Source organism: Zea mays, chromosome 1 (assembly GCF_902167145.1).
Source record: "Zea mays cultivar B73 chromosome 1, Zm-B73-REFERENCE-NAM-5.0, whole genome shotgun sequence".
Lineage (NCBI taxonomy): Eukaryota > Viridiplantae > Streptophyta > Magnoliopsida > Poales > Poaceae > Zea > Zea mays.
In genome coordinates this window covers 166,270,822-166,342,397 of record NC_050096.1, presented here as the reverse complement: position 1 = coordinate 166,342,397, position 71,576 = coordinate 166,270,822, and the positions used below count along the sequence as shown (strand labels likewise).

The following is a 71,576-nucleotide window of genomic DNA, read 5'->3' as shown; positions in this document are numbered from 1 at the left end:
CGCATGGCTCTGTTGCATGGGGGCTTCAGCGCGGGAAAGTCGGGTCTCTGTTGCGATTTACTCGTTCGACGATGTGGGCCGTCCGGGTTTGCTCCAATCCAGTCTTACGTCTTCTCCGCTTCGTTGATTGTCTTTCCCCAGGCCCACGAAAGAACGACCTTACGATTTATTGGGCCTTTGGGCCTTTCGTGAGGTCTTTTATCTCTTTAGTGGACCCAGGGGATATCTATCCCCCACAGCCTCGGACTCCTAGCCCTGGCTACTGTTCGACTTTGAGGAAGAGCTATACCAAAATCCTGTTTGAATTCATGGACATTGGTTTTTTTAAGACATCAACTCTTGGCCACAAGATTGTCAAAACCAAAGAATTCCTTAACACGAGCATGAGAAGTCTGGATGAACACAGTGGGTTTCACCGCAAGCTGAAGCATTTTGCAGAGCAGTGCCAAATTGATGTTTCTTTGTTGCAAGAGGAAGAAAAGAAAATTCGGTCCTTGGTCAGGGGCACTGTTGATTATTTCCATGGGAGTACAGGGAAGGAGGAGGGCCTGCCGTTAGGATTAGTTAAAGTTCCAGTTTGATCATGGGCACCTAGGTCGATGCCTTTAGTAAGATGTAAGCAATCTGTCTTCTGGCCAGGTTGAGCAAGGCTTAGCTGCAGTGTATCAGTGTGGTACAGCTGATGTATTTATACTGTACAATCTAATGAGACTGTACGGATTAGAGCTATCAGAACCTGCACAGATATTTCACAATAAACTCTTAGGTTATATATTGCTCGAGACTTGTGAATATTTTGTTATTGCTTCCTGGTTCAAAGCCATGATGCATGGTACACGCGCGTAATTATGACTTCTCATGCAAGACGGGACGTCAAGACTCCGGTCTTTTTGGAGACATCATAACCTATTTGTTTAGCTTTAATCCATTCTGATTTATACTAATTATACAGTGCTTTATCCTAATCGTATCCGTGAACCGTGACAATTTATTTTGTTCAGAAAACCGTAGCGAAGCACGGGCATTTGACTAGTACAAATACAAGACCACAGCTACCTCACTCCCTCTCTATAGACAGTAGACCGGACATAGGGTGGGGGAGCCCGTGGAGTGGCCTTCAGGTCAGCAACGGACGCGCCAAACCAAACTGGCCTGACCTTGATGGCCGGCCGATCCCGACCGCTTTATCACCGAACTGTTCCCCCCATCCCGCCGATTATTGGTGGCGGCCGGCGGCCCGGCTCCTCCTAGTCCTAACTCTCCGCTGTCGCGAGAGATCGCGAACATGCCCGACACCAAGTTCGCGCTCACCGGCCCGTCGCGGCATGGGCGTTGTCGCTCCTGGACGGCTGGACTGGACACCCCGGGCTGCCCTGCCTCTCCAGTCTCTACTTGTATACATACATGTCCCTATCTTTGTTCAGAGAATGCAGCCCCCGAAGAGAACGTTGGAAGCTGTATTTTTCGAGTCTATCATTTTAGACTGATCCTATGGAAAGTGCAAAAAGTTCAGGGAAATGCAGGTGTGAGAGAGAGAGAGGGAGGGGGGCAGAAAAGTCAATTGGTTGCCCGAGCCCAGCAGCTTTTAAGCTAAAAATAAACAGGCTCCATCCACCACTCTCACTCCTTTGCATTGGAGTAGCAGCAAAGCAGCTCGGCCAGCCAGCCAGTGGGTCTGTTCCGGAGGCACACACGCACAGTTGCTGCTGAAGCACACGGCAGTTGCCTTGCCTGTTCGATTGCTGCTTCCTTCCTCCTCCCTCGAGTCTTCTTCTCAGCCCAGAGAGACAGACGCCAAGGAAGAGCTGGTAGGTAAGCTCCACTACTGCCTTCGATCGTCCCTCCGCCCCCATGCATGAAGCTTGTGCGCCTTTGACTGAAGCCATCAACCCTAGTAACGCCATGTAGCCGCTCATCTTCTCCTGTTCAATCACATTGCCGTAGCCTTTCTCCTACCCTGGCTGGCTTGTCTGGACTTTGGAGTAGTAGCTAGCTTGTGAGGCTGTCCTCTCACCGCCCGCCCTTGCTCTGCAGGTGCCGCTTGCTCTGCCTCCGATCCAACCCAACCCAAGGCAGCAGCAGCAGCGGGTACGTTCTTCTCGGCCATGCATGGAATGGAACGAAGACCGCCCACCGCCGGCGCCGCCTAGATCTCTGCATCCGGTGGCCGCCATTGGCGGTTCTTGGCTCCGATTCGGTGCTGCCTGGTGACGAGTAAAAGCGAAGGAAAAAAAAAGAAGGAAGGGACGGCGATTCAGGCCTCACTCTTGGCCTGTGAGCCTGTCGTCGACATGAAGTACATGAAGCTTGGATCCAAGCCGGACGCCTTTCAGACGGAGGGGAACAGTATCAGGTGAAGCTGTCCTTTGCCTTTCCCACTACTCTTTCGTTCACAGTTTTCAGACTGTACTGTAGAGATGCACACCGCCTTTTTTTAAAAAAAAAATCTGAATTTCCAAATCCTCCAGCCGTTAGTTTGATTCTTGTTTTGGGTGGTAGAAATTGATAACTTGGAAGTTCCTTTTTCTTTTTTTCTTTTTTGGTACTACAAATATGGCCAAGAGTAAAGCAGATTACAAGTATTTATTATATCTGTGGTTTTAATCCACCTGTTTCTGCTTTTTCTATAGTACCGTGGTTTTAATTCACCGTTTTCTGTTTTTTCTACAGTATTTTGTCTTTATGGATTACCGTTGCAGCGGTTCCGAACGGTTTTAATTCAACCATAAGCTAACAATTAGATGTATAGTGTCCACAAGCAGCTGAGCTGTGAGTTGGCTCTAAACACATTTACACATTGAACATTCTGCATTGTTTTTCCATGGCTATCTATGATTAGCGCTGGAAAAGGGTGTCTTTCTGAACGTGAGTAGTACTCGTACTGTGAAGCTGTGTGGGTCTCATGATGGCACTTGAAAAGGCTCCATCTTGTACAGAGAGAGAAACGAGGCATCGTCTCTGATTCTTTGCAGATGGCATCTGTTCTTCAGCTTTCAAGTATACTACACCACCACCACTACTCGCGGGGGCATGTGCCAAGCAAATCTCATCTTGGTGTCATGGTGTGGTGTGGTGTGCCTTAGCTTTTCTCGTAGTCATGGGCTGTCTAGCGTTACATCTACCAGATTTTACAGGCCGTGTGGTCCATTTGGAAAACCAGGCCCTGTCACTTCCCTAGCCTTTTGCGTTATCAGTTTGTTGTCAAATCATTTTCCATGGTCCACTTAGGGCTTGTTCGGTTATTTTCAATCCATACGGATTGGAGGGGATTGATATGGATTGGAGGGGATTTTGACTTATTAGGGATTGAATCCCTCTCAATCCCCCTCAATCCATATGGATTGAGGTAGAACCGAACATAGCCTTAACGGTCTCATTAGGTACGTACATTACACCTCATGTGATGCATGCATGTCATGAATCGCTTTCCTCGCCCTTTTTTTGCTGGTACTTTATGCAGGCTAAACCAAATGACCGCTTCTTTTCTTACATGCTAGTTTGAAACTCAAATCATGAGTTTTCAAACTAGGTCTAAGCTAGTTTATTAGACTGTTTCTAGTAAAGTGTGAAAAATAGAGAACACGAAACTGTAGATAACACTGTTTGTTTGCAGAGAGAAGCTTCAAATAGAAGATAAGATAGGAGATCTGATGGAGATAGATAGCTTTAGCGGCTAAAATTTTGTGCCATTTTTCATCTCACCCTTCCCTTGTTTTTTTCGTTTCCTGGGTACTAGTTCAGGGGTGATGCTAATGCTAATGTTTGGATTCATCCTTTCTTCACTGTTTTCCAGGTCTGTTGCAACTGAGCTGGCAGTGGATATTGTCGTCACTGTAGGGGATGTCAAGTTCTACCTTCACAAGGTACCACCAGCCCAATCTTCCACTTCAACATTCTTAGACCGTGCTCAGAAAATCATGTATATGGATGAGCAAAACATCATTTTATATTGTAGACCGCACTGTTTACTGAAGGATGTTTGAAATAGAAATTGGGATAGAAAGTGGATAAGGATTCTGCTGGAGATGGCCTTGGTCTCTGTCTTGGCACACAGCAAAACTTAGATCTGAACCTTCAGACTGTAATTTCTTTCCTTACAATCCATTGAAAGAAATAACTTGCACACAAAGTGTTCTTGACACATGCTTCATTACATTTATTACGTGTTTTTTCTGTGATTGAAACTGAACTTGTGACTGATCAGAGATGTTCTGTTTCAAAATTCAACACACACACACACACAGTTCCCTCTTCTGTCCAAGAGCTCCCGCCTACAAACGCTGGTGGCCTCGACAAGCGAGGAGGGCAGCGACGAGGTGGACATCTCCGACATCCCGGGCGGCCCGGCGGCGTTCGAGGTCTGTGCCAAGTTCTGCTACGGCATGGTGGTGACGCTCAACGCCTACAACGTGCTGGCCGCCCGGTGCGCGGCGGAGTACCTGGAGATGTCGGAGACGGTGGAGAAGGGGAACCTGGTGTACAAGATCGACGTGTTCCTGTCGGCCAGCATCTTCCGGGCCTGGAAGGACTCCATCATCGTGCTGCAGTCGACGAGGCCGCTGCAGCGGTGGACGGACAGCCTCAAGGTGGTCAACCACTGCGTCGACGCCATCGCCTCCCGGGCGTCCACGGACCCGTCGGAGGTCGACTGGTCGTACACGTACAGCCGGAGGAAGCTCCCGTCGGAGACCGACGGCGACGCGCGCGGCTGGAACGGCGTCAGGAAGCGGCAGGCGGTGCCGAGGGACTGGTGGGTGGAGGATCTCTGCGACCTCGAGGTGTGCCTGTACAGGAAGGTGATCCTGGCGATCAAGGCCAAGGGGAGGACGGGCGGCGCCGTCGTCGGCGAGGCGCTGCGGGCCTACGCGTGCCGCCGGCTGTTCGGGTCCCTGGACCACGCCGTCAGCGACGGGCTCGATTGCACCAAGCACCGCGCGGCTCTTGAAGCCGTCGCCGACCTGCTGCCGGCCGAGAAGGGGTCGGTCTCCTGTGGCCTCCTTCTCAAGCTGCTCAGGGCCTCGTGCCTACTGGAGTCCGGTCAGGCCTACCGCGGCGAGCTGATCAGGAGGATCGGCGCGCAGCTGGAACGGGCTTCGGTCCCGGACCTTCTGATACCTGCGGACTCCGGCGACGGCGACGGCGACGCGACGTACAATGTTGGCATGGTGGCTGCGATGCTGGAGGAGTTCTTGCTGCATCACAAGGTAAATGGGGCCGAGGCGGAGAAGCGGGAAGATGGCGAGGACGACGTGGATGTTGCCGCTGACGACCCGGTCACTTCTTCGAAGCTGGCCGCTGTCGCAAAGCTGGTCGATGGATACCTCTCCGAGATCGCCAAGGACCCGTGCCTTCCTCTGGAGACGTTCGTCGCCCTCGCCGAATCGATGCCGCCCCTGTCTCGCCCGGTGCACGACGCGCTCTACCGCGCCATCGACGTTTACCTCAAGGTATGCACGCGCAAGATTATGCTCTGAAAGCAATTCTGCATCATATCTGTCTGCAATTTCAGTTTCAGAAATGCGCAAAAATCTGCGATTTCAGTAGCTAAAAAGAATGCGCAAAAATCTTTGTACGATTGTGCGCTGTCGAATCTCTCTCTGCTGTGCACACGCGCGCAGGAGCATCCGGGCTTGTCGAAGGGCGAGAAGAAGCGGCTGTGCGCGCTGATGGACTGCAGGAAGCTGACGGCGGACGCGAGCGAGCACGCCGTGCAGAACGAGCGGCTGCCCCTGCGCGTGGTGGTACAGGTCCTCTTCTTCGAGCAGGTCCGGCAGTCGGCGGCGGCGGCGGCAGCCTCCGCCGCCCCCGCGCGCTCGCTCATCCTGCCCAGGGACGACGGCGCGTCGTACGGCAGCTCGAGGTCGGCGACCACGACGGCGACGGAGGACGAGCAGTGGGGCAGCGGCGCCGTGGTGGGCGCGCCTGTGACGACGTCGACGTCGGGCGGCGCCGGCGACGCCGGCTCGCTCCGGTCCATGAGCCAGCTGTCGGCCAACGAGAACGGGAGAAGCGGCGGCGGCGGCGACAGGAAGAAGGCCAAGGGCGGTGCGGTGGCGCCGGCGCCGGTGAAGAGAGTGCTGGGGAAGCTGTGGTCCGGCAAGGCGAGCAGCGGCGGGTCCGACGACACGTCGGCCAGCCCCGTTGGGTCCCTCAACCTGGAGGAGACCAAGTCAATGTCGTCACAGATCACGAGGCATTCTGTGTCATAGTTACTATATTACTGTATATGTTCTCTTTTTTTTTGGGTGATGGTTTTGTTGGATTGGATTTGACTTACATAATTATGGAGGGTGTTTGGTAATTGGTACATGTGGTAATGGAGAATTTCTCGTCACGAAATAGCTTCTCATCTCCATCCAAGCATCTCCATCCAAGCGACAAAAAAATATCCTCGTCGTTAGACATTTCTTCCCCATCTCTGTTAAACCCTAAACCCTTAAATCCCCGACGGAGATCCTCGTCTCTGCTTAAATTATAACTAGAATTTATTAATTTAAAATATTGTCACTTATACATATTGTCAGACGTAAAAAATCATTATGTGTATATCAAAATGAATATATTTGTACAATGAGTGATCTCATAACAAAGTAATTATTTATTTTTATCATTAACTAGTATACAAAAATATCGTCACATGCAAGCTTAACGCCTCCTCGTAGAAAACGGTGATAAGGTTTGATTCCCCATCCTCGTCTCCATTTCCTCGTCGGGGAAAGAATTTCTCTGAGGGTTTGAGCACTCATTTCTATCGTCGCTCATCTTGTGTAGTTTGCCCCTACGTAGTTTCACATTTCTCCTCTCCTCCGCGCTCTCCCTCTTTTTCCAAGGCGTGAGAAATCCCTATGCTCGTGTGGCGTGCAACTTCGAGATAAGCTTGTTCTCGTCCTTCCTCTTTCTCCGTCTTCGGTGCTATAGTTTTTTCTTCATTCCTCTAATATGTCCTCAGTTTTATTGTTTTTGCTCAATACTTGTACATTTCTGTTTATGCAAAGTTGATTTTGTATTTGTCGGAGAGAAAACTCCAGACTTGTACATTCCTGTTTATGCAAAGTTGATTTTGTATTTGTCGGAGAGAAAACTCCAGACGGATGGCAGAATACACCCGTCTAATCCTATGAACTAGGGGGAGCCTAGGAATTTGTCTGATTAGTTGGATGAACACGAGAACACAAAGGTTAGAGTGGTTCGGGCCGCCGAAGTGTAATACCCTACATCCAATGTGTGTTGTATTGCATGAGGAACGAGAGTTTCTATGTGTTTGAGGGTCTCCGAAGGAGTTCGTCCCTTAACGTTACATGCCCTCCCTTTTATAGCCTAAGGAAGCTGAGCCCCGATAGACGAGCCTAGGAATATAGTAATAATAACATTCTATATGGAACAAGTAATGTTGTCAGCGAACATAGATCATCTCTTGGTCGTCGTGCAGATTTCCTGAACAGCTTCTCCTACGTAGATCTTCTCTTGGTTACTGTGCAGATTTCTTGACCAGCCTCTCCTTCGCCCTGCCTTGATAGCGTGTGAGTGAAGGCTCTAGTATGGGTTATAGCGTAGACTAGCACGCTCACGTGCGTAGGTGTGTGCACAGTCGTCTGTGTTGTCATGTCCGGCCGATCGCTATAACAGACTCAATATCTGATCGAACGACGCTTCATGATGGTGTCTTCCACGCGCGTGTGGCACAACGACCTCGATAACGTGCGGAGCTCTGAGCGGGCATTTAATGCATGCAACAACGCCATGCTACATGCGCCTCGGTAACGCGTGGGGCGGTTACAGAGACCTATCACAAGCCGACCAATGCCATGCTCTTGGACGCTTGGCTGCCTTGTGTTTAATGTGGGTTGAGGTTTTGCTTCTATACAAAGGTTTGCACCATGCGCCCATCGGCCACGTGGCATCACCGGACCCCTGCCTGGGTCTAAAGTAGGGCCTGGGGGCATGTTCTGTCCTAGAGCACCGTGAGCCCTTGTTGGTGACCTAGACCCCATACGAGGGGGAGGGATCCCTACTCAGGGGGGCAATTTGTATACGTGGAGGTCCTGTACCTTCCATGGGATCCGGATTGGGTACATGGGGGTCCGAGACCCACCCATGGGGGGTCTAGATCCATTGGTGAAGTCTTTGAGCATATCGCCTCCCTGAACACGTGGCAGCACGAGACCTAACCATAAGACGGGGACATGCACCATAGTTGGCCAAGGCGGTCAGCTCTCGGAGTGTCGCTTGAGACACCTCAGGCGAATCAGAAATGTGCTTCTTGCCCGAAGCTGGCCTCGGGTGAGTCGCGACTATGTCTCCTGACCGAGGTCGGCCTTGGGCGAGTCGTGACTGCGTCTCTCGTTCGAGGTTGGCCTCGGGCGAGTCACTACTGCTTCTCCTGCCTAGGGTCGGCCTCGGGCGAGTGGTTACTACGTCTTTCGCCCGAGGTTGGCCTCGGGCGAGTCATGACTAGGGTCGAGCTGCTCAGTTCCTTAGCACACGATTAGTGATAACTGCGTGGATACTGCGTTTTGATACAGTAGTAAGGGGTACCCTAGTTCTGTGGTACCGATAGTATTGTAGAACCTTGATATCTAACTGTTATATGTAATGCACTCTAGTTCTTGGTGATGCTTTTAATCTCTCCATCATTTCTAGGGTTTCACTTGTTTATCTGAGCCGATAGGCATCTATTCTTGGTAGATATAGATGTTGCGTACTCAGGCTATGGAGGTTGGGGACAATGTATCTATTACGAATGGTGAGGTTGCCTTCTTCTACCAAAGGTCCTCAAAATACTAACTTAATAGATTTTTTCTTGCGTGTTCAAGTGTTGCAGGCAGAATATTGAAGGTCACCTTCGGCTGTAACTGCTATGGACGCAAGTACAAAGGCACTAGCTTCAGATTAACGATGTGTATGCATAATTAACGAAGCAATATGAAGCTACGATAAGTCCTCAAGGCTTGCTCAACAAGACAACATGAGGAAAAGACATGACTACCCTTAGTTTGTTCACTAGTTCAAATGTATAGGCTTAAGGGCACAATCAATTTTACCGAAGTTGTGCCCTGTGCCTATAAATAGAGGAACAATGTCATGCATTAGACACACCTTTTAGCCACAGAGGAGAAAATCCGTCTGCCTACGAAGCTATATTTTCTTTACCATCATCTTGTAATATTACAAAGTTGAAAGTATATATGTAATCTTTTTGAAAGTCGCCTAGAGGGGGGTGAATAGGTGAAACCTAAAATTTATAAACTTAAGCAAGCACTAAGGTCGGGGGTTAGTGATAGAATTAAATTCAAGTCCGAAAGAGAGTGGAAAACAAATCAAACAAGAATCAAGGCGAGTCACACGATGATTTGTTTTACCGAGGTTCGGTTCCTAAGAACCTAGTCCCCGTTGAGGAGGTCACAAAGACCGGGTCTATTTGTAGCCATTGGGGAGGCTGCTGGCGATGATTTGTAGCCGTTGGGGAGGCTGCTGGCGATGATTTGTAGCCGTTGGGGAGGCTGCTACCGATGGGCGCACCGGACAGTCCGGTGCGCCACCAGACATGCACTGTTCCTTGTCCGGTGCGCCGCCACGTCACCCAACCGTTAGGGTTCGGAGCTGAGTCGATCGTTGGAGCTTTGTCCTCTTGTGGCACCGGACAGTCTGGTGCCACACCGGACAGTCTTGTGCCACACCGGACAGTCTGGTGCCCCTCTGACTTCGTGCTCTGACTTCTGTCGTGACAATGTTCATCTGTCAGAGTCGACCGTTGGTCCCAGAGACCCGTTGATCCGCTGGCTCACCGGACAGTCCGGTGGCACACCGGACAGTCCGGTGAATTATAGCGGAGCGCGCCCTGGAATTTCCGAGAGTGGCTGGTTGACATCTGTACGGTCCTGGTGCACCGGACACTGTCTGGTGGCACACCATACAGTCCGGTGCGCCAATTCTCAGCACACTCAAGTCCTTTTGCTCCTTTAAAATTGTGTCCCTAACTTGATTCTTTTATTGATTTGTGTTGAACCTTATGCACCTGTAATACATGAATTCTAGACAAACTAGTTAGTCCAAGTGTTTGTGCTCACGATCAACCACCAAAATTAATTATAGGAAACGGTTAACCCAATTTCCCTTTTAATCTCCCCTTTTTGGTGATTGATGCCAACACAAACCAAAGCAAATATGAAGTGCAGAAATGTAACTAGTTTGCATTTGGAATGTGCATAGGTTACTTGGAGTTAAACCAATAGAAAATCTCACTGAGTATGAATGGATTGCGTTTTCTTTTATTTAACATTTTGGACCACTTTTGCACCACTTGTTTTGTTTTTGCAAATATTTTTGGAAAACCTTTTCAAAATCTTTTTGCAAATAGTCAAAGGTATATGAATAAGATTGCAAGAAGCATTCTCAAGATTTGAAATTTCTCTCCTTGTTTTAAATGTGTTTTCCTTTGACTAAATAAAACTCCCCCTGAATGAAATTCTCCCATTAGCTTTCAAGAGGGTTTTGAGATAGATATCAATTTGAAATTTTACTTTCACAAATCAAGTGAAACATAGATACCAATTGATATCAAAAACTAATTTGAGAATACATCAATTGAAAAAATACCAATTGAAGAATACCAATTAAAAATTTCATTTCGATTTTTTTTGAAATGGTGGTGCGGTCCTTTTGCTTTGGGCTTAATACTTTTTCCCCATTTGGCATTAATCGCCAAAAACGGAGACTTTGAGAGCCCTTTTTCATCTTTCTCCCCCATTGGGGCCTAATACTTTCTCCCAAATGGTAATTTAAATATGAGTGAAAGGTCATACCATGGAGAGTTTGTGGGAGTTACGACAAAGGATAAATGATACCGTTTATGTTGAGTGGAAGCTTTGTCTTTGCCGAATACTCTATTTCCCTTTCAATCTAAGACTAAGTATGGAAATATACTTGAAAACACATTAGTCTTAGTCTTGGCATAGAAGAATAAGAAATATGCATTTGTACCAAATGAAAGAGACATGATCAAAGGATATAAATGAGCTATGTGTGTAATGTTTCAATCAAAATTCTGAGAATCAAGTATATTTAGCTCATTCCTAAGTTTCCTAAAAGTTTTCTCATCTAGTGGCTTGGTAAAGATATCGGCTAATTGGTTTTGGGTGTTAACATAAGCAATTTCGATATCCCCCTTTTGTTGGTGATCTCTCAGAAAGTGATACCGAATATCTGTGTTTAGTGCGGCTGTGTTCAACGGGATTATCCGCCATACGGATTACACTCTCATTATCACATAGGAGAGGGACTTTGCTCAATTTGTAGCCATAGTCTCTAAGGGTTTGCCTCATCCAAAGCAATTGCACGCAACAATGACCTGTGGCAATGTACTTGGCTTTGGCGGTGGAAAGAGCTACGAAGTTTTGTTTCTTTAAAGCCCATGACACCACCAGGGATCTCCCCAAAAACTGACAAGTCTCTGATGTGCTCTTCCTATCAATTTTACACCCTACCCAATCGACATCGAAATAACCTATTAAATCAAAAGTGGATCCCTTGGGGTACCAAAGCCCAAACTTAGGAGTGTAAACTAAATACCTCATGATTCTCTTTATGACCCTAAGGTGAACTTCCTTAGGATTTTCCTGAAATCTTGCACACATGCATACTAAAAGCATAATATCTGGTCGAGATGCACATAAATAGAGTAAAAATCCTATCATCGACCGGTATACCTTTTGATCTACGGATTTACCTCCCGTGTCGAGGTCGAGTCGCTTATTGGTTCCCATTGGTGTCTTGATGGGTTTGCCATCCTTTGACCTTCGTTTTCTCGAGAGTGGCTGGTTGACTCTTGTATGGCCCTGGTGCACCGGACACTGTACGGTGGCACACCGGACAGTCCGGTGCGCCATTCTTCAGCACACTTAAGTCCTTTTGCTCCGTTTTAATTGAGTCCCTAACTTGATTCTTTTATTGGTTTGTGTTGAACCTTATGCACCTATAAACATGTATTCTAGACAAACTAGTTAGTCCATGTGTTTGTGTTGACGATCAACCACCAAAATTAATTATAGGAAAAGGGTAACCCTATTTCCATTTCAATCTCCCCCTTTTTGGTGATTGATACCAACATAAACCAAAGCAAATAATAAGTGCAGAAATGTAACTAGTTTGCATTTAGAATGTGCATAGGTTAATTGGAGTTAAACCAATTGAAAATCTCACTAGATATGAATGGATTGCTTTTTCTTTTATTTAACATTTTGGACCACATTTGCACCACTTGTTTTGTTTTTGCAAATCCTTTTGGAAAAAAATTTCAAAGTCTTTTTGCAAATAGTCAAAGGTATATGAATAAGATTGCAAGAAGCATTTTCAAGATTTGAAACTTCTCCCCTATTTCAAATGCTTTTCCTTTTGACTAAATAAAACTCCCCCTGAATGAAATTCTCCTCTTAGCTTTCAAGAGGGTTTTGAAGTAGATACCAATTTAAAGATTGACTTTTAAAGATACAAATTGAAGGATTCATTATAAATTAGATACCAATTTGAAACATACCAATTTAAAACTTCATTTTGAAAATTTTGAAATTGGTGGTGGTGCAGTCCTTTTGCTTTGGGCTTAATATTTTCTCCCCTTTGGCATAAATCGCCAAAAACGGAGACTTGAGAGCCCTTTAGAATTTTCTCCCCATTGGTACAAGTAAATAAGAGTGAAGGATTATACCAATTTGAGAGATTTGCGGAGTGACGACGAAGGGTAGATCATACCGTTAGAGTTGAGTGAAAGCCTTGTCTTCGCCGAATACTCCATTTTCCTTTCAATCTACGACTTAGTATAGAAATATACTTGAAAACACATTAGTCGTAGCCTTGGCACAAGAATAATAAGAAATATGCATTTGCACCAAATGAAAGAGACATAATCAAAGGTATGTAAATGAGCTATGTGTGCAACGTTTCAATCAAAATTCCGAGAATCAAGTATATTTAGCTCATTCCTAAGTTTGCTAAAGGTTTTCTCATCTAGTGGCTTGGTAAAGATATCGACTAATTGATTCTTGGTGTTTATATAAGCTATTTCGATATCCCCTTTTGTTGGTGATCCCTCAGAAAGTGATACCGAATATCTATGTGCTTTGTGCGGCTGTGTTCAACGGAATTATCCGCCATGCGGATTGCACTCTCATTATCACATAGGAGAGGGACTTTGCTCAATTTGTAGCCATAGTCCCTGAGGGTTTGCCTCATCCAAAGTAATTACGCACAACAATGACCTGTGGCAATGTACTCGGCTTCGGCGGTGGAAAGAGCTATTGAGTTTTGTTTCTTTCAAGCCCATGACACCAGGGATCTCCCTAGAAACTGACAAGTCCCTGATGTGCTCTTCCTATCAATTTTACACCCTGCCCAATCGGCATCGGAATATCCTATTAAATCAAAAGTGGATCCCTTGGGGTACCAAAGCCCAAACTTAGGAGTGTAAACTAAATACCTCATGATTCTCTTCATGGCCCTAATGTGAACTTACTTAGGATTAGCCTGAAATCTTGCTCACATGCATACGGAAAGCATAATATCCGGTCGAGATGCACATAAGTACAGTAATGATCCTATCATCGACCGGTATACCTTTTGATCTACGAATTTACCTCTCGTGTCGAGGTCGAGATGCCCATTAGTTCCCATGGGTGTCTTGATGGGTTTGCCATCCTTCATCCCAAACTTCTTAAGAATGTCTTGAATGTACTTTGTTTGGCTAATGAAGGTGCCCTCTTGGAGTTGCTTGATTTGAAATCCAAGGAAATACTTCAACTCCCCCATCATAGACATCTTGAATTTCTATATCATGATCCTACTAAACTCTTCACAAGTTGATTTGTTAGTAGACCCAAATATAATATCATCAACATAAATTTGGCATACAAACAATTCTTTTGCAACAGTTTTATTTAAGTGAGTAGGATCGGCTTTGCCGACTTTGAAGCCATTAGTGATAAGAAAATCTCGCAGGCATTCATACCATGCTCTTGGGGCTTGCTTGAGCCCATAAAGTGCCTTTGAGAGTTTATACACATGGTTAGGGTACTCACTATCTTCAAAGCCGGGAGGTTGCTCAACATAGACCTCTTCCTTGATAGGTCCATTGAGGAAGGCACTTTTCACGTCCATTTGATAAAGCTTAAAGCCATGGTAAGTAGCATAGACAAGTAATATACGAATTGACTCGAGCCTAGCTACGGGTGCATAAGTTTCATCAAAGTCCAAACCTTTGACTTGTGAATAACCTTTGGCCACAAGTCGGGCTTTGTTCATTGTTACCACACCATGCTCATCTTGCTTGTTGCGGAATACCCACTTGGTACCTACAACATTTTGATTAGGATGTGAAACTAAGTGTCATACCTCATTCCTTGTGAAGTTGTTGAGCTCCTCTTGCATAGCCAGCACCCAATCCGGATCTCTTAGTGCATCCTCTACCCTATATGGCTCAATAGAGGAAACAAAAGAGTAATGTTCACAAAAATGAGCAACTCGAGATCTAGTGGTTACCCCCTTATGAATGTCTACAAGGATGGAGTTGATAGGGTGATCTTTTTGAATTGCTTGGTGGACTCTTGGGTTTGGTGGTCTTTGACCCTGTATTTCTTGATCATCTTCCTTGCACTACAGGAAACGACTAAATTTTCGTGGGCCGTGCTATTTTCGTCGGCCGACCCACGAAAATAACATTGTATTTTTGTGGGCCAGCGTGACCGACGAATATGTTGTCTATTTTCGTGGGCCAGTGAATATTTTCGTCGGTAGGCCCACGGGAATACGAAAGATATTTTCGTCGGCCTCAAGACCGACGAAAATGTGAGATATGTTCGTCGGCCTTAGCCAGACCGACGAAAATACGTGGATTATTTTCGTCGGCCTCAGCCAGGCCGACGAAAATATGTCAGTAACCGACCTCTATTTTCGTCGGCCTTACTGAGGCCGACGAAAATAGAGGACGTTAATCGTCCATCCGGCCTCCGCGCGCATCTTCTCGCTCTCTCTCGCTCGTCCATCTCTAGCAGCGCCGCCGCCCGCCCGCCGTCGCCGAGCTCGCCGCGCCGCGCCCGCCCACCCGCCCGCTCGAGCTCGCCGCGCCGCGCCCGCCCGCCCGCCCGCCCGAGCTCGCCGCGCCCGCCTGCCCGCCCGACCGAGCTCGCCGCGCCGCGCCGCGCCTGCCCGCCCTCGCCCCGCGCTCGCCGCGCGCTCGCCTCGCGCCGCGCCCGCCCGAGCTCGCCGCGCTAGCCGCGCCGCCTGTGGCCCTCACGCCCTTGACGCGCTCCGCCCGCCGGCGAAGAAGTTAGCGCTCCGCCGCACGCAGCCCACGCGCCTTCGCCGCGCCGCCAGCAACACGCCCGCCCGCGAAGAAGGGAGACTGTGGCCGTCGTCGCGAAGAAGGGAGCCTGCCGTCCATCCACGCCGCGCCCGACATCCGTCGACGCCGCCCTCGTTCCCCGCGGTGAGCCTCCACGTCTCCCTTCTTCATTTGATGCACATGGCGGCCATGGCGTGCCGTGCGCGCGGCCATGGCGGCCGTGGCGTGCCGTGCGCGTGCCGTGGCGGCCGTTAACCGTTATACAGATTGTTAAGGCGGTGGTGAACTGGTGATTTACAGCTAGCTTTTCTTATCCAATGTATCGCTTGATTTACAGCTAGCTAACAATTATTATATTTTTCTTGGTTTTGTTTTTCTGATTGCAGTGTGCATCATTCTTCATTAGTAATCTCATTGTGATACAGTTGCTTAATTGGTTTTGTATAGTGAAGAGTGCATGCTAGATCAGTGGTGATCAATGATCATCAGTGATCAGTGCCTCATTATCCTCAATGTCTCATTCTATTATCTTAATTTTAGAGTTTAGTTTAATGTTTAGAGTTTAGTTTTAATCGTTAACCGTAGCGAACCGTATGCGTCACCCGTTCGAGAACGGCGAACGTCACATTGGATTGTGAGGTTCGTCGTTCCGGAATTGTCCACGTATTTTGGACAGCCTGAGAGTGTAGGTTGATGCTTGTGATTTATGACATGTGCCTTACGATTGACGCGGAATTTCGGTTGTGTAACCCAGTTGTTCTCCAACACACCATGTTCGGGCGTGTGCTTGGAGAGCAGCGGGGTTATGCTGCCGAAATTTCGTGGCAAACGTAGGCTACACGTCATAAATCACAAGCATCGGTCTACACTCTTGGGTGGGTTTAGGGCCTTTACCTAATAGGGAGTTCACCTAAGCCACGGACGATCGTTGATGTTCTTTGTCTTTTGTTTAGCCTTTGAAATGGACGGTGATCGGATGGTGATGTATGACGGGTGGAGAAAAGATGGGGCACATTCGAATGAATGGATGGTTGTAACAAAGGCTTTTCTTGAGCACGCTTTCAAAGATGCAACTGGTCGTCTAGTGAAGTGTCCTTGCAATCGCTGCGAGAACAAGTGGCCTCAGAAGAAGGAAGAAATGGAGAAACACCTTTGTAAAAGTGGGTTTATGCCGAACTACCTTGTATGGTACCGGCATGGAGAGTCTATTAGACACGTTGACGTGGAGGTGGAGCTTGATGACGATCATGATAGGATGGACGACATGTTGCATGATCTTGGTAGGGAGGTTGAAATGAACGCTGAGGAGCCGGGGCAGCTTCCACGCGATGCTCAGGAATTCTTTCGGCTACTCGCCGCGGGAGAAGAGAGATTGCACGAGCACACTCAGATGTCAGTTCTTGGGACTCTCACAAGACTAATGGCGATAAAGTCGAAGCACAACATTTCAAACAGTGCTTACAACGACATCGTCCAACTGATGGGCGAGGTTCTCCCGGAGAATCATAAGTTGCCAAAGAATATGTACTTCGCAAAGAAGATGTTGGCTGGTCTTGGGATGACATATGAGAAGATCGACGTGTGTCCCAACAGTTGCATGCTATTCTTTGAGGAGGATGACAAGCTGGACCGTTGTAAGCATTGCGAAGCTTCTAGATATGTCGAGGTGACAAATGATGAGGGTGAATTGGTAGTTACGAAGGTCGCAGCTAAGCAACTTCGTCGGTTGCCCATCATTCCTCGGCTTTCAAGGTTGTTCCTCAACAAGGAAATAGCTCTGCATATGACGTGGCCAAAGAATGGTGTACGTCTCGTCACTGATCCAGACATAATGGTCCATCCGTCGGACGGTGATGCGTGGAAGGCATTTGACGAGTTTGATCCCGAATTTGCAAACGACCCTAGGAGTGTACGGCTTGGTCTATCGACGGACGGATTCACACCTTTCAATAGCAGTGCAAGCCCTTACTCGTGTTGGCCTGTCTTCATTGTGCCATATAATCTTCCTCCTAAGTTGGTCAATAAAGAAGAGTTCATGTTCCTTGCACTAGTCATCCCAGGCCCCGAGCATCCAGGGCCAAAGCTGAATATGTTTGTTCGTCCTTTAATTGAAGAGCTGAAACAATTGTGGAGAGGTGTGAAGGCTTATGACAGCCATACTGAAAAGGAGTTTACCATGCGCGTTGCTTATTTGTGGTCAGTGCATGATCTGCTGGCGTATGGAGATTGGTCTGGATGGTGTGTTCATGGTCGGTTGTGCTGTCCCATATGTATGAATGATACAGATGCATTCAGATTGAAGCATGGTGGGAAAGTGTCATTCTTTGATGCTCATCGACGTTGGACTCCATTCAAGCATGATTTCAGGAGTTCGCTTACTGCATTCAGAAGTGGAGCCAAAATCAGAAATGGGCCACCAAAGAGGCAAACTGCACCGCAGATAATGGCATGGCATGCTTGTCTGAAGCAAGGAGAAAATGATAGGTTCCAAGGCTACGGGGAGGACCACAACTGGACCCATATTTCATCAATATGGGAGCTTCCGTATGCAAAAGCCTTGATCATGCCGCACAACATAGATTTGATGCACCAAGAGCGTAACGTTGCTGAAAGCATCATAAGCACATGTTTCGATGTGACTGATAAAACGAAAGATAATATGAAGGCAAGAAAAGACATGGCTGAAATTTGTAAGAGGCCGATGCTCGAGTTGAAAGTAAGCGATAAAGGGCATGAGAGTAGGCCGCGAGCTGATTACTGCCTCAAGCCGGATGAAAGGAAAGAAATATTTAAGTGGTTGAAGAATCTGAAATTTCCAGATCGGTATGCGGCAAATCTGAAACAGGCAGTCAATCTGAAGACCAGTAATTTCATATTATTTGTTTCATATACTGTGGTTTGACATTAATTTATCTACAGTTGAACATGTTCAAGCATAGGAGATCGAGGAGGAGTGGGGGCAGCGCGGCCAGCGAGGACAGCTCGGGCAGTGGGCTTTTTCAGGGCACCTCACAGAGCCGACAGAGGCAGCAGCAACTTCTCGACTGTCTAGACGAAGTGCAGGGTAAGGAGGGTGAGCAGGAGGCTCCTTAGCAGGATGCTCATGTGCAGGGTGACGAGGGTGAGCAGGATGAGGAGGGTGAGCAGGATGAGGAGGTTGACCCTATGGGGGCAGGCAGCGCGGGCGACGCGTCAGATGGTTCTATGTCCTTCAGGTATTATTATGCATATTAGTTTAATTGATATTAGTTTTTAATCATTTCATCATATTGAATTTACTTGTATACTTAGGTATAAGAAGAGCAATGCGCTTGGTCCGAGACCTGCCGAGAGGAGGCTCATCCGGCCGCATGGAGAATGGTGGGGCTTATTTCTGTTGTGTTAATTTTTTAATGTGAACGTGATTGCACTGGTTTACTTGTTTTATTAATGTTTGTAGGTCATGGGAAGACTTGACTTGGGACGGTACATGCAGACGTCCCAAGGTGAACGCGGTGTTGGGTAGCCTCTGTCGCTTCTACTACCCTGGCATGGTGGAGCTCAATGGCGAGAGGTTCGCGGCTATGCAGTGGGCTGACTGGGGTCTAAAGGACTATGTCCAGCCAGGGGAGTCAGGGGAAAGCAGTAGCGGAGGGGGAAGTTCGGAAAAAAAACGAAGAACTTGTCAGGTGGCTGTGTGGGACGAGTTCTGGGTGAGTTTACTTTCGTATATAAGCAATTCACTGAATTATTGCTTCTCCTAATCTTACTTTAACTTAACTTCTCCATTGATATGTAGGGGAGGTTCCAATTGCTGGATGACATCGAGCAGGATCATGCTCAGTGGACACGTGTGAAGAGGCACTTTCAGGTCTGCTCGAGAGGCTCAGCTGGAGGAGGAGACTCGGGCAGCACAGGAGCAGGCTCGAGCAGCACAGGAGCAGGCTCGAGCAGCGCAGGAGCAGGTTGGACAGCTGACGCAATATATGGCTTCTTATTTTCAGGTAATCCGTCTATCTCATCACGTGTCGTGATTGAATTCAAAGTATAATGTTGTGATTCTAACATTGCATCCATTTGCAGGAAATGACTACTCGACTCGGCCCTGATATGAACTTGCCCGCTTTTCGCCCTCCCCAGGTAACACTATCTGAACACTTCAATTCCATAGCAACTCTTTTTTTATTATAAAAAATGGCTCACAGGCACAAGGATGGGGACAGTGGCCAGGACAAGCTCCAGCGTCGCAGCCACAGTGGACTGGTGTTGGGTGGACGCAGGCACCTCCAGGCACTTGGACGCCTCCACCACCCCAAGGATCGCAGCAAGTCCCGGGATGGGTGCCACCGGTCTCCCAGCCACCGGCGGGCTCTCAGCCATTTCAAGCGTGGATGGCACCGCCACCGACGGGGTGGGTGCCACCACCTCTGGGGTGGCCAGCACAACAGTACCCGTGGATGCATGCACAGCCTCCTCCTCACCATGGATCACAGGTGACGTTCCATGTTTAGTTTTATGCAAATATTGACCAAACACAGCAATGTATAGGTATAGGGATAGCAAAATATAGCCTTATTTGAATGATTGATGAATTGCAGGGTTCAGCGTCACATGCTCATGGATCGGAGGGTGGTGTCAACGTCCAAGACTTCCTCATCCATGGTGCTGGAGGGAGTGGCCACCTTCCTGGTGGCGGAGGAGGGAGTGGCCAAAACTCCCACAGCCCGCCGGAGTGAGGAGTGAGTAGTGAGTGTGTACTATGGACTGTTTATGGACTTATGGACTATTTATGGACTCTGGACTGGACTTATTTGAATGGACTATGGAATGTGTTTTGTGAATTATGTGAATGTGTTTTGTGAATTATGTATTTTGCTTGTGAATGTGTATATGTTAATTGTGATAATGTTTATTTTGCTGTGAATTATTAATAGGTGCAGAAAAATCTGTTTTGGGGGGGAAACATCAATTTTCGTCGGCCTCGGTGGTGGCCGACGAAAATAGTGAGTCGACAAACTATTTTCGTCGGCCACCATCGGGCCCACGAAAATAGTTGGTCCACTCACTATTTTCGTCGGCCTTGGGAAAGCCGACGAAAATAGATATTTTTCGTCGGGACCGACGAAAATAGTTGCCTAATTTCGTCGAATTTATTTTCGGCGGCTATTTTCGTCGGTTTAGGCTTATTTTCGTGGGTTTTTGGCCCACGAAAATTTAGGCATTTCCTGTAGTGTTGTCTTCATTTTCTTCATCTCTCCCTTGATTATTGTCCTCCTCTTGAGGTGGCTCATCCTATTGATCTTCATTTTCATCAACTTGAGCCTGATCATCATCTTGAGTTAGTGGAGATGCTTGGTTTGATGATGACGATTGATCTTGTGATTGTGTGGACTCTTCGGATTCCTTAGGACACAAAAATTCAATGGACATGTTCCTTAGTGCAACGCATGGAGCCTCTTCATCATCTAGCTCATCAAGATCAACTTGCTCCACTTGGGAGCCATTAGTCTCATCAAACACAATGTCACAAGAAATCTCAGCTAATCCAGTGGATTTATTGAAGACTCTATATGCCCTTGTGTTTGAGTCATAACCAAGTAAAAAGCCTTCTACAGTCTTAGGAGCAAATTTAGATTTTCTACCTCTTTTAATTAGAATAAAGCATTTACTCCCAAAGACTCTAAAATATGAAACATTGGGATTTTTACCAGTGAGGAGTTCATATGATGTCTTCTTGAGGATTCGATGAAGATATAACCGGTTGATGGAGTAGGACGCGGTGTTAATCGCCTCGGCCCAAAAATGGTCTGGTGTCTTGTACTTATCAAGCATGGTTCTTGCCATGTCCAATAGAGTTCTATTCTTACTCTCCACTACACCATTTTGTTGTGGTGTGTAGGGAGAAGAGAACTCTTGCTTGATTCCCTCTTCCTCAAGAAAACCTTCAATTTGTGAATTCTTGAACTCTGTCCCTTTATCGCTTCTTATCTTTTTGATCCTCAATCCGAACTCATTTTGAGCCCGTCTCAAGAATCCTTTTAACGAATCTTGGGTTTGTGATTTTTCCTGCAAAAAGAATACCCAAGTGAAGCGAGAATAATCATCCACAATAACTAGATAGTACATACTCCCACCGATGCTTATGTAAGCTATCGAGCCGAATAAATCCATGTGGAGTAGCTCGAGCAGCCTGTCAGTCGTCATTATGTTCTTGTGTGGATGATGAGCGCCAACTTGCTTTCCTGCTTGGCATGCACTACAAACCTTGTCTTTCTCAAAATGAATATTTGTTAGTCCTAAAATGTGCTCTCCCTTTAGAAGCTTATGAAGATTCTTCATTCCAACATGGGTTAGTCGGCGATGCCAGAGCCAACCCATATTAGTCTTAGCAATTAAGAAAGTGTTAAGTTCAGCTTTGTTCTCATTAAAATTAACTAAATATAGTTGACCCTCTAACACTCCCTTAAATGCTATTGAATCATCACTTCTTCTAAAGACAGTAACACCTACACTTGTAAATAGACAGTTGTAGCCCATTTTGCATAATTGAGAAATAGAAAGCAACTTGTAATCTAAGGAATCTACAAGAAAAAACATTGTAAATAGAATGGTCCGTGGATATAGCAATTTTACCCAAACCTTTGACCAATCCTTGATTTCCATCCCCGAATGTGATAGCTCGTTGGGGATGTTCATTTTTCTCGTAGGAGGATAACATCCTTTTCTCCCCTGTCATGTGGTTTGTGCACCCGCTATCGATTATCCAACTTGAACCACCAGATGCATAAACCTACAAAACAATTTTAGGCCTTGTTCTTATGTACCCAAACGGTCCTGGGTCCTTTCACATTAGAAACAAGCACCTTGGGTACCCAAACACAAGTTTTGGAGCTCTTGTGTTTGCCCCCAACATATTTGACAACTACTTTGCCTGATTTGTTAGTTAAAACATAAGATGCATCAAAAGTCTTCAAAGAAACATTATGTTCATTTGATGCAACATGAATTTTCTTTCTAGGCATTTTAACATGTGTGGTATGCCTAGAGCTAGAAGCCTCATTTTTGTACATAAATGCATGGTGAGAAATGTTATGAGGTTTCCTAGCATGAATCTTCCTAATCTTATGTTCGGGATAGTTTGTAGGATATAAAATGTAACCCTCACTATCCTGAACCATGGGAGCTTTGCCCTTCACAAAGTTAGACAATCTCTTAGGGGCATTAAGCTTGACATTGCTCCCCTGTTGGAAACCAATGCCATCCTTAATGACATGGCGTCTCCCATTATAAAGCATACTATGAGCAAATTTAAAATTTTCATTTTCGAGCTCATGCTCGACAATTTTAGCAGTTAATTTAGCTATGTGATTATTTTGTTTCTTAATCATGGCAAGGTGATCATCTATAGCTTCAACATTAATATCTCTACATCTTGTGCAAATAGAAACATACTCAATAGTAGATATAGATGGTTTGCAAACATTTAATTCCTCTATCTTAGCACTTAATTTAACATTCTCATCTCTAAGACAGGAAATGGAATCATTGCAAACATTCAATTTTTCAATCTTAGAAAATAAACTAGCATTTTCATTTCTAAGACTAGAAATTGAATCATGACAAATGCTAAGCTCCTTAGATAAATTTTCGCATTTCTCTACTTCCTGAGCATAAGCATTTTTCAATTTAACAAATTTTTTTGTTCTCTTTAATTAGGAAGTCCTCTTGGCTATCCAAGAGTTCATCCTTCTCATTAATTGCTTCTATTAATTCATTTAATTTTTTCTTTTGGTCCATGCTAAGGTTGGCAAAAAGAGACATTAAATTATCTTCACTATCACTAGAGCTACCCTCATCACTAGATGCTGTATATTTGGGGGTGGCTCTAAATTGTACCTTCTTCTTTTTGCCGTCCTTAGCCATGAGACACTTGTGACCGATGTTGGGGAAGAGGATGCCTTTGTTGATGGCGATGTTGGCGGCGTCCTTGTCGGTGGAGGAGTCGGTGGAGCTCTCATCGGAGTCCCATTCTCAACATATGTGGGCATCGCTGCTCTTCTTCTTGTAGTACCTCTTCTTCTCCTTCTTCTTCCCCTTCTTGTCTTTGTCCCTGTCACTTTCACTAGAGATTGGACATTTAGCAATAAATGACCGGACTTACCACACCAGTAGCACACCTTCTTGGAGTGGGACTTGTAGTTCTTCCCTCTCCTTTGCTTGAGGATTTGGCGGAAGCACTTGATGATGAGCGCCATTTCCTCGTTGTTGAGCTTAGAGGTGTCGATTGGAAGCCTACTTGATGTATACTCCTTCTCGTCTTCCGTCACTTTGAAAGCGACGGGTTGCACCTCGGGTGTAGAGGTGGCGCATTGCTCCAAGTTGACAATTTTTTTGGAGTCTTTGATCATAAGTTCAAAGCTCACAAACTTGCCAATGACCTCCTCGAGAGACATTAGTTTATATCTAGGATCCCCACGTATTAATTGAACTTGAGTAGGATTACAAAATACGAGGGATCTAAGAATAACCTTGACCATCTCATGGTCATCCCATTTGGTGCTCCCGAGGTTGCGCACTTGGTTCACCATGGTTTTGAGCCGGTTGTACTTGGCTTGCGGCTCTTCTCCTTTGTTGAGGACGAATCGACCGAGCTCCCCCTCGATCGTCTCCTGCTTGGTGATCTTGGTCACCTCGTCCCCTTTGTGCGCGGTTTTGAGGACGTCCCAAATTTCTTTGGTGCTTTTTAACCCTTGCACCTTGTTATACTCCTCTCTACACAAAGAGGCGAGGAGTATAGACGTGGCTTGGGAGTTAAAGTGCCTAATTTGGGTGGCCTCATCCGAGTCATAGTCTTTGTCCCCGACTTGAGGTACCTGCGCTCTATACTCCACAATATCCCAAATACTTTCGTGGAGTGAGGTTAGATGATGTCTCATTTTATCACTCCACATACAATTATCCTCACCATCAAAATATGGAGGTTTGCCTAGGGGTATGGAAAGTAATGGAGCAGCTTTGAAATACGAGGATAGCTAAGAGGCATCTTACTACACTTCTTGCGCTCATGGCGCTTAGAAGCGACAGATGACTCAGAGCTTGACGTGGAGGGTGACGAAGAGTCGGTCTCATAGTAGACCACCTTTTTCATCTTCTTCTTCTTATCACCTTTCTGATGCGACTTGATGGAGGAAGAGGATTCCTCCTTGTGTTTGTTGTCGGACTCCCTTGAGAGAGTCCTCCCCGAGCTTGCGGACTTGTCGCCGGTCATAATCTCCCTCATGGCGTGATCTCCCGACATCACTTCGAGTTGTTAGACTCTAATGAAGCACCGGGCTCTGATACCAATTGAAAGTCGCCTAGAGGGGGGTGAATAGGCGAAACCTGAAATTTGTAACTTTAAACACGCACTAGAGTCGGGGGTTAGCGTTAGAATTACATTCAAGTCGGAAAGAGAGGGAAAACAAATCAACCAAGAAATAAGGCGAGTGAACACGGTGATTTGTTTTACCGAGGTTCAGTTCCAAAGAACCTAGTCCCCATTGAGGAGGTCACAAAGACCGAGTTTATTTCAACCCTTTCCCTCTCTCAAACAGTCACTTAAACCGAGTGAGTCTTCTTCCTTAATCTCACGGGTCACTAAGACCACGCAAGGACCACCACACACTTGGTGTTTCTTGCCTCGTTTACAAAGCACTTGAGAATAAGAATGGGAAAAAAGAAAGGCAATCCAAGTGACAAGAACTCAAATGAACACAAAAATCTCTCTCTCACAAGCCACTAAGTGTTTGGAATGAATTTGGAACTTGGAGGGGATTTGATCTTTTGTATTGTGTCTTGGAGTGAATGCTAGAGCTCTTGTATTGAATGTGATCTTCAGAAAACTTGGATGCTTAAAGTTGTGGTGGTTGGGGGGTATTTATAGCCCCAACCAATTTGGTAGCCGTTGGGGAGGCTGCTGGCGATGGGCGCACCGGATAATCCGATGTGCCACCGGATAGGTACTGTGCGCTGTTCAGTGCCCCGCCACATCACCCAACCGTTAGGGTTCAGAGCGAAGTCGACCGTTAGAGCTTTGTCTTCTTCCGGCACCGGACAGTCCGGTGCCACACCGGACAGTCCGGTGCCCTCTGACTTAGCGGCTCTGACTTCTGCCGCGCATTGTAGCTCACTGTTCCTGCTATCAGAGTCAACCGTTGCACGCTCGATAGTCGTTGCCCGCTGGCTCACCGGACAGTCCGGTGGCACACCGGACAGTCCGGTGAATTATAGCGGAGCGCGCCTTCGTTTTCCCGAAAGTGGCTGGTTGACTCCTGTACGACCCTGGTGCGCCATTCTTCAGCACACTTAAGTCCTTTTGCTCCATTTAATTGAGTCCCTAACTTGATTCTTTTATTGGTTTGTGTTGAACCTTATGCACATGTAAAACATGTATTATAGACAAACTAGTTAGTCCATGTGTTTGTGTTGATGATCAACCACCAAAATTAATTATAGGAAAAGGTTAACCCTATTTCCCTTTCACTTAGCCATGAGACACTTGTGGCTAACGTTGGGGAAGAGGATGCCCTTGTTGACGGTGATGTTGGCGGGGTCCTCGTCAGAGGAGTCGGTGGAGCTCTCATCGAAGTCCCATTCCCGGCATATATGGGCATCGCCGCCCTTCTTCTTGTAGTATCTCTTCTTCTCCTTTTTCTTTCCTTTCTTGTCATCGTCCCTGTAACTTTCACTAGAGATTGGACATTTATCGATAAAGTGACCAGACTTACCACACCGGTAGCACACCTTCTTAGAGCGGGACTTGTAGTCCTTCCCCCTCTTTTGCTTGAGAATTTGGCGGAAGCTCGTGATGATGAGCGCCATTTCCTCGTTGTCAAGCTTGGAGGCGTCTATTGGAAGCCTACTTGATGTAGACTCCTTCTCTTCTTCCATCGCTTTGAATGCGACGGGTTGCACCTCGGGTGTGGAGGTGGTGCCTTGCTCCAAGTTGACGATGTGTTTGGAGTCTTTGATCATAAGCTCAAAGCTCACAAACTTGCCAATAACCTCCAAGGGAGACATTAGTTTATATCTAGGATCCCCACGTATTAATTGAACTTGAGTAGGATTACGAAATACGAGGGATCTAAGAATAACCTTGACCATCTCATGGTTATCCCATTTGGTGCTCCCGAGGTTGCGCACTTGGTTCACCATTGTCTTAAGCCGGTTGTACATTGCTTGCGGCTCTTCTCCTTTGTTGAGGACGAATCGACCGAGCTCGCCCTCGATCGTTTCCCGCTTGGTGATCTTGGTCACCTCGTCCCCTTCGTGCGCGGTTTTGAGGACGTCCCAAATTTCTTTGGCGCTCTTTAATCTTTGCACCTTGTTATACTCCTCTCGACACAAGGAGGCAAGGAGTATAGACGTGGCTTGGGAGTTAAAGTGCCTAATTTGGGCGGCCTCGTCCGAGTCATAGTCTTTGTCCCCCACCTTAGGTACCTGCGCTCCATACTCAACAATGTCCCAAATGCTTTTGTGGAGTGAGGTTAGATGGTGCCTCATTTTATCACTCCACATACAATAATCTTCACCATACAAATATGGTGGCTTGCCTAGGGGTATAGAAAGTAATGGAGCGCGCTTTGAAATACGAGGATAACGTAGGGGCATCTTACTACACTTATTGCGCTCATGGCGCTTAGAAGCGGTGGATGACTCGGAGCTCGATGTGGAGGGTGACAAAGAGTCGGTCTCGCAGTAGACCACTTTCTTCATGTTCTTCTTCTTGTCATCCGATGCGACTTGATGGAGGAAGAGGATTCCTCCTTGTGTTTGTTGTTGGACTCCCTTGAGAGAGTCCTCCCCGAGCTTGCGGACTTGTCGCCGGTCATGATCTCCCTCTTGGCGTGATCTCCAGACATCACTTCGAGTTGGTTAGACTCTTAATGAAGCACTGGCTTTGATACCAATTGAAAGTCACCTAGAGGGGGGGTGAATAGGTGAAACCTAAAATTTATAAACTTAAGCAAGCACTAAGGTCAGGGGTTAGCGTTAGAATTAAATTCAAGTCTGAAAGAGAGTGGAAAACAAATCAAACAAGAATCAAGGCGAGTGACACGATGATTTGTTTTGCCGAGGTTTGGTTCCTAAAAACCTAGTCCCCGTTGAGGAGGTCACAAAGACCGGGTCTATTTCAACCCTTTCCCTCTCTCAAACGGTCACTTAGACCGAGTGAGCCTTCTCCTTAATCAATCGGGCAACTAAGACCCCGCAAGGACCACCACACACTTAGGTGTCTCTTGCTTTGTTTACATGTCACTTGAGAATAAGAATGAGAAAGAAGAAAGGCAATCTAAGAAACAAGAGCGCAAAAGAACACGAAAACACTCTCTCACAAGTCAATGTTTGAGTTGAATTCTAGGCTTGGAGAGGGTTTGATCTTTGGAAATGTGTCTTCGAGTGAATGCACTAGCTCTTGTATTGAATGTGATCTTAGAAAAACTTGGATGCCAAAGGTTGTGGTGGTTGGGGGTATTTATAGCCCCCAACCACTTTGTAGCCGTTAGGGAGGCTGCTGGCGATGGGCGCACCGGGCAGTCCGGTGCGCCACCGAACATGCACTGTTCCTTGTCCGGTGCGCCGCCACGTCACCCAACCGTTAGGGTTCGGAGCCGAGTCGACCGTTGGAGCTTTGTCCTCTTGCGGCACCGGATAGTCTGGTGCCCCTCTGACTTCCTGCTCTAACTTCTGTCGTGACACTATTCATCTGTCAGAGTCGACCGTTGGTCCCAGAGAGTCGTTGCTCCACTGGCTCACCGGACAGTCCGGTGGCACACCGGACAGTCCGGTGAATTATAGCGGAGCGCGCCCTGGAATTCCCGAGAGTGGTTGGTTGACATCTGTACGGTCCTAGTGCACCGGACACTGTCCGGTGGCACACCGGACAGTCCAGTGCGCCAATTCTCATCACACTCAAGTCCTTTTGCTCTTTTAAAATTGTGTCCCTAACTTGATTCTTTTATTGGTTTGTGTTGAACCTTATGCACCTGTAATACATGAATTCTAGACAAACTAGTTAGTCCAAGTGTTTGTGCTGACGATCAACCACTAAATTTAATTATAGGAAATGGTTAACCCAATTTCCCTTTCACTTTTGTTAAACAATAAAAAGGAGGAGGAAGTAATATCTCATAAGGTTAAATTGTGTGTCTTACCTTTACTTTACACATGATCTATCTTAAATGTTCTTTACATCCTTTTCATTCATTTCCTTCATCTTCGTCCTTTAATCAATCTTCTCTCTGAGAAAGAAGAACTAGAGGATGAAGATGAAGCTTGATTTAATTGTGTTGCCTTGTTTTTGATACCTTGAAGGAATAAAAAAACAAGTGACCAACAATAACAATAATGGGGCCCACACTAAGCTCCACTAAGATACTGCTAGGCCTAGTTTCATTTCGAGGCATTTTGTTGACCTTGTTAGTGAGGGCCTCAAAACAAACAAGGGCTTCAATTAAGTTCACTGCGATGTTGTTGCTAAAGACCTCGTAGAGTTTGTTGTGGTCCCTATGAGTTGCACATAAGTGTAGAACCACCTTCGTAAGTGGAGGGCTAAGTGGGTTGGATTAGCAAGTTTAAAGACATTAGTGGTGGTCTTTGGAATGAGTCAAATTTAATGATCACCTTAGAATAGGAGCATTACGATGGTCATTGCAAGATTAGGATATGCCCAACATTCCAACACTTGTTCATACCAAATGTATGTCTATGCTGACCTCTATCTTATTCACTAACTGCAGCGTCGCCCAAAAGATCCTGAATTTCTTAACACTCCTATAGTACATTATAGTTACAACCATGGAAGCCATCTTTGGTAGTGAGGTAGCAACTGGTAGGTTTGCTATGGGGTCCAATGAACCACTTGGGATCCATGTTAATGTAGACACCATTGACATGGATGCCGACACACTTGTGCAAGTTGAGGAGGATGCTCTATGTGATGATATCAAGAATGTTGCCGAGACATCTAAGAAAGAGAAGAAGAAAGTGCCATATGAGGAGGCCTCCCTCATGCTTGTGTTGACAGATTCATCAAGGGCTTGTCTTCACCCTGCAATCCTAGGGCTATATAAAGCAATTATGGGTTTCTTGGTTCCACTAGGGAGGCACTTATGGCAATTTTTGGGCATCTATCTGAGAAATGATCGGGCTTGTCTTCAGTTGAATCACAATCAATCGTTTCCTCTAAATTTTGAAATGGGTCATATTCAGACTTGTGAAACAAGGGTGATCAATTTATCTTTTTCACAACTTAAATCATTCAAACTGCATCACTCACATTCGGACATGAACTCGATGGCGGACAAGTGATTTCCTAGACTTTGACGCACAAAATGGATTGTTGGGAGTACAAAACAGCTGACTAAGATCATCTTCAATAGTTATGTAAATTTAGCACCCAAAATTACTGATTTAGGAAGTTGCTAAAACACTTTGAAGAGTAAAAAAATGTTTGCGCTCAAATACTTCTCTATTTATTGGTTATTATTTTTTAAAGTTGTTCGTAAAAAAAGTGGGTCTACTTTCTATTTTTAATTGATCTGACGATAAAAATCAGTATCAACAAACTTCCTGACATCTTAGAAGGTCAGAGTTGTCGATAAAAGGCCATACGATTGCGACGACGACATGAAGAAAGCATAGAATGTGATCTGACGGTGCCTCGGCACAAGAGGTAGTCTGATGCTAACGACGTCAAGACGTCTAAGAGCTAGAGTTGGATTTATGATCAATAGGACGATGGGCGACGCGAAACAGTGACTGGATTATACTTTTCTCAATAGACTTAGTGAAAGTCGCCTAGAGGGGGGGGGGGGTGAATAGGCAAATCTGAAATTTATAAACTTTAAGCACAACTACAAGCCGGGGTTTGCGTTAGAAATAAAGTCGAGTCCGAAAGAGAGGCGAAAACAAATCACAAGCAAATGAAAGCGGATGACACGGTGATTTGTTTTACCGAGGTTCGGTTCTTGCAAACCTACTCCCCGTTGAGGTGGTCACAAAGACCGGGTCCCTTTCAACCCTTTCCCTCTCTCAAACGGTCACCTAGACCGAGTGAGCTTTTATCCTCAATCAAATGGGCCACATAGACCCCACAAGGACCACCACAACTTGGTGTCTCTTGCTTTGATTACAAAGGTGTTGAGAACAAGAATGGGGAAGAAGAAAAGCGATCCAAGTGACAAGAACTCAAATGAACACGAAAATCTCTCTCTCATTAGTCACTAAGTGTTTGGAGTGATTTTGGACTTGGGAGAGGATTTGATCTCTTGATTGTGTCTTGGAGTGAAGTCTAGAGCTCTTGTATTGAATGCAATGGCTGAAAGCTTGGATGCCTTGAAGTGTGGTGATTGGGGGGGGGGGTATTTATAGCCTCAACCACCAAAATGGCCATTGGGTAGGTTGTCTATCGATGGGCGCACCGGACAGTCCGGTGCGCCACCGGACACTGTCCGGTGCGCCAGCCACGTCACCCAACTGTTAGGGTTCTGATGGTTTCGACCGTTGGAGCTCAGATAGATTGGGGCACTGGACAGTCCGGTGCCGCACCGGACAGTCACTGTTCATTGTCTGGTGCGCCTTCTGGCGCTGTGCGCGCTGTACGCGCACTGTTCACGTTCACTGTTCACTTTTGCAGACGACCGTTGGTGCAGTAGCCGTTGCTCCGCATGGCACACCGGACAGTCCGGTGCTACATCGGACAGTCCGGTGAATTATAGCGGAGTGGCTCTCCAAAAACCCGAAGCTGAGCAGTTCAGAGTTGATCTCCCTATCCGGTGGCACACTGGACAGTTCGGTGCGCCAGACCAGGGCAGCCTTTGATTGGTTTTGCTCCTTTCTTTTTGAACCCTAACTTTAACTTTTTATTGGTTTGTGTTGAACCTTTGGCACCTATAGAACATGTAATCTAGAGCAAACTAGTTAGTCCAATTATTTGTGTTGGGCAATTCAACCACCAAAATCATTTAGGAAAATGTTTGACCCTATTTCCCTTTCAATCTCCCCCTTTTTGGTGATTGATGCCAACACAAACCAAAGAAATTATATAAGTGCATAATTGAACTAGTTTGCATAAGGCAAGTGCAAAGGTTGCTTGGAATTAAACCAATTAATACTTTCATAAGATATGCATGGATTGCTTTCTTTCTTTTAATATTTTGGACCACGCTTGCACCACTTGTTTTGTTTTTGCAAATTCTTTTGGAAATTCTTTTTCAAAGTCTTTTTGCAAATAGTCAAAGGTAAATGAATAAGATTTCGAGAAGCATCTTCAAGATTTGAAATTTTCTCCCCCTGTTTCAAATGTTTTTCCTTTGACTAAACAAAACTCCCCCTTAAAGAAATTCTCCTCTTAGTGTTCAAGAGGGTTTTATCAATTCAAAGATTGTCAAACTTTTTAGATACCAATTTTGAAAAAAACTCCTCTTTAAAATATAGATATCAATTTGAGATAAAATTTCTTAGAGGAATACTAATTTCAAAGATACCAATTTAAGAACATTTTAAAACTTAAACTTGTTTCGAAAAATTTTGAAATTGGAGTGGTGGTGCGGTCCTTTTGCTTTGGGCTAATACTCTCTCCCCCCTTTTTAAATTTTCTCCCCCTTTGGCAAACAATATATGAGTGAAGGATTATACCAATGTGGAGAGCGGTGCGGAGTGACGACGAAGGGTAAATAATACGATAGAGTGGAGTGGAAGCCTTGTCGTCGCCGAGTACTCCATTTCCCTTTCAATCTATGACTTATCATAAGAATATACTTGAAAATTCATTAGTCATAGGCATAAAAGAGATATGATCAAAGGTACATAAATGAGCTATGTGTGCAAAGTATCAATCAAAATTCCTAGAATCAAGAATGTTTAGCTCATTCCTAAGTTTGGTAAAGGTTTTCTCATCTAATGGGTAAAGATATCGGCTAATTGTTCTTTGGTGCTAACATAAGCAATCTCGATATCCTCCCTTTGTTGGTGATCCCTCAGAAAGTGATAGCGAATGGCTATGTGCTTAGTGCGGCTGTGTTCAATGGGATTATCTGCCATGCGGATTACACTCTCATTATCACATAGGAGAGGGACTTTGCTAAAGTTGTGCCATAGTCACTAAGGGTTTGCCTCATCCAAAGCAATTGCGCGCAACAATGGCCTGCGGCAATATACTCGGCTTCGGCGGTAGAAAAGAGCTACTGAATTTTGTTTCTTTGAAGCCCAAGACACCAGGGATCTTCCCAAGAACTGGCAAGTCCCTGATGTGCTCTTTCTATCAATTTTACACCCTGCCCAATCAACATCTGAATAACCTATTAAATCAAAGGTGAATCCCTTGGGTTACCAAAGACCAAACTTAGGTGTATGAACTAAATATGTCAAGATTCTTTTCACGGCCCTAAGGTGAACTTCCTTAGGATCAGCTTGGAATCTTGCACACATGCATACGGAAAGCATAATATCCGGTCAAGATGCACATAAATAGAGTAAAGATCCTATCATCGACCGGTATACCTTTTGATCTACGGATTTACCTCCTGTGTCGAGGTTGAGATGCCCATTTGTTCCCATGGGTATCTTGATGGGCTTGGCATCCTTCATCCCAAACTTGGTGAGTATGTCTTGAATGTACTTCGTTTGGCTGATGAAGGTGCTCTCTTGGAGTTGCTTGACTTGAAATCCTAGAAAATACTTCAACTCTCCCATCATAGACATCTCGAATTTTTGAATCATAATCCTACTAAACTCTTCACAAGTAGATTTGTTAGTAGACCCAAATATGATATCATCAACATAAATTTGGCATACAAACAAATCATTTGCAATAATTTTAGTAAAGAGAGTAGGATCGGTTTTACCGACTTTGAAGCCATTAGTGATAAGGAAATCTCTTAGGCATTCATACCATGCTCTTGGGGCTTGCTTGAGCCCATAAAGCGCCTTAGAGAGTTTGTAAACATGATTAGGGTACTAACTATCTTCAAAGTCGGGAGGTTGCTCAACATAGACCTCTTCCTTGATTGGTCCATTGAGGAAGGCACTCTTCACGTCCATTTGGTAAAGCTTGAAGCCATGGTAAGTAGCATCGGCAAGTAATATACGAATTGATTCAAGCCTAGCTACGGGTGTATAGTTTTCACCGAAATCCAAACCTTCGAATTGTGAATATCCCTTGGCCACAAGTCGGGCTTTGTTCCTTGTCACCACAACATGCTCATCTTGCTTGTTGCAGAAAACCCACTTGGTTCCTACAACATTTTGATTAGGACGTGGAACTAAATGTCATACCTCATTCCTCGTGAAGTTGTTGAGTTCCTCTTGCATTGCCAACACCCAATCCGAATCTCTTAATGTGTCTTCCACCCTATATGGCTCAATAGAAGACACAAAAGAGTAATGTTCACAAAAATGAGCGACACAAGATTGAGTGGTTACCCCCTTATGAATGTCACCGAGAATGGAGTTCACAGTGTGATCTCGTTGTACCGCTTGGTGGACTCTTGGGTGAGGCAGTCTTGGACTCTGATCATCTTCCTTATCTTGATCATTGGCATCTCCCCCTTGATCATTGTCCTCCTCTTGAGGTGGCTCTTCTTGATCTTCATTTTCATCATCTTGAGCTTGAACCTCATCTTGAGTTGGTGGAGATGCTTGCATGGAAGATGAAGGTTGATCTTGTGCTCATGGAGGCTCTTCGGATTCCTTAGGACACACATCCCCAATGGACATGTCCCTTAGTGCGACGCACGGAACCTCTTCATCATCTAGCTCATCAAGATCAACTTGCTCTACTTGAGAGCCATTAGTCTCATCAAACACAATGTCACAAGAAACTTTAACTAGTCCAGTGGACTTGTTAAAGACTCTATATGCCCTTGTGTTTGAGTCATAACCAAGTAAAAAGCCTTCTATAGCCTTAAGAGCAAATTTAGATTTTCTACCTCTTTTAACAAGAATAAAACATTTGCTACCAAAGACTCTAAAATATGAAACATTGGGTTTTTTACCGGTTAGGAGTTCATATGATGTCTTCTTGAGGATTCGGTGAAGGTAGAGTCGGTTGATGGCGTAGCAAGCGGTGTTGATTGCTTCCGCCCAAAACCGGTCCGAAGTCTTGTACTCATCAAGCATGGTCCTCGCCATGTCAAGTAGAGTTCTATTCTTCCTCTCTACTACACCATTTTGTTGAGGTGTGTAGGGAGAAGAGAACTCATGCTTGATGCCCTCATTCTCAAGAAAGCCTTCTATTTGTGAGTTCTTGAACTCCGTCCTATTGTCGCTTATAATCTTTTTTTATCCTTAATCCGAACTCATTTTGAGCTCGTCTCAAGAATCCCTTTAAAGTCTCTTGGGTTTGAGATTTATCCTGCAAAAAGAACACCCAAGTGAAGCGAGAATAATCATCCACAATTACAAGACAATACTTACTCCCGCCGATGCTTATGTAAGCGATCGGGCCGAATAGATCCATGTGGAGTAGCTCAAGCGGCCTGTCGGTCGTCATGATGTTCTTGTGTGGATGATGGGTACCAACTTGCTTTCCTGCTTGGCATGCGCTACAGACCCTGTCTTTCTCAAAATGAACATTTGTTAGTCCTAAAATGTGCTCTCCCTTTAGAAGCTTGTGAAGATTCTTCATCCCAACATGGGCTAGTCGGCGATGCCAGAGCCAACCCATATTAGTCTTAGCAATTAAGCAAGTGTCGAGTTCAGCTCTATTAAAATCAACTAAGTATAGCTGACCCTCTATTCCTCCTTTAAATGCTATTGAATCATCACTTCTTCTAAAGACAATAAACCTATATCCGTAAAAAGACAGTTGTAACCCATTTTGCATAATTGAAAAACTGAAAGCAAGTTATAATCTAAAGAATCTACAAGAAAAACATTGGAAATAGAATGGTCAGGTGATATAGCAATTTTACCAATTCCTTTGACCAAACCTTGATTTCCATCCCCGAATGTGATAGCTCTTTTGGGATCATTGTTTTTCTCATAGGAGGAGAACATCCTTTTCTCCCCAGTCATGTGGTTTGTGCACCCGCTATCAATGATCCAACTTGAGCCCCCGGATGCATAAACCTACAAAACAAGTTTATGCCTTGTTCTTAGGTACCCAAACGGTCTTGGGCCCTTTCACATTAGAAACAAGCACCTTGGGTACCCAAACACAAGTCTTTGACCCCTTGTATTTACCCCCAACATATTTGACAACTACTTTGCCTGATTTGTTAGTGAGCACATAAGAAGCATCAAAAGTTTTAAAAGAAACATTAGGTTCATTTGATGCAATAGGAGATTTCTTTTTAGGCAATTTAACATGAGTGGATTGCCTAGAACTAGATGCCTCACTCTTATACATAAAAGCATGATGAGAGCCAGAGTGGGACTTCCTAGAATGAATTCTCCTAATCTTATGTTCGGGATAACCAACAAGATATAAAATATAGCCCTCGTTATCCTGAACCATGGGAGCTTTGCCTTTAACAAAGTTAGACAATTTCTTAGGGGCATTAAGCTTGACATTGTCTCTCTGTTGGAAGCCAATGTCATCCTTAATGCCAGAGCGTCTCCCACTATAGAGCATACTTCTAGCAAATTTAAAATTTTCATTTTCTAAGTTATGCTCATTAATTTTAGCACTTAGTTGAGCTATGTGATCATTTTGTTGTTTAATTAAAGCTAGGTGATCATGGATAGCATCAACATTAATGTCTCTACATCTAGTACAAATGGAAACATGGCTAACAGTAGATGTAGAGGGTTTGCAAGCATTTAATTCATCAATCTTAGCATGTAACATGGCATCCTCATTTCTAAGATTGGAAATAGAATCATTGCAAACATTTAAATCCTTAGCCTTAGCAATTAAATTATCATTCTCAATCTTAAGGCTAGAAAGTGATTTATTCAACTTGTCAATTTTAGAAGTCAAACTAGCATTATCTTTTTTGAGGTTGACAAGAGAATCATCACAAACATTTAACTTCTCAACCTTAGCAATTAATTTTGCATTCTCATTTCTAAGGTTGGAGATATTATCATGGCAAATGCTAAGATTGATGAGGTTGTCTGTCGATGGGCGCACCGGACAGTCTGGTGCGCCACCGGACACTGTCCGGTGCGCCAGCCACGTCACCCAACCGTTAGGGTTCTGATGGTTTCGACCTTTGGAGCTCTGACAGATTTGGGCACCGGACAGTCTGGTGCCGCACCGGACAGTCACTGTTCACTGTCCGGTGCGCCTTCTGGTGCTGCTCTGACTCTGCGCGCGCTGTACGCGCACTGTTCACGTTCACTGTTTACTTTTGTAGACGATCGTTGGCGCAATAGACGTTGCTCCGCATGGCACACCGGACAGTCCGTTGCTACACCAGACAGTCTGGTGAATTATAGCGGAGTGGCTCTCCAAAAACCCGAAGCTGAGCAGTTCAGAGTTGATCTCCCTGGCACACCGGACAGTCCGGTGCGCCAGACCAGGGCAGCCTTCGGTTGGTTTTGCTCCTTTCTTTTTGAACCCTAACTTTAACTTTTTATTGGTTTGTGTTGAACCTTTGGCACCTGTAGAACATGTAATCTAGAGCAAACTAGTTAGTCCAATTATTTGTGTTGGTCAATTCAACCACCAAAATCATTTAGGAAAAGGTTTGACCCTATTTCCCTTTCACTTAGCACTAACATTGATTTAGAGATGCCTGACGAGGTTGATAAATGTAGAAATGAAATTGAATTTTGTAGGGAGTTTTGTAAATTTAGAGATCTTATTTACATAACTGTTGAATAAGAGTTTTTCTAGAAAACTTTTTAAATTCATATTTAGAGAGTTGTTTATATAACTATTTGGAGATGCTTTTGCATAAGTTTATTTTTGTAAGTCAATTCTTGGCCCATGGGCCAAGCTCTGCAAACGTTAAAAAAATTAACTCTCTTCTCGGGAGAGCCCAACTAGACTCGCAGTCGCGTCCATGGCGATCTTGGTAGGCCTCGTCGCCGTCCTCTCCGCCCTCTTCGCCGCCGCGCTTCGGCGCCTCCTAATCTCTTGTCGCCACCCCGCATACGCCGCCGGTTTCTTCCACCCGTACACCAACGACGGCGGCGGAGGCGAGCGCGTGCTCTGGTGTGCGGTGCGCGCCGTGCAGGAGCTTTGCCCGGACCTCCCCTGCGCTGTCTACACCGGCGATGCCGATGCGGCGCCCGAGGCCCTCGCCGCACGCGCTCTCGACCGGTTCGGTGTCCGTCTCCTCCGCCCGCCGCAGGTACGGTGCTGCCTGATCAGTCGGGATTGCCTCCTTTGTAAGTAAAGAGAGAAAAAAATGGATCTCGCTGTTTGACGTCGTGCAAAGTTGCATCGGCTAAGTTGAAATGGCTGATGTTAATGCAGCTGATTAGTTGTGCCCTGTGATTTCAGTTGAGCATTGTGCCACTTTGGAAATCCGCTTCATATTAGGGCCTGCTTACTTATACTGACTCTCAATTCTGCATGATATTGCTCCAGAAAATCTGTTATCCAGCGATGGTGGAACACTCGTACTTTTCGCGTGGCTCCCTGTATTCCTTGGCACCTGCTGTTAGCTGTGTTAGGAGTTATGTTCTTGTAGTGGAATTATGCTGTACACTATTCTTGCTTCCTACTTGAACCTTTGGGGCTGTACAAGGTTTTAAAGTCGGCTAGTCGACTCTAGTCGCCTGAGCACCGAGAAGGTGATTAATCGTGATTAGTCGAGCCTAGTCGTCCTATAGTTGTACCAGGACTGCAATAAAGCAATACACTATAGCTGTAGCAGGACAGCAGTAAAACAATATACTATAGCTGTAGCAGAACAACAGACTTTGAAAGTCTGAACTGTGAACTCAGAAGAAGTCTAAACTGATTCACTCTGAAGAAGTCTAATGGAGGAGGTGGAATGGATTAGTGGAGGACGGACGCGCACTGGAGGGTGGACTCCGGTGGGGACCTGAAGCAGAGGCGAGCGTCGCACACTAGAGGGGATCGGCTCTAGCAGAGGCCTCTGCAGCAGCCGCGCACTAGAGCAGAGGGGGCACAACCGGAGCAGAGGGCCGCCGGAGCCGAGGGGGCGCAGCTGCGCGCTGGAGAAGGGACGACGGCTACTGTGGTACAGATAGGGCAACACAAGTTTTCTACTTTCTGCAAAGATGGTGGGCCGGCCCATAGAACAGAGAGCGAATTACTGGCCCAAAACAGATATAAGCTAGTCGGACATAACCCCTAATCGGGCGACTAATCGTGATTAGTCAGTGACTAGGACGACTAATCGCTTCCTAGTCACCCTAGTCGAGTCGAAGCCCCTAATCGTGCTTACTCCGGCGATAAGGCCGACTAATTGTGACTAATCGCGATTAGTCGGACGACTTTAAAACCGTGGGGCTGTATATCATTGCTTCCTGATTCACAACTGGTTGTTGTTATTGCTGGTGTAAATACATTCTATGGTACAAAAAATAGACAATGGTAGCCGGCAGTTCCTGAGATGCGCATGTAAAATTAATGATATAGTCTGAATCCATTGCTGATAAAGTTAGTGAAATTAAATAACAATAATGCCAAATACAGTCTGAAAAAGTTAAACTAAGTCCAGTGTATGTAGGGATGTAATCCAGTATCATTATATTCAGAGTGAGGGAAATGTGTGTTACCTTTCTACTCCAATTCCCTATTGTGTTTATGAAATTAATTAAATAATTTCTTTTTGCAGATGTGATATACCAGCACTGTTAACGATTTGTTTGGGCTGTATTTTTCAGGTTGTTCACTTGAATAAGAGAAAGTGGATCGAAGCAAGCACGTATCCCCACTTCACAATGATCGGGCAAAGTCTTGGCTCTGTTTATCTTGCATGGGAAGCCCTTACTAAATTTACCCCGCAGTTTTACTTTGATACAAGTGGCTATGCTTTTGCGTATCCACTAGCTCGGCTATTTGGTTGCAAAGTCATCTGCTATACTCATTACCCTACAATCAGTTCTGATATGGTTGAACGTGTTAAGCACCGCAGTTCTATGTATAATAACAATTCTCTTATCGCAGGGAGGTATGCACTGCTCAGAGTGATTAGTTTCAACTCTTCTTATCGTGCACTAGTATATTAATACAGGAAAAAACAAGAGGCATTACTGTATCTGAGAAAAAAATTGCAAAACATGATAAAATCACCATAATGTGCTAGCTAACCATGCATGTTTGTCCTCAGTGCTGTCTTAATCTATCCTACGCTCTTTATTAACACATGCTTTGTCCTTCTTAAGATGTCACATTTAGATTAATAGGATCAAGTAATGTTCAACTAGTAATTATTTTGCCACTCATTGGTTTTTGCAATCTAGATGTCTTTTGCTGTTTCCGTAGCTATTAATTATCTTTGTTTCTCAATATGTATCAATCATTATATCTTTCTGTTCTTATGTAACAATAATGACCATGAAAACTAATTGGGCACTCATTCTACTGTAGCATTTGGCTATCCCGATGTAAAATCCTCTACTATACCATATTCAGTTGGTTATATGGTCTGGTGGGTTCATGTGCGCATCTTGTAATGGTTAATTCCTCATGGACAAGATCCCACATCACAAATATTTGGAAGATCCCAGAGCGTACTAAGAGGGTGTACCCTCCATGCGATACTTCTGCTCTTCAGGCATGTCTAGACTGCAGCCATCTGTGTTGCTAACTTTTCTTATGAATCCTAATCAATCTGTTATGTGCTCATTATCTGAACAAATTTTGGAAGCAAATTAACTAATTATTCTTCCTGATAACCTAATACGTCATTAAATTAAATAAAATAAAGAAAATTTTATTGGTTTTCATCTGAAACCTTTGGTTTACAACGCAGATGCTTCCCCTGGAAAGACCAACAACACCTCCTGTTCTTATTTCAGTTGCACAGTTCCGCCCAGAAAAGGTATATCATGTCAAGATTTTTTTTTTCCGAGTGCGCAGGAGAACTGAGTCCCATCATATTTTAAGCAGATAGAAAAGCTCTATAGAAGACCAAATACAAAAAAACCTCCTTACGGAGGCCAGTAGCAGGCATACACAAAGAGATCCATCAGAAAACAAACCAAACTACCAAAAAGCCACCCTAAAGATCTGCTAAGGGTGCAGCCAAATGAGAGAGGCCCTTTGCACCAGATATTTCCCATTTTCTTCTTTCCTCATCAGCAGTTCTGAGACTCAGAGAAACACTTGGATTCCCTCCATCAAAGACACATTTATTCCGATACTTCCATAAAGTTCAAGCTCCTAATATGTGAAGAGAGTCAAGTCCTTTTTTGGTAAGACCAAAGACTGCTCCTTCTACCTCTTCCCACCAGCCCAGGAAGGAATCTGCATCCGGCTGTGGTGCAAGCGAATAGAGACCAAATTTCCTCAATAAAAGATACCAAAATTCTCTTGAGAAGGAGCATTTCACAAGAAGATGGTACAAAGTTTCTTCCTCTTGTTCACATAAGGGACACTTCTCCGGGTGATTCAAGCCTCGTTTTGCCAACCTATCAGCTGTCCAACATCTCTTCTGGGCAACCAACCATATGAAAAAACGACATTTTGGCAAGGCCCATGTTTTCCATATTCATTTATAATGACCAAAACTCACAGATCCTAGGAACAAGCCCTCATATGAAGATTTGGCTGAGTATGTGCCGTCTAGAGCAACACTGAAAATATGCTTATCCTCAACCTCAGGCTGCAGCTCTAATCCTGAAATCAAATCCCAAAGTCAAGATTTAAATATAAAAGCTTAACTTCCATTCACCCACTTCAGAGTAACATTTATCTATCTTGCTCTTCCACCAGGCCCATGGCCTTCAGCTGGAGGCATTTGCACTTGCTCTTCAAAAGCTAGACCCTGACTTTCCTAAGCCAAAGATTCAATTTGTCGGTAGTTGCCGGAATAAAGAGGATCTGGACAGACTACAAAAGCTTAAGGACAGGTCCACTGAACTACACATAGATGAGCTTGTGGAGTTCCACAAGGATATTTCTTACAGGTACTGTATCCTACGTAGCACTTAAAAAAGTTTCTCACTATGGATGTTTTTCTATGGGTTAATTGGTAGGATCATTTGTTTAACAGGGACCTGGTACAATTTCTTGGGGGTGCCATTGCTGGGCTCCATTCGATGACAGATGAACATTTCGGAATAAGTGTTGTTGAGTATATGGCAGCTGGAGCTATTCCAATTGGTAAGTATTTGCTTGAGTTTCATATTCCTTTCGATTTTTGGGTTAAATACTAGGTAATGTGGAAATCTAAAGCCATGGTCGAAATGGCACTGAAGTTGAGGCTGGACATGCATGTTCTGGATCATTTGATGGAACCAGTTAAAAATACACGCTTTAATCTTGGGAACATAACACTTGGGGTCTTCCATACTTTTTTCAGCACATAAATCGGCAGGACCGATGATGGACATCGTGCTAGATGAGGATGGGCATCAAACAGGATTTCTAGCCTCCGAGAAGGAGGAATTCACTGAAGCGATTATCAAGGTCTTGAGGATGCCAGAGTCGGGGAGGCAAGAAATGGCAGCTGCGGCTAGGAAACGTGCACAAAGATTTTCAGATCAGAGATTCCACCAAGATTTCACTGAGACCGTCCGCCCTATTTTGTCAGCAAGGGAAGGCTGACTGACAAGCTGCAGTTTCCACCTAACAATCTGAATTCTCTGTCAAGTTTCACACGGTACAGTGAAAGACTTGCAAGGGGCACTGAATTGGCAGATTATTGCTGCTCCCTTTTCCCAGACTGCTTGTGTATTGTGCTGCATCGTGTAACGCTACTGTGCAGAAATAGATCACAGAAAGAAAACTTTCGTCAGCGATATAGAATTCAAAATGGTGATCGTGGTGCACGGTTTTGAATCTTTCTTGCGGCACTCTAGTACCAAGTTCATCTTTGTACTGAGCAAAAGCTTCTGCTTGAATTGTGCCACTGACTGGCGGACCCATGGACTTTTTATACTAATTCAATCTGTCTTCCACTCTAGAATTTCCATGATGGAGACGCAAATATTGATGAACTATAATTTACTAGGAATTCCTTAGATAAAACAAATGGGTAAGCACGTTATCACCAGGGCTTTCTGATCTTAGTGATCTGCCATGCACGTAACGAAGTACACGAATAACAAACTCAACCAATCTCTAAGCTGATCAACCATGTCTCATTCAACAGATGGGAGCCAAGTCCAGGGAGCTCCACAGCAGCACGTCGCCGTCACTGTCACCATGGCTCGCCTCAGACGACGAACTTGTCGCCTCCGGGGCGCCGTCACCGGGTGAACGCTCCTCACGAGGCGGCTTGACATCCTCTGCTGTATCCATTGATGGTTCCTGCTCGTGCTGCTGCTGAACTATCTCTCGCTGCTTCTTCCGGCACGCCTCCCTCAGCCCGGAGAGCTGATCACGCACGGCGTGGCCACCGGCAGCGGCGCCGAGGCGCATCTTGATGCACTCCGAGACGCCGCTGAGCGCGTAGAGCGACGCCGAGATCTTCCTCTCGTAGTCCATCCTGCTCATCATCAGCTCCTGAACGGCCGTGGCCGGCTCGCCACCGCCGGCCTCCACCGCGCCGCCGAGCTCTGCCGCCACCACCTCGAACGGCGAGCAGAGCCCGCCCTCGCACCCCGCGCCCGGCGACGCGGTCTGCTGGTCCATGAACTGGAAGTCCAGCTCCTCCTCCTCCTCCTCTTCCTCCTCTTCTTCCTCGTCCTCTATTTCTTGTGAGCTGTTCTCGTCGCTGCCGCAGTCGTAGCTCAAGAAGTCGTCGACTTGGAAGGCGCACTCCTCGCCGCCGCCGTACGGTTCCGCGCACAGCGGCCCCTGCAGCAGCGCCGCCGCCGCGGCCTCCTGCTGCCGAGCTGGGGTGGCGTTGAGGAGGAGCTGCTGCTGGTTGTTGCGGGCCCTGAGCCGCAGGAGCAGGAGGTTGGTGACCTTGGACGGAAGAGCCGGCGGCTGCGTTGGAGACCCCATCAGCCCCGGCAGCGGCGGCGGCGTCGGAGGAGGCGGCGCGGGATGCGCGGCGGCGGCTACTGCGACGGAGGAAGCCGGCGAGGGGCGCGGCCAGAAGTTGGTGCGCGTGTTGGCGCCGCGGAGGAGGCACGCGGCCTCGTCGTAGGCGCGGGCGGCTTCCTCGGCCGTGTCGAAGGTGCCTAGCCACACGCGGATCTTCTGGATGGTGTCCTTTATCTCCGCCACCCACCGCCCCGACGGCCGCTGCCGCACACCCACGAACCGCTTCCTTCCCCGCCGCTGCTGCTGCGCCGCCGCCGCCTCAGCCACCGCGGCCATGCTAGTACCGCCCGACGATGCCCATGCACACGCGTCTGTTGAAGCCAGAGCCAGCGGTGGTGGCAGCGAGTGGACGCCGTCGATACCCGCGGCGGAGTCGGAGGCCTTGCGCTTCCTCGCCATGGATGTAGTAGCCCGATCGAGCTCAGCGCGGTGGAGGGAGGAGATGATGAACAAGCGCACTCCACTGCAATATATAGTGGGAGAGGAGGGAGTGGAGAAAAGTGGAGAGGAGGCTTTTTCTTGAGTTCTGTAGCTTGCGTTAGCGTTCATGGCAGCTCATCTACGTTGTTTTGTTGCTCTTGTCTCTGTTGTTGATGGCGGATTAGCATATATTGTACAGCTTCGGTGCCCAACATATGGATTATGGAGGGAGAGACAAGGAGATCTAGTGAGAGGGAATGGATATTTTGTTAATTTGCTGTTGCTCTTATTAATCTCTTTGCTAGGTAAAAGTTATATTGCTTAGCTAAGGAGGAGAATTTGGTTGTGTTGGTCTAGTCATTAATTGGCATAGACTGGAAATTGTGATGACATATTTGAGGTTGGAAATTGTGATATTTATGTTAATGATAAGGATAATGTGTATTTATGGCACTTGGATCGTTATATAATCCTAGAAGTAAACAAATATGGCCTTAAGCTGGTTTGATCTAGGACAACTAAAATTCTAATATATTATTGATTGTCAGGACAAGAGGAACTATGTGATACTCCCTTCGTCCTAAAATATAGTTCTTTCTTTTATTTTTTTTCGGCCACATTCATTTAAATAATAATAGATATAAACATACATGCAAATACGCAATTCATTTAAAACGAATTATATTTTGGGACGACTGAGTGTATATATCTACACTACTACCGGAAAATAGAATAGCCGTGTTGGTGATAAGTTTTAAGGTTGATCACAAAACATATGTCCCAGATGCATGCATGACCGAAGGAATCATGTCATGGTCTTGATCAGATGAGGTGATAGTTTTCAACGCACCAATTTGGCGTTATTATATATATTTCGACTCCAGTACCAAGACGCGGGACAAAGAACCAGAAAAGGCACCGATAGGTACCCCTGCAGCTAGCTTATATATATGTATATGCTTTCGCCTCTGACTTGGTCCTTGCCATCCATAGATCACCTTTTGGTGATTAGCTCATGTCGTTCTTGCTCATGAGAACTTTTAGGTAGAGATGTAAATCCATGCATGAACACTGTGGGCTTGAAATGGTCAAGCACCACATCACTAGCTAGGTAGTGTGATGTAACTTTTGTGTCCTTTACAACCTCTTTATATATTGAAAACATATCAGATGTAAAACAACCCAATAATAAAAAACCGTGCAAACCAAAGTAAGAATTGAGGTGGGAAGACTTTTTTCTTCAATATATATATATATATATATATATATATATATATATATATATATATATATATATATATATATATATATATACTGTTTTTATATATTACACCTGGGTGCATTCAATATAGAGAATGCACCCAGGCCGAACCTACGCGCCAGGTCCGAGCCAACCGTCCCACCCAGGTCGTCTTCGTCCCTCCCGCACGTCTTCGTCACTCCCGCCCGCTCCCGACAGAACCTTTTCACTTTCCCGCCCACGCCCCTCTTTCTCCACGAACGACTCAACCTCTTCACATAAGTTGCAATCACATCAGACCAGCAGTTGCAATTACACCAGACAGTAGTTGCAATCATTGTTTTGTTAACAGATTTTTGGACATAGTTATATAGAAGTTGGAATCACACCAGACCAGCAGTTGCAATTACACTAGAAAGCAGTTGCAATCACACCAGACAACAGTTGCAATCATTGTTTGTTTAACAGATTTTTGGACATAGTTATATAGAAGTTGCAATCACACCAGACCAGCAGTTGCAATTACACCAGACAACAGTTGCAATCATTGTTTGTTTAACAAATTAATGAACATAGTTATAAAGAAGTTGCAATCACACCAGACCAACAGTTGCAATTACACCAGTCAGCAGTTGCAATCATTGTTTGTTTAGCAAATTTTTGGACATAGTTATATAGAAGTTGCAATCACACCAGACCAGCAGTTGCAATTACACCAGACCAGCAGTTGCAATCATATTTTTTTAACAAAATTTCCAGAGTTATTCAGTACTTGCAATCACATCAGAGCAACTCAGCAGTTGCATCCACACCACACCAGCAGTTGCAATTACAACACACCAGCAGTTGCAATCATTGTGTTTACATTTTTAACAGATATTTTGGGTAGAATTATACAGCAGTTGCAATCACACCTAATGCGAGGGACATGAAGGCGCGCGGCGGCGCGGGGACAGGGAGGCACGCGACGGCGCGGGGACAGGGAGGCGCTCGACGGCGGTGGGGAAGAGGGTGGCGCTCGGCGGCGGTGGGGGAGAGGGTGGCACTCGGCGGCGGTGGGGGAGAGGGTGGCGCGGGGACAGGGAGGCGCGCGGCGGCGGGGGGCAGGAAGGCGCGCATACAGGAGGCCGAGGCGTACTTGAGGTGTTATTGCAGGTGGGTGCATTCAATATAGAGAATGCACCCAGGTGCATTTTAGTGTCGCCGTATATATATATATATATATATATATATATATATATATATATATATATATATATATATATATATATAATTCTTCCACGCCTTCGTTTTTATTTGTGATGGTTCGCATGGTTTGCATCAATGGATTGGTTTTCACTTGACATGTTCCTCTGTGTGGTGTATTAGTTTACTCTCTTTGTATAATAAAATGGTAATGCGAGAGCTCAGCGGATTAACTTATATTGTGTGAACCCAAAGTATATGTATGATGGCAACCAGTGCTCGTGGACACGAATTGCGACGAAATCAACAAGGTATATATGGTTGAAAACCACCATATGATCTCTGTTGCTTTCTTAATCCCGGGATGAAACCGGCGGCGTTTAGATCACTGTTGCTAGCTAGTAGCTGTAATAACTCGCATCATTCTCCTCCGGTTTGTGTTTGTCATGCATGACGACGACGACGACGGTGTACCCAATGCAACTAAAGATTGCTACTTGGTCTTTCTATTCTGTGTGGAAAGTCATCGCAGACTCTCTCTGGAATATACCTCCATGTCTCTGTCACACGTACTACGTGTTTCTCAGCCATTTTGTGCGTCTTGTTGTTGGCCTCACCTCTTGTTTGAGTTGTGTACTGATTGCATGTCATCAGTTGATAGAGTTGTTATCTATTGTTAGCACAGTAGTGAAAACTCAACGATGCATGTATATATTATTACACTAATTAAAAACTGGTACACCAAGAACCAATTATTACGCTATAAAACTGAACTATATGCATGTATTATCTATTATGCATGTATTATTACACTATAATTATCTCACTCCTTATTTAGAGGATGTGTATTCGAACTCTCTATTTCACTCTCTATCACTCACTTCTTATTTCAAACTTCACTATACAAACGGTGCAATCTATAGTGTAAAACATTATTTTGTATGACCAATATACAATAGGTACAACTGAGAAAACGACTTCTACCACCCAACATTCTCTTTACGTATACGTCGTCACACTGGCTTTTCCATGCTCTGTGACCAGGACCAAGAACGCGTCAGCAAGTGTCGTCTACAGCTTAATTTTAACGAGTAAATGACAGCGAGTTAGAGCGAAGCAAGTAGTGACGAATTAAGGGAGTACGAAAATGACATGGCGGTCCATAATTCACGCAATTTAGCATGGAAAAAAAAAGCACACATCGCAACAATATCACGACGCGTTAGTTTCTACACTCTTCCCCTGGGAAAAAAAACGCAGCTTAGGGTTTTTAGGGCCACTTATCCTGCAGGCAAGGAAGACAAATGGCAGGGCACAAAGTGTTGGTATGGGATGGGACACATCTTAGGTGAACATGGATTTCCCATCACCACTTGCAACAAGTGACACGAAAGCCAAATGGCGCACCAATGGAAAGGATGGATAGCACCTTTAGGACATGGATGGACCCGGAACAACACCTTTGTATCAGCTCCAATTGGCAACTGCCTATATACATACATGCATGGATGGACCCGGAAGCAAAGTAGCAATCTTTACATGTGTTTTTTTTTTCAAAAGTTGATGGATTACCTGCTGTAAAATCAGTACAGTGATATACTTCCTCCGTTCTTTTTTATTTATTCTCTCCGTTCTTTTTTATCTGTCGTTATTTAGTTAAAAATGAACTATCTGACGACAAATATTTGAAAACGGAGGTAATATTTGAAAACGGAGGTAGTAATTTTTAATGTATCACCTGCTGTCGTTCTCAGAGGATCGAGCTGTGCAAGCGAATCTTTTTGGATCACATTTAAAACCAGGTAAACAACCAGCGGCGGGAGACACTTTCAGAGTAGAGTCAGTGTAACTAGCGCGTCTAATGGTCTCAGCGTATATAAACCAGGTAGCAACGCCACAGGCTGACAGGCTTCCACGTGATGATTTTCTCACACCATTTGAGATTTCAGAAAACAAAACCCTTTGACAGCGACAGCTATATGATAGTGGCCTCCCAAAAAAATGTCAAGTAGAGCACAAAGAAAACAAATAAATAGAGTAAAGCAGTTGCTCGTCATCACAGATGCTCCAAATGGCAAACAAGCCCATAGGATGCATAATGTGAAAACCGAAGCAAAAGGTTCACATGTTCACATGCATAGCAGTTTACTCGAATTAAAAATGAAGTTGATGAAAATTCTGAAGGTACAAGCAGTTTACCGTACAACCCATGAACGAACGATGCATAAGTTTGCGTTGCCAACACATCATAAAACGAGCAATTCATCTCTGAGAAGTGCACAAAATATCATGTACATTCACATATGTACAACGAACTCCCCCCCACACCAGAAGGGCAAAAAATTGCACAACAGACAACAACAATAAGAAACTATATGTCTGTCAAAAGTTCTACTCTTACAATGTAGCATAAAATTATACCTATGCTACTAGCCGTATCTAAACACCAAAATCAAATCGAAATTCACACAGCGGAGTCAGCTGCCATCCACAGCTTATCTGGAGCTAGACAGAGAGGCCAAGAGCGGCGCGGTGCGTTCGTCGGAGTTAGAAGCCCGTTGGAAAGGTTTCAGAGCTGGGTCACAGTAAGCTGTTACAAGATTACTGAAGAACTCCGCCATATCTGGTTTGCTCTGTTCTTCTCTATCTTTCTTTAGCAATGACTGCATGCACAAAAAAAATGAGGGCATTGCTAAGTTACAACCATAGAATAGGAACACAAGGGCATTGTGAGAGAATAGGCCTCAGTGTTAGTAAATGTCTACAAACGGACAGGAAATGGTACCTCGGTAGAGTATGCTTCAAAGATAGGCAGAAATCTGTTCCGGCAGAATTCGTTGAACAGAAGGGTCAGCGGTGGTAGGGGAAGTAGCAAACTGGACGCAAGGGGAAGCTTCTTTATCCCAAATACTCCAATAGCAATTATATGCAGAACAACCAGAGAGAATATCGTTGTGTTGTGCACAACGGGCCAAAATTTCCCTCCAGTATCATACTTTGGCGCATATACATTAAAAAGCTGCATTTGTACCGTTTGAAGTTACAGTCAAATATGTGCAGGGTGCAAAAATCTGGTCAAAATAGCTGGAAAAACAAAGCTAGACCGTTTCTAAAACAAATATACTGTTCTTCTGCTGGCACTGCTTGATCAACTACAATGTTGGAAAGAGCATTTCAAATTTTAGATTGAAGAATACTGTATTTGTCTGGTAAGAGAATATTCCACTCCTAGAAACCTAGAAAACATGTGTAGTATTTAGGAGTTGTTAATAAGGGCCTGAACCGGTGACCAAGGGTTTCTAACTCTATCACCCCACTTTAGTTCAACAAATTTAGTATTCCATATGAACATCATTAATGGAGAAGTTAGTAATTTTATGTATTACGCCCATATTGTCAGGATTTTGCAAGTATTTTGTTTTATAATTAGTTCACTTAACATATTAACTCAGAAGAATCAAATCCAGTAAATTCTTAGGCGGAATAAAGCAATTTCCAGTTCTTTTTTTCAAAAGTATGAAGACATATCTTTTTTCTTTGAGATCTATCTGCCTTCCAAAACATGAACACAATTAGATATCAATATCACTAACCTCTCAAAATCCATGCAGGTTGCGTGACAATATGTTGAGGATTTATGAAGACTTTTTAAGAACTGAAAATAACTGCAATGTTCTCACCTGATTACGGAATATGAAGTAGCCAAGGCAGAAGTAGACCAATACAAATGGTAGGATAAGGGGGGCTACAATAAAATATGCGAGTCCAATAAGCCCAAACAAGAGAATCCGTGGAATTTCACTATAATAAGGCATTGATGGAGCTTTGGAGTAATCCCGCTTGCAACACTTCGCACACTTTCCCCACAGATGACAGAAAAGAGCAGTAATTTGAGTGAGTTCAGATGTTATGCTTGTCCACGATGTGACCACATATGCAATAAAGAAAGAGGCCTACACAGCAAACACAGAGCCAACAACAGTTTATTAATGCACAGTTCATATAGAGACAAATGCCATACTCACGAACTAATGATCATTTTAATGAAGTATATTCCACATCTAAGGACGCAATACAAATATGTCTACAGAGATGTCATTTACATAATTACATAGCCATGTTTAAGCTTGCATGCTGGCTACTAAGATTCTTATCTTAGGAAACAAAGATCTATATCAATGGAAGTGTATCATATCCAGATGAAAGGAAATGTCAATGCCATGTGAGACATTGTTCTAGAAGTAATTTGTGATAACTTTCTTAAATAACACTGCAAAAAAATGGACCAATGTGTGCTGTATTATCGTTCATTAAATAAAACAAGAAAAGCATAAGCTACCTGCGCTGGTACAAGAACTGCAAGTTTTGAAGGTAGCTCCTTTGGATTAAGGAAAATCTCGAATTGAACTAAGGCTGAACCAGTGAGAACATTGGCAAAGAACGCAGTCCATATTGTAAACCGAAGCATCTTATTGCAAGCACTTTGCTCAATCCCACTAACAGAAACAAATCCTTGCATAGTTGAAAATAACTTCATTATTGAGGGCACACAAGATGAAAGAACGTGAAGAATAACACTGGGAAGATATCCTGTAACCAGTTGACTCACAACAGCACTGCAAGGACAAAACAACATAATATTCATAGTGAGAATACCTGTAGTGTACTAAAGCATTATAAATAACAAGAGACCAAACTCATGAGAGAACTAACATTTCCAGTATGTTCCTCAGAAAAGGCAACCACTTCTCTAGTTGTTCCAGATAGGTGAGTCCTTGAACAAATGCCACAACTAGGAGAAAGACAAGTATCAGGAGAACTGAAGCTACAAATACTACAAACTTGGCAATCCATCTTTCCATGAAGGATGTAGAAAAGAAAGGCCAATAAACGTCATGAGGATCAGGAGCTTCCTCAGTTTGCCACTCAGTTGGGTTGTCTGACTGTCTAATGTAAACTGCATTTGCAGCGCTATATCGAGATCTGAATGAAACAAAGGCAGCAGGAATTTCCTGAAGAGAGGTGAAATAATAACTATTGGTCAGAGAATAGAAGAATTTGTGTGCATGAATACCAGAGCCTCATAAAGAAAGATCATATCAGGATAACAATAAGCACATAAGAGTCAATTCTTGCAATGCCAAATGGATGCTGAATCTGCACCTGTCTCCTAGTAGCATCTGACTGTTCCATTCTAACATTCTCTTCAAGGTCTTCCAGCCTTTTCTGGTATTCTCCAACAAGATCATTTCTGCTAAATAATCCAAGTTTTCTTGGAGGATCTCCAGTTGACCGTCGGACATGGTTTAAGTTGGTAAGCTTTGTACAAATACTCTCAGCATCGTTCTGGACAGAAACGTAACATGAAGTGAAACCAGATTCACAAAATCACAATGATGAAATTATGAGGCCGATCTCAATGTATGAATGGAACAATTTAGAGTCTACCAGGTAGAAAAGCAAACAAGCAGCAAATTACAGAACAACCCAGGACAAAAATGTATTCCATAAAACAAATCCTTAAAGTGTGAAGGAAAATGTTATGGCGGCAGCTAGGGTTGAGGGAACACAAGAGGGACGGCCAGGGGCCTTGCCCATGGCCGAGCAAGAGTTAAGGGTTTACTTTGCTTGATTAGATTGATACATCTCTCCTTATATAGAGAGGCTAACTTGACCCCCATGAAAATATCCTAACCAAATCAATCTAATTTATCTCTTCCTTTATCCTAACTAACCAAATCTTTCTTTATCTCACACAATAAATAGGAACAATCAGTAAAAAATGGACAAGGTGTCAATCAACAGACACTGCATATAAGTAAAGGATAGCAGATATATATTCAATAACCATGACAAATTACAAACCTTACCAGAAGACGGCGAAGTTTGCCAGTTTGACGAACAATTGTGTGTGATAAGTACGTGGATGCATGATACTCTTTAAAAAACTTATCAACAGCATCACCCACTGAAACACCATCAGATACTGGAATAGCTCGAACAAGAACTGTGAAGTGCTGAGGTAATGGCTTTGAGATCATAAAATACTCTAGCCTCTTGCCAGAGATATATTTGTACTCCTGCAAAGCAACGACACAGGAAATGTTTACAAAAACATAACTAGTAAAACTTAAAGAATTTGATAGAGCACGTAGCTGGTCAAATTCAAATGCGAGACCAGATGAGTATATGTGTTAATTAAAAGAGGGCAATGAGCTGAGCTGAACTCTAACCATACTCCAACATATACCCTACTGGCAAAAGGGATGCCAAAAATGTCTAGCAAACATAGAAAGTAGGTGATCAAAGAAGCAAAAAAAAAGTTGAATTACTCACATGATACAGTAGGTAGCATGTAATTCCAGTTATGATATACACAGCTGAAAAGTGAAGCCACAATCTGCCAGCCACATTACCACAGGTGATCAGTTCTTATAGTCCCTGGCTTAAGGGAAAATATAATTTGAAATGCATATATATTTTTTGTTAGATGTCTATGCATATGTCCTTGTTGTATTCGGTCTCATATATAGAGTCCTTGTTGTATTCACTATTTCGTCTCATATATATTCTTGTTAGATGTCTATGCATGTGTCCTTATTGTATTCGGTCTCATATATAATGTTCTTGTTCTACACGGTCTTTATCTTGTATCAGTGTATATATTCGGGCCTAATGCCCTCATATTGAATACAGTGCAATTCATAACATGGTATCAATGCCAACTTTTCGGGTTAGGGTTCTTCCCTTCTCTACCATTTTTTCCTCACGTTTCTCATTTGCACGTTATGGTCTCACACAAGGACGCTCGACGCTCTCTGCCGACTGTGCATTGTTGTGTTTTGCTCACGCCGGTAGCCCCCCTTTTAGATCTGGTTTTGGTAGGATCCGAGTTTATAGATCTAGTTCTAACTGTTTTGTTAGGTTTCGGTAAAAACTACAACTTGAGCCACTTTTCTTTTGCACTCTTGCCATCGTGGCATTGTCTGTGGTTGCTCCACTATGCACTATCGTTGTTGACTATTGCTATGACCTTGTCTTTGACCTCTTCGTATGGATGGGTTCCAGTTCTATGGAGTCTGGTGCTTTTTAATGGCACCAATTACTGTGACTGGGTTCTACACATGTGTCTTCACATGTGTGGTTTGTGCCTTCTGGAGTTCCTCACTGGTGATCTGATGTGTCCTTGTCCTACTGCTCCTACAACGGCTATGATTCTAGAGAAGGTTACTGACGAGGAGTTGCTAGCAGACTATGATGATCAGATGTCCTCTTATGATTCTCAGTTTAGTGCTTACAGGTCTTGGTTGGATGAGGATGCTCGTGCAAGTGCTATTTTTGCCTCTAATATGGAGGATCGTCTTACTGCTGATGTGGGCTTTTCTGTAGTACAAATTTGAAAGCAGCTTAGACTCTGCTTTTGTTGCTTATCCAAGTTCGTTATGTTAATAAACATATGTAGCAAATAGAAATTAAAATAGGATTAAAAATAATTAAGTGCTATAATAAATGTGTCAGGGCCTAAGGAGGCCCACGGAGGGGCGGCGGCAGCTGCAGTCATGGGCCCTCTAGGGGGGATTAGATAAAGATAGTTAGAGATAAGATTAGAATATTAGTTGAGATTATTTAGGAGATTAGTTGAGATTATCTAGGAAGATTATCAGTTAGTTTGTAGAGAGTTTTTAGGAGAGTTTTAAGGAGATAAGGATCTCTAGCTAGACAAGGGCAGCCAGCCAGCCTATATATGTAATCAATGGAGAAGTAAAGCATGCAAGAATTAGAAGGGAGAAACCCTCCTCTTGCTCGACCGTGGGCAGAGGCCCCTGGCCGACGTTCCTGCCGATCGATACCCCTCTCTAATCCATCACCGATCTAGCGACCATAACATCTGGTATTCGGAGCCAATTTTTTTCCATCGCCCTTTCATCGCGTATGTTCCTGCGCTGGTCGCCCGCAACACGCAGAGCTTCGGTTTCGATCCGATCTCATGGCTTATGCTGCCAATTTCGTGGCATCGTCCTGGCAACCGGCGTCTCCATCTCCATGGACTGCACCTCATGTCACCTTCGTCACGTAGTCCTGGCAACGGGCGTCCCCATCTCCATGGGCTGCGCCGCATGCCACCTTCGTCACGCCATCTTGGCAACCGACGTCCCCATCTCCATGGGCAACATCGCCTGCCAATTTTGTCAGCACATCCTGGACGCCGGCGTGCCCATCTCCAGGGACAACGCCAAATTTTGTCACATCATCTTCGTTGACGGAGTCTCCATCCCCATGGGCGACGCCACTAGGGGCAGCCACGGCTCAACAATCACCAGCTCCATCGATGGGGGACTCGTGGACCAACATAAGGGCTGATCTCGCAAAGATGCAAGCCTCGCTCCGGATGGTTGAGCAGGGGCTGCTGCAAATCAAGGCAGCAGTGCAACATGAGCAGCACTGGCGTTGTCCGCACGACTCCAGACGTCGGCGGCTGTGGGCATACAGGCTGCTGCTCGTGGCTTCCTTGCACGACGGAGAGTGCGAGAGATGCGCCGGCAAATGCTCGAGGCAGCCTTGGTGACAATTGACCTTAGCACACGGGGGCGTGACCTCGCCCTGTCGGCCGGCCATCAGCAGCGGCACCGGGTCGCTATCTCCAAGTGTGAGCATGGTACATGTCCCGTGGGCGACGAACTTCAATTCTACGACAGCGACGGTAGGGAAGGCACTCCCCTCATCATCGACAAGGGTGCACTGTTTAGCGCCACCACATTCCGCTACCGCCCGCCACGAGGGCGCCTCCGCTGGTTATTGTTGCGACCTATTCCAGGTACCCGTCCATGTGCTCCCCTTTCGTCCAGATGGTGTCCATGGGATCCAGGTGGCTGCACACGTGCAAGTCCAATGCGCGGAGGGTGCCCGCCTTATCTTATGGGGTCAAAAAAAAATTCAGATTCGGAATAATAAGATAAGCCGAGATGTAAAAGGCTTGTCTTCTAGTTGTCTGATTTTGGGTCAAGTAGACTCGGTCTTTGAGCACCCGTCATGCTGCAGCTCGAGGACGAGCTGCTTGTCCAGGAGGGATGTAGTGTCAGGGCCTAAGGAGGCCCACAGAGGGGCTGCGGCAGCTGCAGTCATGGGCCCTCCAAGGGGGATTAGATAAAGATAGTTAGAGATAAGATTAGAAGATTAGTTGAGATTATTTAGGAGATTAGTTGAGATTATCTAGGAAAATTATCAGTTAGTTTGTTGAGAGTTTTTAGAAGAGTTTTAAGGAGATAAGGATCTCTAGCTAGACAAGGGCAGCCAGCCGGCCTATATATGTAATCAATGGATGAGAAATAAAGCAGGCAAGAATTAGAAAGGAGAAACCCTCCTCTTGCTCGGCCGTGGGCAGAGGCCCTCGACCGACGTTCCTGCCCATCGATACCCCTCTCTAATCCCTCACCGATCTAGCGACCATAACATCTAGTGTCAGGGCCTAAGGAGGCCCACGGAGGGGTTGCGGCAGCAACAGCCATGGGCCCTCCAAGGGGGATTAGATAAGGATAGTTAGAGATAAGATTATAAGATTAGTTGAGATTATTTAGGAGATTAGTTGAGATTATCTAGGAAGGTTATCGGTTAGTAGTTTGTTGAGAGTTTTTAGGAGAGTTTTAAGGAGATAAGGATCTCTAGCTAGTTAGGGCGGCCAGCCGGCCTATTTATGTAATCAATGGATGAGAAATAGAGGTAAGAATTAGAACGGAGAAACCCTCCTTTTGCTCGGCCGTGGGCAGAGGCCCTGGCCGACGTTCCTGCCCATCGATACCCCTCTCCAATCCCTCACCGATCTAGCGACCATAACATCTGGTATCGGCTAGCCTGGGTTTCGATCTGATCCCATGGCTTCTGCTGCCAATTTCGCGGCTTCATCCTGGCAACCGGCGTCCCCATCTCCATGGATTGCGCCGCATGTCACCTTCGTCACGCCGTCCTGGCAACCGACGTCCCCATCTCCATGGGTTGCGCCGCATGCCACCTTCGTCACGCCATCCTGGCAACCAGCGTCCCTATCTCCATGGGCAGCATCGCCTGCCAATTTTGTCACCACATCCTGGACGCCGGCGTGCCCATCCCCAGGGACAACGCCAAATTTTGTCACATCATCTTCGTTGACGGCGTCTCCGTCCCCATGGGCGACGCCACTAGGGGCAGCCACGGCTCAGCAATCACCAGCTCCATCGATGGGGGACTTGTGGACTAACATAAGGGATGATCTCGCAAAGATGCAAGCCACGCTCCAGAAGGTTGAGCAAGGGCTGCTGCAAATCAAGGCAGCAGTGCAACATGAGCAACACCAGCTGGCGTTGTCCGCACGACTCCGGACGTCGGCGGCTGTCGGCATACAAGCTGCTGCTCGTGGCTTCCTTGCACGACGGAGAGTGCGAGAGATGCGCCGGCAGATGCTCGAGGCAGCCTTGGTGACGGTTGACCTCGGCACACGGGGGCGCGACCTCGCCCTGTCGGACGGCCATCAGCAGCGGCACCGGGCCGCTATCTCCAAGTGCGAGCATGGTACGTGTCCCGCGGGCGACGAACTTCAACTCTACGGCAACAGCGGTAGGGAAGGCACTCACCTCGTCATCAGCAAGGGCGCACTATTTAGGGCCACCACATTCCGCTACCGACCGCCACGAGGGCGCCTCCGCTGGTTATTGTTGCGACCTATTCCAGGTGCCCGTCCATGTGCTCCCCTTTCGTGCAGATAGCGTCCATGGGATCCAGGTGGCTGCACACGTGCAAATCCAATGCGCGGAGGGTGTCCGCCTTATCCTATGGGGTAAAAAAAATTCAGATTCGGAATGACAGGATAAGCCGAGATGTAAAAGGTTTGTCTTCTAGGTGTCTGGTTTTGGGTCAAGTAGACTCGGTCTTTGAGCACCCGTTATGCTGCAGCTCGAGGACGAGCTGCTTGTCCAGGAGGGGTGTAGTGTCAGGGCCTAAGGAGGCCCATAGAGGGGCTGCAGCAGCAACAGCCATGGGCCCTCCAAGGAGGATTAGATAAGGATAGTTAGAGATAAGATTAGAAGATTAGTTGAGATTATCTAGGAAGGTTATTTGTTAGTAGTTTGTTGAGAGTTTTTAGGAGAGTTTTAAGGAGATAAGGATCTCTAGCTAGATAGGAGCGACCAGCCGGCCTATTTATGTAATCAATGGATGAGAAATAAAAGAGGCAAGAATTAGAAGGGAGAAACCCTCCTCTTGCTCGGCCGTGGGCAGAGGCCCTGGCCGACGTTCCTGCCCATCGATACCCCTCTCCAATCCCTCACCGATCTAGCGACCACAACAATGAAATAAAAAATATTTAATAAAAAAGTTATTGGAAAAGGAATTGTAAAATTGACTCATTTGTAAAAATATTAGGAACACAAATGTGAAATCGATTTTAAATTAGATATATTGATTAAGTGATATAATTAAACAATGAGCATATAAACAATATACAGTTTGTTTGCAGTGGACAACTCACAACAGTTTGAACCAAACGACTTTCACATTTTTTCTCACAACAACTTTTTCACAACAGACAACTCACAACAGTTCTTTTTCATAGCTCACACCTGACCAAACACACCCTAAGCCTACTACTCAATCTACCTATCTTGTTGCTATTTTTTTTAAAGCAGCTCTTACGAAAGGGAGGTTTCTACATATGAGTTTTCGCTCAAAAGTTTGTTGTTTGATGTCAACTTGAAACTCTCGGCCTTTAGCTGTCACCAAATACTTATCTGGTCCTGCTAGGGTTAGAAGGTTGCACTTGTGCTTCAATGAACCTATGACTTCGTGATGAGTTTGAGCCCCTTTGTGCTCACTTGCTCGCTCGTCATCACTACAACTCTCTCATGGATGTTCTTGCTAGTATTTAGAATGAGGACTCATTTGTGTGTTGTTGGTCTATTGCAGTCTTCATCGATCTTGGTTGTTCGTTCTTCATCCTCTCAACCGCCTACTACTCCACCGATGATGTTGTCTTCAGTTTTGTCGCCTCCTGTGCGTGGGGGCAAGGTGGTCTCCATTGTGCTTGATGTGATCGTGATGGGCCGTTCTTCATTGGGTACTGGCGGTGCTGGTACTAGAGGATCCCAATGGAGTTTGGCTATGACTACGGAAGCCCAATTGCTCATGCTACTTCATCGCGTTGCAGCCTCTACACCTACAGGAGCTGCTGGTTTTGTGACTTAGGGTCTGTTTGGTTTATGGCTAACTATGCCACACTTTGCCTAAGGTTAGTCGTTCGAATTGAAGAACTAACCTTAGGCAGAAAAGTTAGGCATAGTGTGGCAAGTTAGACAGCGAACCAAACAGGCCCTTAGTCTTCTGCAGTCTGCACCTATAAATCTGTTGTTGGATATCTGTCTTCCACTTAGGGACCATCTCCCTTCCACTTCAAGTGAGTATCTCTCTGATGCTCTTCGTCAGGTACTTTCTAAGCAAGGGACTCTTGCCCAATTTTCATGTCCTAGAGCTCATGCTCAGAATGGTGTGGCTAAGGGCAAACATTGCCATCTTTTTAAGACTGCTCGTGCTCTTATGTTTGCCTCTTCTGTTCTTCCTCACTTTTGGGCTGAGGTTGTTTCTACTGCTACTTGACAAACATCTAGCCTTCCTCAACTCTTCAAGGAGGGATTCCTTTTAAGCGTCTTTGTGGCAAGACACCTGAGGATTCAAGTCTTCATATGTTTGGTTGTATGCTGTGTTTCTCCCACCTCGTGAGTGGACTAAGTTGACTGCCCAGTCAATTGAGTGTGTGTTTCGTGAGTATAGTGCTGAGCATAAGGGACATTGTTGTTGAGATCCAATTGCTCATCGGATGAGGATATCTCAGGATGTTGTCGTTGATGAGACTTGTCCTTTTTATCCTCATCCTTCTTTCGATGCTTCATCAACATCCTTGGTTGATCCCCTTCCTTCTCTATTCTTCCAAGATGCTTGTGCTCCTACTATACCTACCTCATGCTTAGAGCAGCACTTAACAGAGTCCTTTCCTACTACAGTTGTGCCTTCCTCAGTGGTACCTCCCTTGGTGTCTTCTTCAGAGTCTCCTTCCTTGGTTCCTGACTACACTAGGAAGCCTGACACATGTCTACGCTCGTCGGGTCATAGATTCTTTTGGTACGACATCTTCCTCTGATGAGCTACCCTCTTCTGTTGTTCCATCTTGAGTCATCTTCCTCCGATGATTCACCTTCACCTGATGAGACAGCTCCTGTCGAGCTAGCTTCTTCTGGTAATTCTTCATTACAGTCGATCATTAGACAAAGTCATTGTTTTTGTCGACCATCCAACTGGTACTCTCCTTTCTTGTTACCGTTCTTTCTGAGCCAACCTCTTGTTGTGATGCTATCCTTCATCAAGAATGGCAGCATGCGATGGCCGAGGAGATTGTTGCTCTTGAGTGTACCGACAAGTGAAACTTGTTCCTTGTCCATCATGTGTTTGTCCTATCACATGTAAGTGGGTCTATAAGGTTAAGACCCGCTCTAATGGCTCTCTTGAGCATTATAAGGCTCGCCTAGTTACCCGTGGCTTTTAGCAAGAATATGGTCATGAGTACGACAAGACTTTTGCGCATGTTGCTGATATGACCACTGTTCACACTCATCTTATTGTGGCTTCTATTTGTGAGTGGTCCATCTCTCAACTTGATGTCAAGAATGTCTTTCTTAATGGTGAGATGCATGAAGAGGTCTACATGCAACCACTGTTTAGGTATTCTATTCCGGTGGGCATGGTTTGTCGTGTACGACACTCCCTTTATAGCCTCAAGCTAGCTCCAAGTGCTTGGTTTCAGTGCTTTGCATCTATGATCACTATGGATGGTTTCTCTGCTTGTGCTCATGATCCTGCGCCTTTTGTGCATACTTCGTCTCATAGTCAAACTCTTCTTCTCTATGTTGATGATATGATCATCGCAGGAGATGATCCTGAGCAGTGGTGGATCTAGGCAAAATTCAAAGCCTGGGCACCACATGTGGGAGGGGAGAGGCACGACGTGACGCCTAGGGCTCTGTTGGCTTCAGTTGCCCCACCATCCAGTCCCTTCCTATCCTCCTTCCCTAGAAGCACTCTCCGGTCGCAGCCATGGCCAAGCCACTGTCACCCACCTCCGACTCATTGGCTCCCAAGTCGTTGTCTCGCCCCTCCCCTGGGGGTCTCCTCGATCCGCTTACCGCCTCCATGCGCTCCCTCGCGTCGGCGCGCCGCTCCCCGATCACCACGCTCGTCATGTACGACGAGGACACACGCACCATCGCTGAACTCTCCATCGACATCTACCTCTACCTGGACACCGACCTCTACAACGTCTCTGGCTTGTCCCTCACGCTGCCCCCGCCCACATGCGACCTCTCCCGTGGCCGATGAGGAAAGAATGCACCTTCCTCACCATCGGCAGAGCTAAGCCCGGGCAAGCTGAGCTCTGGCTCCGCCGGTGATCCTGAGTACATAACCTTTGTTAAGACATGTCTTGGCAAGCAATTTCTCATATCTAATCTTGGTCCTCTTTGTTATTTTCTTGGAATAGAGTTTTCCTCTTCATTGAGGATTTTTATCTGTCTCAAGAGAAGTACATACATGGTCTTCTTGATCAGGCTTCTAATACTAATCAACGGACAATTAAGACTCCTATGGAACTCAATGTTCACCTTCGTGGCATGGATGGTGAGCCTCTTGAGGATCATACTAGTTATCGACACATTGTAGATTTGTAGGGAGTCTTATTTACCTTGGTGTCACTCGTCCAGACAATTCGTATTTTGTATATATTCTGAGTAAGTTTGCTTCTGCTCCCACTCAGCTCCAATATCTAGATGCCTATTGTTTTCAAGCTCTATCTCTTTATAGTTGTAGGCTTATTGTGATGCTACCAGAGCTAGTGATTCCTCTGATCATCGATCTCTTTCTACATATTGTGTTTTTATTGGTGTTTCCCTCACTGCTTGGAACACTAAGAAGTATGTAGCAATTTCTCCTTCGAGTGCAGAGGCTGAGTTGCGTGTTATAGCTCTTGTTTTCTGGAATACGCAGGAGAGCTGCACATCTTTGTATTAATAGAAGAAGAAGAAAGGGGGAGAGAACCCCATTACACCACACACATTACACCCCAACACTAGAAACTAACTAATGGTCAATGAGTCTTGTGACTATAGAGGTTACTTGGTTAATGGTGGTTGCTTGAGGATTTTGGTATTTCTGTTAGTACGCTAACTCCTTTTGTATGAGGGTACATGTGCTATTAGTATTGATCGTGATCCGGTCAAGGACGTGTTTACTAAGCATATAGGTGTTGATGCCTATTACACACGTGCAAGGTTTGGGATGATATTGATCTTTGTTACGTGCCTTCAGAGCCTCAATTGGCCAATTGGCCGGTTTCTTCGCGGAGGCGCAGTGGTGGCGGAAGGCCGATTTTGAAACATTAAGTGCTTGTTTGGAAGCAAGGAGAATAGATGGGATTGCAGGGGCTAAAATCCCCTCACTATTCATTCCATTTCCCTTGCTCATGCCCTAACTAACCGGACAAAACCCCTCTAAAAACCCCCAAATGTGCATCGAATTAAGAAGAAGTTGGAAGTCCTCACTTGCTGGAACCGTCCTGGACGTTGGAGATGCTGAATAGATCGATGGATTTGTTAGGCAGGTCGGTGAAGTCGATCTCCCGCAGCTGGTCACCGAGGAAGTTCACCGGCAGGAGCACGCCGACCCCGAGCACCGCGGCCGCCGCGAACACCCTGATGCTGCACCACCCGAGTAGCGTACGCGCACTCCAATGAGCAAGGGAACGGACCCAATTGGGGGAAAAGGGCAGCAAAGGGGGAGGACGTAGGAATAGAGGGGGTGCGGCGGGCGCGGGAGGGGCCGACCAACCTGAATACGAAGATGCGGATGAAGACGACGCCATCGAGCCCCGCGGCGGCGTGGATGTCCTCCTCGGCACGGCGCCACGCCGCAGCGAGCCACGGCTCGAGCGGCGCGTAGGGCCGGCGCGGGGAGTACACCTCGACGTACGGTGGCCTGCGACGGAGCAACGAGTAGGCCGCGGCGAGGAGCACGGTGAGGGCCAGGTTGATCCCCACCGACGTCGTGAGCGCCGACAGGATCATCGCGCCGGCGGGCAGAAGAAGCTCCCTGAAAACTCCACCGGCGAGGCGGGACCCGCTGGTCAGTGGTGGAAGAAGCAAAGCTGCCGCCGCGCACGGTGAGTGAGAAAGACAAGAACGAGATCGCGGTTGGGATGGAAAATTGTTGTGGTGGGTACGGTGGGTCCCAGATGTCAGTTAAGCACGTGGCAGGCGGGTTGTGACTGTGAGCCTGTGACGTGGTGGTCGGTGGTCGGCACAGGTTTATCGCGAAGCGAGACGTGTGCGATTGTGGGACCCGTTTTACGTGACGTGTGTAACGTGTGTATATATATGGGAGGTACTCCTACGTGCAAATATATGTTTTGTGCAATCAACCAATACGTGTCATTAAATATAAATCATGCGATGACAATATTTTATGGATAATTTCTTGTTTTATTGTATGTAGTACAAAGTCTCGTTACGATATTTGTAATCGAAAATGGAGATTGCTTGTTTACAATATTTAAAGATTAGACAATCCAAAATGGGATGTTCCTTTTTACAATATTTGAACTTAAAATTATACAAAGAATGTCAGTATCTATGATATAAAATAAGTGTTATTAGATTAATAATAAGTTATAATTTTGTAGTAAATTTTATTAGAGACACAAATGATGATAAAATTTATTATATATTTCATCAAAATTTAACTCTTCTGATTATATATGAAGATCGAATCAGGCGACCGTACAGAGGGTCTCAAGTAATGTTGGCTTATTTTCCAATGCTACCTCTAACCGTTCAAAACTCCAAAAGGCATAAAAGAGGTATTTAAGCATCAACTAGTAGATGGATATTCTCGACGATGACCGAAAAACATAGTGAAACTCTTAAAACAGTCATCAATGAGTTTGCGGATAAAACTATCTCAAATCAGGAAATCGAGCTCTTTATCTTCAATTGGGATAAAGAAAATGCTCAAACCAAAAATATATTTCGAAAAAAATACTAATGCATACATGAGTCCAATGAAACAAACAGATCACATAACGAACTTCAAGAAGTCTGAAGCGACCCTAAAAAAAGTGTCCCACCCAGATTGGCTCGACAATATTACTCCACAAGTGGTGTTGCTACACCATGGCACTTCTAGGCATCGCCCGACACTACTGCTCTTCAAGGGGTAGTGCTTGGCCAGTTTTCAACAACCCGAATCAAGGTTCTAAAATGCAAAATATATGCAAACTAAGTCCGATTGAGCTAAAATTATGCACACACCTTCATAAGGTTGTCCCAGATTTCCACAAAAATTGAGCTAAAAATATTCAAATTTCAAAGTCAGATAAAAATATGAATTTGAATCAACTCTTTTTTTCTCAAAATGACACAAAGGATTAGAAATTCATGCTCTAGGTGGACCGGTCTATACCATTGGTGGAAATGATCCTAAGAGGTCCTAGAATGTTTCTATACATCCCAAATGATCCCAAGAACTTATATTTATAAAATCTCATTAAAGATCAAAATGAAGAGCTTGGGAAGAGCTTCAAGCCATCAAAAGATACATATAGAGATAGCTCAGAGATATACCACTAAGGTCACGGTGTGGTTAAGGCCATACTTCCCAATTCATAATTAAGAAGATAAGTGTCAAGAATAAGAGCACCTATGAATCTCCTAACAAAAGTAGAGAGCAAAAACCAAAAGCTAGAGAGATAACTAGTTGGTGCAATTCTTCCTCCTTATTTATAGAGTTTTTTCACATTCATAAACTACATCTTGATACATAGAGTTTATCCACACAATTAGGGATACAATAGACCAACTTCTAATACGATGATTTGATGACCATACTTACTTCACGGAGTTGCTTTGTCTTGATGCACCCTCTGAAAGGGAAATGTGCACTTAGGGCATTTCTAAGTGCTTTGGTGATTAATTGTTCAACACAACACTATGAACTAGCACTTCTCATATGAGCCTGAGCATGGGTGCTTGGAAAGCAAATCGAGGAAAATAAGAAAAACACTTTTGGGCTTGAAAATTGGCCTATTACATACCTCTATAGATCAAAATGATAAAGGTATGTTTTTAGTACTTAGTCAATTGTTTTAGATGCTAATCATGTTTTTCTAAGTGCCCATAAGCATCTGAAGTTAAGCCAAAAGAAGTCAAAGGAATTTGGCACAAAAAGGAAGAAGATGGGCTGGTTTCGGCAGCACCGGACGGTCCGGTGCCACCCACTCGACAGTCCGATGTACACCGGACAGTCCGGTGATTGTACAACCGAAGTGGACGCTCTCGGGGTCGGCCAGGCTCCGCTGGCTATAATTTATCAAACAGTCTGTGTAGGGTGCCGGACAGTCCGGTGTGATGGATAGCCAACGGCTATCAGCCACGTCAGCTGACTCCAATGGTCAGATGGAGCACGGAATAGTCTGGTGCCCCCACCGGATAGTCTGGTGCCTGCTTTAGAAGGCAAGTGAGCAATCAGTGATCCTCCGACCATTATGTTGTGCACTGTCCGGTGCACCACCAGACAGTCCGGTGCACCCCGCATACAGGGAAGGCTGGGAGCTTCCAAATGAAGCCCTAACGGCTCCTAGGCTCCTTGGGCTATAAAAGGGACCCCTAAGCGCATGGAGCAGGTACCCAAGCATCACAAGAGCATACTACAACTCCGAGATTCCACGATCACACTTTTGATTTGTTAGTGAGAGATTTGAGTGTGTTTTTGAGCTGTGACTCTGTCGTTTTGATTCATGCGCTCTCTTCTTTGCTTGTGTGTGTGGTATTGCTGCAATTATGCTCTTGTGTGTGTTTCTACTCCCCTCCTTACTACAGATTTGATTGTGATCAATTCTGTAAGGCATGAGAGACTCCAATTTGTCAAGATTCCTCACAACTGGGATATTGATAGAAGGCATGAGAGACTCCAATTTGCTCCTAAGTTTAATACTCATCCTAAAAGAGCAATCAAGTGAAGAGTTTTCTTTTCTCCTCTCTTCTCATCCTAACTTGGTTTTAGTTCTCACTAACACATTAAATAAACCAAGTCTATGTTGTTTAGAGGTAGTTTTGCAGGATCACCTATTCACCCCCTCTAGGTGCTCTCAATCGGTATCAGAGGCATGCCCTTCATCAAGGGACTAACTGCCCGAAGAGATGGATCCTAAAGGCAAGGGGATTGTGATCGATGAGAAGAAGGAGACTGTCAATGACAACGAGCCAAAGGGAGAAAAGTCCATCGACTCAGGCTTAAACAACAAGAAGAAGGACGGGAAGAAGAAGAGGCGCATCATGAAGATAGTCTTCTACGACATCGACGTCTCTTCATCTTCACCAAAGGAGGAGGAGGACGACTCTTCCCCCAAGAAAAAGATGGTTAAACAAAATTACTCTAAGACATCTTTTGATTATTTTCGCATTCCGTATAACTCCAATGCTCATTTATTGTATATTTCCCTTGGCAAGCCCTCTCACTTTGATGAGGAAGATTATTCTTTTTGGAGCCATAAAATGTGTAGTCATCTATTTTCTCTTCATCCTAGCATTTAGGAAGTAGTAGAAAATAGAATGCATTTTGATAGTAGTGATAATGCTATTTTTATTCATGAGCAAATTCACAAAAATGCCTAGTGTCATGGTTTCGGAAACCAGGGGACAATAAGATTTGTGTTCGGTGGGGATGCAAGCGCGGACTGACTCTGAATGGTGAGCCATGAGGGGACTCGAAGGTAGATCTGAGACAGGGGGTATACTGGTTTTGGCTTGTGCCCTAGTCTAGTGTAGTGATGATCATAGTATTGATTGGAACATGTTACAATTGAGTGCTTATGTGTAGAAGATGGGGGTTGTCTTGCCCCTTTATAGCTCAAGGGTAGATTTTACATTAAGAACTCATATTCTTCTCGGGAGGAGTTTGGCCTATTGCCTTGGGTTGCCTTAGCCCTCTTAGCGTCGTCCATAGGGGCGCACACTGTCGTATTCTTAATGTGGCATTTCGTCTTGTCTACCCGGTGTTTGTGTCCCTGTAGCTTGTCTGATGATAATGTAGCGGTACCTGGCGGGTCCCACAGAGTGGCCTCATGGTGGTGTTCTGGGTTATATTCAGTACAACTTCATCTTCCGTCATGACCTTGCGTCACCTTTTTGTACACATTGGCATACACCTGGTATGTCGTACTATCCCGTTCTTTTAGGTATTCTGGTCACTATTGAGGCTCCGATCCTGAGGTCCCTGTGACTGGGGTTGACTGGTCCCACTGGTCAGTAGGGGCACATTTGAGAATGTATTGGGGGTCGTGTTTGATAGAGGCCCTTCGGCACTGTTCCCCTGGCCTAGGCTCTTAAGGATTATGGGGTGGCTACACTAGCGCAAAACAAAAAATTTGACCCCATAAAACTAGAAACTACTGCAGTTATAGATCATGGATTACCACTAGACGCGCAGGACAGCAGAAGACGTCTCGATGTAGACGAACGCGTCGAGCAGTGTTGTGCACTCGCCGGCGACCTTCACGTCCTCGCGCGGTTTGTCCAGCACCTCTGAGGTATCCACACGTACAGGGAGGAAGCGCCGCATTCTGAACTGCTAGGTTCGTGATGGCGGCTAGGCGAGGGCGAGGGGCGGGCGGCTGCTCGTTTACTAGTGGCGAATTAGGGTTACCTTAACCATGCCCCTGCCCTCATTATATAGGCATTCTAGTGGGGCTTCTAACTTCGAGACCCATCAGTAACCCTAAAGTCGTGTCTAATTTCGGATCTAATCCAAGTTAGGCTTCCTTTCCCCTTAAGTGTGTGACCCAATATGTTCACGTACATATAGACTTGGCCCAAGTACTCTTACTTGGCCCAATAATTGACAGCAGCCTCTAGCAAGACATGTCAACTCCTATGCGCACGTAAAGATCATATCAGACAAACCATTGCAACATTACGTACATCTTGTTCCCTTTGTCTCACGATATTTGGTCTGGCTCTAAGCTGACCTCTCTTTCTCGATACTATGAATTGGAATCCTTTCATTAGTTAACACTAAACCCTAGCATGGCCATGCATTTCTTGATCCAATCACTCGAGGGGCCCAGAGATATCTCTCTCAAAAAGAGAGGGACAAATTCCATCTTGACTGACCATGCCTCACAGCATGCTTCCTGACAAACCCAAAACTACCTTTATAACTACCTAGTTACAGAGTAGCGTTTGATAGTCCCTAAGTAAGTCAGTTCACATCTTGAGAACATGTGACAATCTTAGGTCTAAGGATACAATATATATGTTGCAAAACGAGATCTATATTACAATATCTCATGTTGGGTCGGTCCAGCCTCATGTCATACATGAGCTCACATTATTAGTTTAACATTTCCATGTCCATGACTTATGAAATGTAGTCATCAACTAATACATGTGCTAGTCATCGACTCTGACTAGAGACATCATTTAGAATAACCATACATGTAAAGAATCTCATAAACAATTCACATAATTGCTAATAAATACAAGGTGACTTTTATGGATATTCAATTAAGCAATATATATATATATATATATATATATATATATAATGGATACAAAGAAATATGCTCATCTCTATGATTATCTCTATGGTATATTTCTAACACAGGCGTGGTTTGGTTATGGTCTGTCTTGTTGTGCTGACGATGCTCAGTGGTACTAGGTCATCCCCCCTTTCCCGTGTGGGTCTTCCTACAAGAGGGTTGGTCGGCAACTATGTTTCGCTGAGTTGCTCGGTAGGTGGATGGTCGGTAGCTCCGCCTCGTCGTGTTTCTCGGCGAGCGGGTTGGTCGACAACTCTTCCTCGCTGACTTGCTCGGTAGGCGGGTTGGTCGGCAACTCTACCTCACCAATTTGCTCAGCGGGCAGGTTGGTCAGTCGTCTTTGGGGGGCCTTTTGGGTCGCCTCACCGAGTCGCTCGGCAAGCGGGTTAGTCAGTTAGTGGGTCGTGTTTGGGAGGCTTTTTAGGCCTTCTTCGGGCACCCGGTTCCTAGGTACCCGACACCTAGGTCACTACTGTACTTTTAGCATCTCTATGCCGGGATGAATATAACAAGGTTAGTGGCTTGGACAATGCCAAGGAGATATGGGACGCCCTCAAAATTGCTCATGAAGGAAACGATGCCACAATGATCACCAAGATGGAGTTGGTGGAAGAAGAGCTAGGGAGGTTCGCCATGAAGAGGGGGTAGGGAGCCAACTGACACGTACAACATGCTCAAGACCCTGGTGAACAAGATCTGAAGCTACATGAGTACAAGATGGACAGTGTGGGGGATGGATATCCCCCCGGGCCCACTAGAAGGCAAGAAGGCCTCGCAAAAGGCTTTGGGCTTATTGTCTCGCAAGGCCGTCCCTTCGTGGGCCAAGGGAGAGCTACTGGCAGAATAGGCCAGTGCAGGGAATGAGTAGACTCAGGCCCAAGCGGCTCGTCGGATTTAAGCGTTATCCACAGCTCTGATCTGGTCCTCCCGCGTGACATTCTTGGACATCGAAACCAAATGAGAATAAGTCGACAAGATTGTAGGAAGATAAGTTCAGTCGGTTCACTATTACTTAGGTATACATCGTTATCATACATGCATGTAGTGCCCCACAGTCGGATATATAAGGCCTAGGGGGTACCCCATCATTTCCAGGTCATTCATTAGCCGTCTACTCAGTTCATTAGCTTTCTCCATACTGGAGAATTCCCTTGTAACCCACCACATAAAGATCCACACCAGGAATTAGGGTGTTATGCATCTCAAAGCGGCCCGAACCTGTATAAAACTGTCTACCGTCTCTCGTGCATCTCGCATGAACCATTGAGTTACAGTCAGCAACATCGTCCTACCCAAAAGCACCTCAAGGGGAAACCCCAGGTGCGTGGTCGGGCTCCAAACACCGACAGCTGGCACGCCGGGTAGGGGGTGTGTTGTTGATCCAAGCTAGCTCAATGGCTGTCACCTTCCAATGCAAGATTACTCGCCACCCTAGATCCGTATTCTGCTTCGGGACCATCTCACCCGGAGCAGATGAGAAGGGAGTTTTGCACCGCATAGCGGATCCACTGGAGAAGAAATCTTCCTCGGAAATTTCCGAGAAAGCCAGAACAAGGCAGCAGATAACGCAACTTCCTGCGCCCCGGGCAAAGACTACCTTCCGCAAGTCAAGAGCCGGCAATTTGCTTACCCGAAGAACCCCATTGTCCACCTCATCCACACAAGAGTGGACATGGATCACGAGGAAAAAGAAGCAAGTGGGATAGAGGCCCGTCAAGTTGTCCTTCCGACACCTTCGCCCTCAAAGAAGGATGGAAAGAAATTCATCACCACAGCAACTCCTTTCTACCCCGATGTCCTATTCATCGGGGGGAGAGTAGAGTCATCTCCCATCTCCGACGACGAGCCAACCATGCCAGGGGAAGAACCTCCTCAGCGAGAAGCTCGGCGACGGAGGAACCGACGCCAGAATATTCGGTGACATCACGAAGCTGGGGAGCGGGACCCAGCGCAGCTTGTATCCCGAGATGAAGTCTCGGAAGTAGGAGAAACTCCTGACAAGCGAGTCTTCAGAGAAAGGAGGAACTCTCGCCGACGTGATCGTCGACAAGCTCAAGAGCGAGATCGAGAGCAAGCTGAGCAGGATGCGAGGTTACACCGAGAGAACTCTCTCTTCGCGCGAAACCTGAACCCTGACTTCGCTCGTGCAATGAACACACCGAATGAAGTCGGAGGAGTGTTGGCTCGGATAGCTGATGGCCTCCCCGGACCCCAGATGCTGAGGGCTATCGGCGGCTGCTCACTCGGGCAGCTAATCATCTTCTACCCCTCGCTCATCCCCGAGCGATCTGCGGCACACCATCAACAGTCGGCGAGATGCGCAGATCTCCATTAACGCTTCGCGCGAACGACGACATGAAATGAGATATGGTGCCGAGAGGAGTACGATCGGGATCATGGTGTTCCGGCGTGAAGTCACGCCACCGGAATTGAGTCGGTGATGGCTTCAACTGGTGGCATGACCTGATGACGGTCAAGACGGCACGTCAGCAACTCCCCTCCCCGGGACCGGCACCACAATCGTCGACAGGATGACACGTGTGGAGTATCTGCGCTTACTCCGTGCCTCAGGGCCATCCAGTGGCCCCTAAACTTCAAGGTCTCCAACGTCAACAAATACAAGCCTAAGCAGGACACGGGAGGCTGGTTGGCCGTCTATACAACTGTTGCCCGGGCTGCTGGGGCAACTGAAGACGTAATGACTGCGTACTTGCCCATCATCCTCAGGCAGGATGCATTGCAATGGCTACGGCACCTACCGCGACACTGCATCGACGATTGGAGCGACTTCAGTCGGTGCTTCATTGCCAACTTTCAGACCCTCTCTGACAAGTCGGCGCAGCCATGGGATCTCAAATCCATCAGGCGCCGGGGGGATGAAACACCTCGGTCATACCTCAAGAGGTTTCAGACCATGAGAAATCGCATCCCCGAGGTCACTGAGGCAGCAGTGATTGAGGATTTCTACCGGGGATCTAATGACTCGGCCTTCGTCCAAGCCATATTGTAGAAGGCGTCGACCACCTCCGAGCAGCTGTTTCGGGAAGCGGACCTCTACATCACCACCGACGAACAGGCTCAGGACCTCATCGAGGGAGCGAAGCCTGCTCCGTCTGCACCACGGCGCGACGCGAACCAGCAACCCGACTAGCATTGGGAGAAGAGGCCTCGTGAAGAGGTCCACGCCGCCGGACCACCCGCCTCTCGTGCCCGAGGTGCACCCCACGAAGGCGAGCGGACATTGGAAGACATCCTCGATGCCCAGTGCCCGTATCACAAGGATATGCACCACACTTTGCGGAACTGCAGAGACTTCAAGCATTCCGTCGATAATGGCCGACCGTTCTAGCCTCTACCACCTCCCCCACCACGAGGAGGGCCTGGCAAACCCCGGCGACCTCAGCAACAGGAAGGGGGAGGAGGTGGAGCATTCCCGCGTGTCGACGGGGAGGTCAACGTCATCTTGAGAGGACACGGGTCGTAGGAAAACAAAAGGCAGCAGAAGCTCAACGACCGATAGATACTAGTGGCAACCACCAGTGCCCCCACCCCCTATCGGTGGTCAGAATACCGATCACCTTTACCCGGGCGGATCAATGGCTCAACTTCGCTCATCCAGGCAAGTACCCGCTCCTCGTCGATCCGGTGATCCGAGAGAGCGGGGTAAAGAAAGTATTAGTGGACGGGGGAAGCAGCATCAATA

At 45.7% G+C, this 71,576-nt stretch overlaps 4 protein-coding genes across 6 annotated transcripts; 2 read left to right on the top strand and 2 right to left on the bottom strand.

The window, feature by feature from the left end:
- The first annotated feature begins 1,430 nt into the window (after nt 1-1,430).
- Nucleotides 1,431-6,339, top strand: LOC100279869 (uncharacterized). 3 transcript variants are annotated; one of them, XM_008674699.3, is made up of 5 exons: nt 1,431-1,808; nt 2,035-2,353; nt 3,794-3,863; nt 4,245-5,447; nt 5,619-6,339. In XM_008674699.3, exons 2-5 carry the CDS (start codon nt 2,292-2,294, stop codon nt 6,207-6,209), a joined length of 1,926 nt encoding a protein of 641 aa, XP_008672921.1. In that variant the 5' UTR covers nt 1,431-1,808; nt 2,035-2,291; the 3' UTR covers nt 6,210-6,339.
- Nucleotides 6,340-37,245: 30,906 nt separating this feature from the next.
- Nucleotides 37,246-42,342, top strand: LOC100274516 (uncharacterized). Its single transcript, NM_001148873.2, is given in 7 exon segments — nt 37,246-37,590; nt 39,098-39,384; nt 39,804-39,990; nt 40,189-40,257; nt 41,151-41,344; nt 41,431-41,540; nt 41,740-42,342. Coding segments are annotated over 7 exon segments (1,383 nt in total). The 5' UTR covers nt 37,246-37,299; the 3' UTR covers nt 41,985-42,342.
- Nucleotides 42,343-42,370: 28 nt separating this feature from the next.
- LOC100383396 (uncharacterized) lies at nt 42,371-43,863 on the bottom strand. The gene has a single exon (NM_001176051.1). It carries the CDS (start codon nt 43,767-43,769, stop codon nt 42,525-42,527), a length of 1,245 nt encoding a protein of 414 aa, NP_001169522.1. The 5' UTR covers nt 43,770-43,863; the 3' UTR covers nt 42,371-42,524.
- A 4,564-nt stretch (nt 43,864-48,427) lies between these two features.
- On the bottom strand, nt 48,428-62,505 carry LOC103640492 (CSC1-like protein HYP1). Its single transcript, XM_008663133.4, has 10 exons — nt 62,110-62,505; nt 61,824-61,979; nt 52,552-52,615; nt 52,086-52,295; nt 51,379-51,561; nt 50,929-51,227; nt 50,555-50,831; nt 49,896-50,168; nt 49,001-49,234; nt 48,428-48,878 (listed from the first exon to the last, which is right to left on the bottom strand). Exons 1-10 carry the CDS (start codon nt 62,343-62,345, stop codon nt 48,711-48,713), a joined length of 2,100 nt encoding a protein of 699 aa, XP_008661355.1. The 5' UTR covers nt 62,346-62,505; the 3' UTR covers nt 48,428-48,710.
- Nucleotides 62,506-71,576: the final 9,071 nt, after the last annotated feature.

Bases quoted from the DNA above. Each gene is read 5' to 3' on its own strand.
- LOC100279869 (XM_008674699.3), top strand. From the start codon at position 2,292: ATGAAGTACATGAAGCTTGGATCCAAGCCGGACGCCTTTCAGACGGAG. The intron at 3,864-4,244 runs GTACCACCAGCC...ACACACACACAG, and splicing joins TCAAGTTCTACCTTCACAAG to TTCCCTCTTCTGTCCAAGAG. The intron at 5,448-5,618 runs GTATGCACGCGC...ACACGCGCGCAG, and splicing joins CCATCGACGTTTACCTCAAG to GAGCATCCGGGCTTGTCGAA.
- LOC100383396 (NM_001176051.1), bottom strand. From the start codon at position 43,769: ATGGCGAGGAAGCGCAAGGCCTCCGACTCCGCCGCGGGTATCGACGGC.
- LOC103640492 (XM_008663133.4), bottom strand. From the start codon at position 62,345: ATGATCCTGTCGGCGCTCACGACGTCGGTGGGGATCAACCTGGCCCTC. The intron at 52,296-52,551 runs GTGAGTAATTCA...GTTGCTTTGCAG, and splicing joins CATGCTACCTACTGTATCAT to GAGTACAAATATATCTCTGG. The intron at 51,228-51,378 runs GTGCAGATTCAG...ACCTCTCTTCAG, and splicing joins CAGATGCTACTAGGAGACAG to GAAATTCCTGCTGCCTTTGT.